The following is a 72,089-nucleotide window of genomic DNA, read 5'->3' on the forward strand; positions in this document are numbered from 1 at the left end:
AAAAGGGTCGACTCGATATGTTTAAAACTGAAATCAGGTCAAAAATATGATTTTTCGATCAATAATCGACTCAGAATAACTTGTAAAACAAACGACCTTTCGAAACAAAAAGGATTTGGGTCTCGAAAGTATTTTTAATGAAAGCGGAATATTTTTATGAGTCTGTACGCGTTCGTTTCGTATTAAACGGACGAACGGTTTATTTAATATGAATTTTTGAACATTTTTCGGAATTAAAACAAGTCTCCGAATCATTTATAACTAAATAATAGTGCTCGAACACTCGAAATAATTTTATAAGAATTATTGAGCCTGTAAAATAATTTAAAATAATATTTTCTTGGAAATTGGACAGCACCTCCTCTATTTCTCGGACTGCCAGTCGATATCATATCGACACAACCAACAACAATCAACACAATAATTTATATTTACGCGTATAAACACTCCAGAAATGAATAACACGGCCACCTGAACCAAAACTCGGACCAAAAGTGACTTCTCCAACAATTTCTAAAAATTATGAAATAAATATATAAACATTAACATGCTATAATATACACAAGTACGAAGGCGGAATTTCGGAATCGTTACCCAAAATAAATTCTGATCATCCCGAAGAGAAAATCTGATGTCCGGAAAATATCTCCAGAAAAATCCGAAATTAATAGCGATAGATATATACACGCTGAGATGCCATGTGGAGTAATCACCACCTCCAAACTCTTTTTCTACGCCCCGAAAATAAATTAAAACGGAAATATAACGGAAATATGCCCCGCAATTTTTCTTCTCAAAACCTTGCAATATATATACCTATGCGTAGGTATCGAAGCGCTGATCGTTTATATATATACCAATTGAAATTTGGATATACGGTTGAGAAGATATGAATTTTTGAAAATTAAAAATATATATACAGGGAGAGAGACAGAGAGACAGAAGGGAGGAGAAGCTGTTGTGGTAAAAAGGAAATTGGGGGGGTTGTTTTGTTCACGGGTGGCAGGTGGGGTGGTGGCCTCCTGCCACGTTTTCTCTTTTTTTTTTTTTTTGTTCTCAACAGATGACAGCAACATATCCTTATTTATATCTGAAAATTTTGTTTTGCCCCGCATTTCTTAACTTATGGAATAAACGCGCAGGTAAATAAAATCAGAAAATTACCAAACAAATTCTAAAATTCTCAGAATAATTAAAAACTAATAAAATAAAAATTTTATAATTTTTAAAGCATTTTTGACTTGCGCACTATACCCGCACTATACGATTTAACGAACCGAGCTGCACTTAAAACAAATCCAGAAAATCACGAAAATAGTCTTAAAATGTTACAAATATCCCGAAGTTTATAAAAACATAAATTTTGAAATTTTAAAATAATTTTTGAAACGCAATTTATACCCGCTTTTATCAATTAAACGATTCAACGCGCGGGTAAAATTAATCCTAAAAATTCTCAAAATAATTTTAAAATTCTCATAATATTCCAAACTTTAAATAAATTTGAGTTTCATAATTTTTGAAAAATTTTAGAATTAAATATGGATTTTACAAATAAATGAAATCAGAAAATCATACAGGGCTAAATAATTGATGAAATATTGATTTCTAAATTTTATAAAATCCCAAAAATAATTATTGTAATTATAAAGTCATAAAAATATTTTTGAAAGATAATTTAAATATTTATGAAATTAGATTTTCAATAAAATCACTTTTAAAGACAAAAACAAAACGATACGACTCAGTATTTAATAATACAAATAATCCTCAATCACAACTAAGTCACACACAATTAATATTACATACAACACATAGCAGACAGAATATCCATCCAATCCCTAATATTACTAAACGAACTCAATTTACCGATATCAATAAAATGATAAGTTTTCAAATAAACTTTTGAAAATAATACTTTTAAGAGAATATTTTTAGAAATTAACAAGGATCGATTTAACACTCAACAATTAGCACATTACCATTTAATAACACAAACTCGTCAAACAGGAATAAAATATCCACCATTTTATTCCTTCTAAATCAGAAAATCACATAAACATATTCAAATATTAATAATAATAATTCTGAAAATACGGGATATCACAGACAAGGTTCATCTACAGACTTGAGGAATTAATTCACTGGAAGAAGTTCAAGAAATTGATCATGCCTCAGTGATATAAGTCAAGATTGTGGATTTAATCAAGTGACAGAGATCTCGTCAGGGTATCAATAAATTACAAGGATTTAATCTGAAGAAAATCAAAGTGTCAAAGTCAAGACATGAAGAAACGTCACGGAAGTTAGTCACTCATGAACCAGACAGTACATCGAGTGTCAACGTTGAAGTGGTGGAATTGATTCATAATTTTTAGTGATTTTCAGAAGACTTGCAGAAGAATGGTTGCTGCTCAAGACTAGAATTAATTCTCTATTAATTAATTAAGTCATCTAATTTAATTAAGAAAATAAATTATATCTGCGAAGAATAATTTATTTATTAATTGAATTAATTGATTAATTAATTCTGAATTAATTCTAGGAATTTTAGGAATTTTCAGAAGTTTAATTGGATTAAATTCAAGCATTAAATCAGCAAGACAATTGAAAATGAACTAGCATGACAATCAGGATTGTCATACCGATTGTCATGCTAGGCCATTGTCAATTATCTCACCGAAAGTTACTCTAGGAGGATGATTGTCTTGCTAGTTCATTCTGATTGTCATGCTAGTTCATTCAGATTGTCTTGCTAGTTCAATCAATTGTCCTACCGAAAGTCTTGCCAGCTATAGGATTGTCATGCCAATTACATTCTATTCAGCTGATTGATTAAATAGAAGCAGAGAAGCAGCATATCATTAATCTCTAAATCAAGACAAGAACAAAAGAAAGCAGCCGCCTCTGAAAAATATCATCTTTTATCTGCAGAAATTCAAGATCAATTTCTAGTTTGTTAATGTTAAATCCAAACCACTAGAATTATTTATCTTGTTCTTGTGTAACAATCTAGCGGATCAAAATCCCTAGAACTTAATCTCAAATTGCGTTTAGCATTTGAATCTTTTTATTACAAAAATAGAAAAAGTTCATGTCGAATTTATTCTAGATTTGTGATAATTAATTTGAGATTAATTCCTTGTAATCGATACAGTTGTTGTAACACCTTTCAAGTTTAATAATATTTTTATTTAACTTGAATTTTGTTTCACATTTTTTATTCCGCATTTAATTCGATTATTCGGTACTGTTTGTATTCAACCCCCCCTTCTACAAACGCATTGGGACCTAACAAAGTGTCAAGCAGAAACTTGAAATTTGCAGCAAATGGTGGTTTAAGATTGCAGCATATACCTTTGCAAGCAGAGTGCGACTGAAAACTTTGATATCTACATAACGCGCATTGCACAACCAAATGGTTTGATTTTTTGCTAACGACCTTCCGGGCAAGCTGATTAAGTACAAGAAGTTCATTTTATTTGACAAAGCAGAAATAAGTATAACATCAAGCAGCTCATCTCAGCATCTATTATAAATTTTTAAAACTAAGTTATCTTTATATGCTTCCGAACCAAATTAATAGTCAAGAATCATAAAAATTTAATATAATTTGACAAATGTTTTCAACCAATTAAATGCTACAGATCACAGGTCAAATAATGCTCATAGTAGGAAAATTCTAGTCATAATTGATAAGCTCCTAAATTTCCTACATTTGCAAATAATAATCCATTAACTTTTAATAAAACTTCAAAAAAATCCATATTTTAAAATGAAATAAACCATCCATAATGACAAGATTTCACAGCCGAAACACAAACAATGAAAACAGAAGAAAAGAAGCTAATCAAGATCCTAGTTTTTAAGCACAATGAAAAAAACCTGTTTAGTTTTAATACTAAGCACTAAAAATAATCCAATAGCCAAAAAATAAAGCATGTGCAAGGACTTAACATCAAAAAGGGCTTAAATAGTCAATCAAATAACTCCATACTATAATTCAGACATGTACAATCAAGCTAATATTATAAAAATTTGATCTTTAGTACATTCATTGCAATCTATATATACACAGTGTACAAAAAAATTACATAAACTTGCAATACACACACGTGTGTGTGCTTGTTTTAAGAAAAGTGCTTACCCAACCATGAATTTTTTACTAATACAACTATTGTAAATGAAGACTTGCAATCTAAAAGAGTTGATCCATTTGTCTGCCAAAAAAAATTTAAAATATGATGTGTCCTAACAAAATTAATTAAAGAAGATACTAAAGAAGACATAAGGCATAAGAAAAATACTCGAATAATGAATTTGATTTTCAATTGTATACCGTCATCACAGGGACATAAATTATATAGCATAGCAACAACAGACATTCACATGTATATGTCTATTATTACTCCTCTCAGAACCGCCACTACTGTTGCTGGCGATGCCACCACAAACTGGACATTGTGGATCAGATGTCAACCGTGCCTCTTACAAATTTTAACAATCGGTAGAACATCTGTTGTGATGAAGGTCCTATGCAAATCTCATATAAATTAGTAGGTTGATGCCACTCATTAGAGGACTTCCGTTAAATAAAAAGATAAATGCATAACAATTCCTTGCACAGAAAAATAAATCTAACTACAAGTGTAGTAGGACAACTATAATTTAGGCTTGTTTGTAATGCAATCTATCTAAGTTTGAACTTGCTGGTATGCCTTAAATCAACACAAAATACACACATAATACATCATAATATATATTATGTATATATATGAAAGAGCTGGTTGAAGGGAGAGTTGAACAATTTTATGAATGCACTAATCCAAAATTTGAGGGACCAAGCTTCCTTTGTACTGGATTAATCCAGCAAAAGTGTAGGGACATATGTATTCAGTCAGCCATTTTATTGATGTCTGAAAGGAGATGACAATTGCATAATGTAATTGGTCAAAGCAATCTCATCTTTCACAATGGTCCGATTTCAAATTTTTTGGCAGGTACTGAGCAAGCTGGTGAACAAAGTATCGTTGGGGTGCCCTGTTGTATAACACCACTCATCATGTCGTGTTTCCTACACAAATATCAAATATGTAAAATTGTTGGTTTTAGTAACCAAATAAAGCGGCGTAAGTAATATGAATGTTAATTTGGGGACAAAGCATGTAGCTAGAAAAGTGCTAGTCAGTAAAAGATGTAGATTTGATTTTCTTCGTGGTGCCGTTATTTAGAAATATTATTACGGTGCCAGGAAAGAAAAGTGTAACGGTTTAAAATGGCTTACCTTCGTCGTGTGTGCGGTCCTGAATATTGTTGAAGACCTCTTTATAAACAATATTTTTATAGGAGTTTTGTCGTCTACCTCACTGTCAGCATTGACTATGACCAGCCCTTGTAATTCTATAACTCTTGACAGGGCCACATACACCTGCCCATGCGTAAAAACCTGGCAAGGAAGATACAAGCCAACACGTTTTAACGATTGTCCTTGGCTTTTATTGATCGTCATCGCGAAACACGGCGCCACTGGAAGTTGGCGCCTATTAAGTTTGAATGGCCATTTAGAATTTTTTGGTGACATAATGATACGCGGGATGGTAACATTTTGACCAATCCTTGTCCCAGAAATGATGTCTGCCCGAATTGACCATTTGCCTAAACGCGTGACTATTAACCGTGTGCCATTACAAAGCCCCCCTGACTGATTTAAATTTCTGAGCAACATGATGGGGGTTCCCTCTTTAAGTTGTATGTCATGATTAAGGACGCCACTGAACCTTAAGCTATTTAAAAATTATGTCGGGTACAACAAATCATCATTATCGGTGTTAATGCTCGCCTTGCACACACTATCAGAGCTTAGATATGTCCTTGCTTCTCCTGGTATCATGCTCATCAGAAAGTCATTCAATTCATGAACTGTTTTATTTTTTAGTGTAAGTATAGCACGCTCTTTTAGATTTGCAGGATCCCTGTAATTTTCTAACAACGAAGGGTAGACCTCATTAACAATGTCTTCCATTGGGTTCTCACCCGCTGGCATGTATAACTCTGGCGGAATCCTTATCATTTCTTGTCCTGGAATGTCATATATAGAACCATCTCCAATTTGTAACAGCCATTTATTAAATGATGCTATTTTTTCAGCGTGCACTTCATCAACCCCTTCCCTATGCAGCCTTATATTATGTGTCAACTCGTAGATTTCGAAGTGTTCCCAAAGGTATGATGAATTAAGTGAGGCATCAATAATATCTGTGATAAGTGGCATTTTATACCACTTAGAGCGTCTTATAATAGCTTAAATTGGTGTCTTGAAATCAAGTATTTTGTGTATTTGATGTGTTTTTCTAGTATTTGTACATTTCAGGGTATTAGTTGCATTGCGGGGGAGAATTCATCAATATTAAGCCTTGGAATGTGTTTAGCATTGTAAGTGGGAAGAAAGGAGCAGATTGCAGCGAAGAAACGGAGCAAAATAGATCAATTTTCTAGAAAGGGTCTGAGCACCCGCTCAGCTATGCTGAGCGGCCGCGCAGGAAGCTGAGCGCCCACTCAGCTATGTTGAGCGGCCGCGCAGGGTCGTAATTTCAGAATAATTATTTTAGACTCCTATTTCTGTTTGGCTTCCAACTTCTGGGTAATCTCAGTTTTATGGGACTCCTATATAAGTAGATTTCAGAGACGTTTCACGGAGGTTGGATCATTGTATTAATCGAAGAGCGAAGGAGATAAGGAAGAAGACCGTTTTAGCACACCGTAACGAAGAGGAAGCATATTTTCTTGTGATTCTTTATTTCGTTGTAACGTTGGATGCTAGTTTTCTTACTTTGAACCTATTTACTCTTGTGACGTACTCTGGTTTAATATAATTAGTTTAGTTATTATTCTCCTGTGTTTATTTATCATGTTTTCATATGAACCCATGATGACGATAAGTGCTATCATGGGCTAATCGTGATCATGGGGTCGTAACGAATTTACTATGGAATTTTTTAGTTAGTTGTTTAATACCTTAGTGTGTGATGATTGTATGATATCTAGTATTGGTTGTGCTTATTCGTCTTATGTGCGTCGTGAACATATAAGATAGGGTGTTAATATCTTGTGACGCGACGGTGGATCTTGAGATTTAGAACTTGCCATGCTAGCATATGTTCATGTATGATGTTGTATGATTAGTGGGTAACTCTAACCGTTTTATTCGCCCTGTGTAATCAAAAGGAATAACTTGTTCTTAAATCGTTATGTTGTCAATTTCTGTAGACATATAGGGACTCAACATAATTGATGCCTATTCAACTTCTATCTTAATTGTGGATATTTGGTAGAATGGTATTAGTATAATGAAAGTTGGTTTTTATCAGTTTCATGTTATTCGATTAATATCATCACTGTTGCATGCTAAGGGTAATAACAATGACTATTGAAGGAAGTAGTAATGAAGTTGTGATCTCAAGAGTGTTTTAATATTGTTAATTCTAAGTGTTAATTAAGTGCTCAATTGTAGTAGTTAATTGTAGTTAATAATTAGTTAATCAATTCTAAGTGTTATTGTCTTAATATTGAGAAGTAATCATACATTGGTGAGTGAGTTTAATTGAACAATAATTAGTCTGAGTCTCTGTGGGAATGAACTAGAAAGTATTCTATATTACTTGCGAACGCGTATACTTGCGTGTATTATTAGCGCGTGATTTCGCCCTAACAAGTTTTTGGCGCCGCTGCCGGGGACTCGGCGTATTTGTTTAGTTTATGTACTTACCATCATTGGTCATTAGGACTTAGTGATTAAGACGTGTTACTTATTGTTTCCGGTTGTGTTTCAGGTACTTTAGCGAGCGTTTATGCAAACTCGTTCTCGTACTCGCAAGAGGACTTTAGATACAGCTGAGGAGACAGACTAAGTCCTTGATATTCCGGAGAAGATAGATTTTGAAGATTCGGATTCAGGAAGTGAGCAGAAAGAGCCAGTAATCATGGGTGATCGTATTGTTTCAGGCTTCCAGCAGATCCAGCTCTTATGGGCTTTTCTCGGCCTAAAATTGATGACATTCAATCAAGCATTCTTCATCCGGCTATCCAAGCTAACACCTTTGAAATCAAGTCGGGCACTATTCAGATGGTGCATAATTCTGTTTCCTTTGGATGTGCTGCGACTGAAGACCCCAACATGCACATAAGGAATTTTGTCGAGATTTGCAGTACTTTCAAATACAATGGTGTGACTGATGAGGCTATCAAGATGAGGCTTTTCCCATTCTCTCTAAGGGATAAAGCTAAGGACTGGTCACATTCTGAACCAGCCGGGTCCATCACTACTTGGCAAGATCTTGTGCAAAAGTTTATGGTGAAGTTTTATTCAATGGCAAAGACTGCTGCTATGAGGAGTGCTATTACTCAGTTTGCGCAGCAACCTACAGAATCTATGTGCGAAGCTTGGGAGCGCTACAAGGAAATGTTGAGAAAGTGTCCACATCATGGAATGCCCGATTGGATGGTGATCACTGATTTCTATAATGGTTTAGGGGCCCAATCTCGGCCCATGCTCGATGCAGCAGCTGGAGGAGCCTTGTGGGCCAAAAGCTATACGGAGGCTTATAATCTTATTGAGACTATGGCTGCAAATGAGCATCAAAATCCAACTCAAAGGATGATACCTGGGAAGGTAGCAGGTATTCTGGAAGTTGATGCAGCTACAGCTATTGTAGCGCAGCTCCAAGCGCTGTCTATAAAGGTCGATTCTTAAGCTGTTGTGCAAGAGTCAGGCGGTGTCGATCAAGATCTTGGAAAATCAAATTGGTCAAATAGCTAATGTAGTGCTAAATCGTCAACCTGGCACACTTCCCAGTGACACTGAAGTGCCAGGAAGGAAGGAAGCTAAAGAGCAAGTCAAGGCTATTACCTTAAGGTCTGGAAAGGTTGATGATGCTGAAAAAGCAAAAGAAGGAGAAGCTGAAGTTGGAGATGAAGAAGCTAAGCAAAAGGAGAAAGCGGTGGAATCCAGGAAGACTACTGTTGAACACACTCTGCCTGAGGGTAATACAGGGGAGAAACAGCTCTATCCTCCACCACCTTTCCCTAAGAGATTGCAACAATAAAAGCTGGATAAGCAGTTCAGTAAGTTTCTGGAGGTGTTCAAGAAACTTCACATCTATATACATTTCGCTGAGGCTCTGGAGCAAATGCCCAGTTATGCGAGGTTTATGAAGAGTATTCTTTCAAGGAAGGTGAACCTGGATAACCTTGAGACCGTTGCTCTAACGGAAGAATGCAGTGCTGTGCTGCAATAAAAGTTACCTCCAAAGCTTAAAGATCCAGGTAGCTTCACCATTCCTTGCACCATTGGCAAGTTGTCTTTTGACAAGTGCCTTTGCGATTTGGGAGCAAGCATCAATCTGATGCCGTTGTCGATCTTTAAAAAGTTGGATTTGCCTGATCCAAAGCCCACCTACATGTCTCTAAAATTGGCTGATCATTCTATTACTTACCCAAGAGGCATAGTGGAGGATGTGCTAGTCAAGGTGGATAAGCTCTTCTTTCCTGCCGACTTTGTTATTCTGGATTTCTAGGAAGATAAGAAGATTCCCATAATCTTGGGAAGACCCTTCTTGGCTACCGGCCATATCTTGATAGATTTGCAGAAAGGTGAACTTACTATGCGGGTGCAGGATCAGGATGTGACATTCAATGTATTCAAAGTAATGAAATACCCTACAGAAGATGAAGAGTGCTTAAAAGTGGATGTGATTGATTCTGCGGTTACTTCAGAACTCGATCATATGCTAATGTCTAATGCATTAGAGAAGGCCTTAGTGGGGGATTTTGACAGTGATGATAAGGATGGCAATGAGCAATTACAATATCTTAATGCTTCTCCCTGGAAGCGAAAGCTAGACATGCCATTTGAATCTCTTGGTACTTCTGACCTCAAAAATGCTGAAGGAAAGCTCAAACCATCAATTCATGAAGCACCCACCTTGGAGCTTAAGCCATTTCCTGAACACTTGAGGTATGCTTTTTTAGGTGATACATCTACTTTACCTGTCATTATTGTATCTGACCTTTCAGGTAGTGAGGAGGACAAGCTCTTAAGGATCTTGAGAGAATTCAAATCGGCTATTGGATGGACCATATCAGACATCAAAGGGATCAGCCTTTCATATTGCATGCATAAGATTCTGCTAGAGGAGGGTAGTAAGCCGACTGTTGAGCAACAGCGCAGACTTAATCCTATCATGAAAGAGGTGGTGAAGAAAGAAATTCTGAAGTGGCTGGATGCATGAATCATTTATCCTATTTCTGACAGTTCTTGGGTGAGCCCCGTATAATGTGTACCTAAGAAAGGAGGTATCACTGTGGTAGCAAATGAGAAGAACGAGCTCATCCCCACTCGAACAGTCACAGGATGGAGAGTATGCATGGATTACAGAAAGTTGAATAAGGCCACGAGGAAGGATCACTTTCCTCTTCCGTTTATTGATCAGATGTTTGACAGGTTGGCTGGTCATGAGTATTATTGACTTCTGGATGGCTACTCAGGGTATAATCAGATTTGTATTGCACTAGAGGATCAAGAAAATACTACCTTCACTTGTCCATTTGGCACGTTTGCTTTTCGCAGAGTTTCGTTTGGGCTATGTGGCGCACCAGCCACTTTTCAGAGATGTATGATAGCTATATTCTCTGACATGATTGGAAATAATGTTGAGGTGTTCATGGACGACTTCTCCGTCTTTGGACACTCGTATGATGAATGTTTGAATAATCTTCGTGTAGTGCTAAAAAGGTGTGTGGAAACAAATTTGGTGCTCAATTGGGAAAAATGTCATTTTATGGTGCGTGAAGGCATTATTCTTGGGCATAAAGTCTCTAGCAAGGGTCTTGAGGTGGACAGAGCCAATGTGGGAGTCATTGAAAATCTTCCACCACCTATTTCTGTGAAAGGAATCCGTAGTTTTCTTGGTCATGCAGGTTTTTATCGGCGTTTCATCAAGGACTTTTAGAAGATATCTAAGCCGCTGTGCAACTTGCTTGAGAAGGATGTGCCTTTCAAATTTGATGATGAATGTTTGACGGCATTCGAGACTCTTAAGAAGAGTTTGATCACTGCACCAGTTATTACAGCTCATGATTGGACGGAGCCTTTTGAGATGATGTGCGATGCGAGTGATTATGTGGTGGGCGCAGTTCTTGGGCAGTGCAAGAATAATCTCTTTCATTTGGTCTACTATGCTAGCAAGACCTTAAATGGGGCCCAAATGAACTACACCACTACTGAGAAGGAGCTCTTGTCTATAATCTTCGGTTTTGAAAAATTTCGATCTTATCTGCTTGGGACAAAAGTGACAGTATTCACTGATCATGCGGCCATTTGCTATTTGGTTTCCAAGAAGGATTCGAAGCCGAGACTCATTCGTTGGGTGCTCTTGTTACAAGAATGTGAGTTAGAGATCAAGGATCGAAAAGGTACTGAGAATCAAGTAGCTGACCATCTATCTAGATTGGAGAATCCCGAGTCTACTTCAAATGATAAGACATTGATCAACGAATCTTTTCCGGATGAGCAGTTGTTCGCAGTTCAGGAGGAAGAGCCATGGTTCGCAGATATTGTGAATTATCTTATCAGCAATATAATGCCTCCTAATCTGACCACAGCTCAAAAGAAGAAGTTTATGTATGAGGTGAAGTGGTATATATGGGATGAACCGTATTTGTTTAGACAGGGAGCTGACCAGATCATCAGGAGATGTATCCCATTCTGTGAGACGGAGGGGATATTACGAGACTGCCACTCCACAGTTTATGGTGGACACTATGGTGGTGAAAAGACGGCAGCTCGTATTCTACAACCAGGTTTTTTCTGGCCTACTTTGTTTAAGGATGCTCATCAGTTTGTTTTAAGGTGTGATCGTTGCCAAAGAGTGGAAAATCTTACGAGAAAGGATGAGATGCCGTTAAATGTGATGCTTGAAGTCGAGGTCTTTGATGTATGGGGAATCGATTTCATGGGGCCTTTTGTTTCGTCCTGCAACAAACAGTACATCTTGCTGGCAGTCGATTATGTCTCAAAATGGGTAGAAGTCAAGGCTCTACCGATAAATGATGCAAAGGCAGTGTTGAATTTTCTTCATAAGCAGATTTTCACAAGGTTTGGAACGCCACGAGTAATCATAAGTGATGAAGGGTCACATTTCTGTAACCGTAAGTTCACTTCTATGATGCAGCGCTACAATGTGAATCATCGAGTTGCTACTGCCTATCATCCGCAAACAAATGTTCAAGCGGAAGTGTCTAACAGAGAGATCAAGCGTATTTTAGAGAAGGTTGTTTGTCCGTCAAGGAAGGATTGGTCTTTAAAGCTCGATGAAGCTGTTTGGGCTTACAGGACATCATACAAAACTCCACTTGGTATGTCCCCATTTTAACTGGTGTATGGTAAGGGATGTCATTTACCTGCGGAGCTTGAGCATAAGGCCTATTGGGCGTTGAAGAAGTTGAACCTGGATCTAGATGCAGCTGGAAAGAAGCGAATGCTTCGGCTTAATGAACTTGATGAATTTCGACTCCAAGCGTACGAGAACAACAAAATGTACAAGGAAAAAGTGAAAAGGTGGCACGATAGGAAGCTACATCCTAAGTTATTCATGTTGGGGCAACAAGTTTTCTTATTCAACTCTCGTCTCCGATTTTTTCCTGGGAAGTTGAAATCAAGGTGATCTGGACCTTTTATTATCAAAACTGTGTTTCCACATGGAGCGGTGGAGATTTTTGAGAATGATTCGGACCAAGCATTCAAGGTTAATGGTCAGCGTTTGAAGCACTACTATGGGGACACGGCAAACCGGGAAGTGGTTAGTGCCGTTTTATTGTCAACTTGAGGAAGGTACGCAACGTCAAGCTAATGAGGAAAAAGAAGCGCTTCGTGGGAGGCAACCCATAATTTGTTGTTACATGAACCCTTATTAATAACCTATCCAAAACCACAAAAAAATCAAAAAAATGGAGCATGGAAAAAAAATTCCAGAAGTCCCCTGAGCGCCCGCTCAGCAAGCTGAGCGCCCGCTCAGATCTGCTGAGCGACCGCTCAGGGGCCGACTGGGAGAATGTTTTTTATGTTCAATAAAAAACCAGAAAAAATCAGAAAAATAAAAACACAAAACACAACCCATAAACCCACGACCTATTTCCCCATTATTCCATGATTTTAACCCTTAACCCCACTCCTAATCAAATTCTACCTTAATCCATACCCTATATATATACACCTATCCCATATATCTCCCATACACTTTCAACACTTCAACTCTCTCCCAAACACAAAAACACAAATCTCAAGCACTTTTACTCAGTTTCGATGGCACCCAAGAGAGCAAGGACTATCGATAACAGCAGCATTGTCCCTACTGCTGATTCCTCGAGGGGTACTGCTGCGAGGCCTCATTTGAATGATAGGGATGCTGAGGAGGAGTACATTAGGCTTCTGGGGAAGTCAATTTTGAAGGAGAGGGGATTCTTACCTTCGGGGAGAGATGGTGAGTTGTTACCTATAATTGCTGAGAAGGGGTGGATAGCTTTTTGTGAGTCGCCTGAAGCAGTGCCGATGAGTATGGTTCGCGAGTTCTATGCGAACGCGAAGGCCGAGAAGAATGGGTATTCTGTGGTCCGGGGGATGACGGTGGATTATCACCCTGCGGCGATTCGCCGTGTGATTGGGCAGAGACAGAGGAAGCCCACGAAGGAGAACTGGAATGAGAAGACTGCTGAGAATTGACTTGGATTTGATTTGTGCTACTCTCTATAGGTCGGGCATAGTTTGGACCTTCAAGACTGGAACTAATGAGTATCGTCACTTTCCGGCGATAGCCATGAATAGGTATGCCCGTGCATGGAATGCTTTTATTTGTGCTAATATTTTGCCTACTTCGCATGTACATGAGGTCACAGTTGAGAGAGCACAGTTGTTGTGGGAAATTTTGAATGAGGAGTACTATGTGGACCTTGGTGAGTTCATCTACCAAGGAATTCTGAAGTTTTTGAGGGGAGCTTAGCACATGAACATCCCTTATGCATCTACGATTACCAAGCTTTGACGAGCGGTGGGAGTTCAGTGGTCGTCTCAAGAGAAGTTGCAGTTGTCGGCCGCTCTTATTGACTTCGAGACTCTGCATGCGATGCAGGAGTGGACCGGTGGTGAGCCCGACAAGCATGGGCTGGGTTATCATCTTCCAGGAGGGCGTCCAGCACGAGGTGCTACCATGGAGAGGCCAATGCGTGATGAGGCTGGTTCTTCTAGAGCTCAGGAGGGTGCTGGGATGGCTGATGTCCAGTATAGGAGGCTGTCATGGAGGATGGATGCTATGTACGAGACGCAGAGCAGGTTTGCTCAGGAGCTCACCCTTGCACTAGGGACTGCTTTTCGAGGCCTTGGAACTGACATCCAGTGGCCAATTTTTGGTGAGGACGTTGCATATCCACCTCCTGATACACCACCCTTTGAGGGTGATGATGATGATGATGATCTCTCCGAGTAGGTATACCCTGTGTTCCTTTCTACTACCTTCACTGGGGACAGTGAAGATTTTAAGTTTGGGGGTGGTAGTTAAGGAATATTTTGTGTGTGTGTCATATAGTTGCATATTCATGATAGTTTAGTTCATATAATTGCATATTTTTTGCCATATAGTTTTTTATATAGCTTTAATTGTTTATCATGTCATGTAGCTCATGCATTTGCCATGATCCCTTTTGCGCTGATTTACCAATTGATTTGTGATGTTGATGCGAGTGTAGTGATAGCGTTAAAGTAAGGTTGAGTCGTGTAGGTTGATATGCATGCTAGAACACTTGTATTTTCACTAAGTCTTAGAGAATGCTTAAGGACTAGATTGTTGTTATGGTTTGATGGTTTTCGAGGTTAATCTATTTATTATGCTTAGAATTTTATAATAGGTTCTTAGTGATAAAAGGCATGAAAAGAAATAAAATGGAGTAAAAAATGGAAATTATTGCTAATTGTGGCTAGGCGTCAAATGACTAGTAGCCGGCTCGTATGTTTATGCGAGTAGTCTAGGGTTGAGCAAGATGGAGCGAAACGCACTTGCTCAGAAATTTTGAAAAAAAAAAGAAAAGAAAAAAATAAAGAGTTAATGCATAATTGATCACGAGTGGGCTCTTTGGTATTCGAGTTATTAAGTTCTTAGGGGACTTTGTGCCTAGTGACCTAAGGCTTTTATAGTCTGGGATCCGCTAACCTAACGCTCGCTACATGGATGCCATTGTATAAGTCTTTTGTGGACCTCACTCATTGCACGGTCAAATAAGCATTTGTTTGTTATAAATAAAAAGCATGATTCCGTAATAAGCTCCAGGATTCTTGAGGTGTTATAAGTCACTGTGTGCCTAGAATTTTTATTCTTTGTATAATCATGTGATTGCCTTGATGATAGTTGAGTCATGATAATTGATCTAGTTCCGAAGCATATCTGTTAAGCATCTGCACACACCACGTTTCTGGCTGTATGTTAGTTTGTAGGATTTGATTGTTCTTTATTCGCCTAATTGCATTTGTTGAGATGTCGTAAGTTGGTTGGTTTGGTCGTAGTAAGGGGGATCGCTGTATTTCATGTAGATTGCATTCATGCATGTTTTTATTTTGTTTTTGAGTCTGTGACGCTTGAGGACAAGCATCGATTTAAGTTTGGGGGTGTGATAAGTGGCTTTTTATACCACTTAGAGCGTCTTATAATAGCTTAAATTGGTATCTTGAAATCAAGTATTTTGTGTATTTGATGTGTTTTCTAGTGTTTGTGCATTTCAGGGTATTAGTTGCATTGCGGGGGAGAATTCATCAATATTAAGCCTTGGCATGTGTTTAGCATTGTAAGTGGGAAGAGAGGAGCAGATTGCAGCGAAGAAACGGAGCAAAACAGATCAATTTTCCAGAAAGGGTCTGAGCGCCCGTTCAGCTATGCTGAGCGGCCGCGCAGGAAGCTGAGCGCCCGCTCAGCTATGCTGAGCGGCCGCGCAGGGTCGTAATTTCAAAATAATTATTTTAGACACCTATTTCTGTTTGGCTTCCAACTTCTGAGTAATCTGAGTTTTATGGGACTCCTATATAAGTAGATTTCAGAGACGTTTCACGGAGGTTGGATCGTTGTATTAATCGAAGAGCGAAGGAGATAAGGAAGAAGACCGTTTTAGCACACCGCAACGAAGAGGAAGCATATTTTCTTGTGATTCTTTATTTCGTTGTAACGTTGGATGCTAGTTTTCTTACTTTGAACCTATTTACTCTTGTGACATACTCTGGTTTAATATAATTAGTTTAGTTATTATTCTCATATGTTTATTTATCATGTTTTCATATGAATCCATGATGACGATAAGTGCTATCATGGGCTAATCGTGATCATGGGGTCGTAACGGATTTACTATGGAATTCTTTAGTTAGTTGTTTAATACCATAGTGTGTGATGATTGTATGATATCTAGTATTGGTTGTGCTTATTCGTCTTATGTGAGTCGCGAACATATAAGATATGGTGTTAAGCTCTTGTGAAGCGACAACGGATCTTGAGATTTAGAACTTGCCATGCTAGCATAGGTTCATGTATGATGTTGCATGATTAGTGGGTAACTCTAACCGTTTTATTCGCCCTTTGTAATAAAAAAGAATAACTTGTTCTTAAATCGTTATGTTGTCAATTTCTGTAGACATATAGGGACTCAACATAATTGATGCCTATTCAACTTCTATCTTAATTGTGGATGTTTGGTAGAATTGTATTAGTACAATGAAAGTTGGCTTTTATCAGTTTCGTGTTATTCGATTAATATCATCATTGTTGCATGCTAAGGGTAATAATAATGACTATTGAAGGAAGTAGTAATGAAGTTGTGATCTCATGAGTGTTTTAATATTGTTAATTCTAAGTGTTAATTAAGTGCTCAGTTGTAGTAGTTAATTGTAGTTAATAATTAGTTAATCAATTCTAAGTGTTATTGTCTTAACATTGAGAAGTAATCATACATTGGTGAGTTTAATTGAACAATAATTAGTCTGAGTCTTTGTGGGAATGAACTAGAAAGTATTCTATATTACTTGCGAATGCGTATACTTGCGTGTATTATTAGTGCATGATTTCGCCCTAACAATCTGCACCTTCACCTTGTGGGATAACAGGTAGTATATGGCGGAAGTCGCCACCGCATACTACTGTAAGCCCTCCAAAGGGCTTGGAACGACTATCCTCATATTGTGTACTTAGTATATCTCTCAAGGACTTGTCCAGAGCTTCAAAACAATATTTGTGTGTCATTGGGGCCTCATCCCAGATAATGAGAGAAGTTTTTTGGAGAAGTTCAGCTAATTGTGTACCATGTTTAATCTCACATGTAGATTCTGCGGTGACATCCAACGGGATACGAAATTGGGAGTGTGCTGTTTGACCATTGGGCAATAACAATGAGGCTATCCCCGAGGTTGCAACTGGCAGGACTATCATTGAATCTGATCTTAGTTTCGAAGCGATTGTATTCCATAAGAATGTTTTCCTGATACCACCATGACCACTAATGAAGAAAAGCTTGCCTTCATCACGTTGAATAGAACGCACAATTGCGTCATACACAATTTTTTAGAAATGATTTAAAGCATGCAGAGATTTTTCATGCAAGATCTTCTAAGCGGCTCGATCATAATTCATCTCCTCGTTCAATAATCTATTTCCTATATTTCGTGTTAGTGATCAATCAGGATGTGGCATTCCATCTATGTCTTTTAGGCTCTTGCCTAATTTTCGCATGAGGCTTTCAATTTCAATCAGCGCGTACACTTCAGTCTGTGCGGTTGTTAACTGGAGGGTAGGGAATTGGAACCTTTTTCATTGTATGTGAAGCATTTCTTCCGAGAGTATCTGAGGGTGAGTTTTCCAGAGTTCTGGTACATTGGAAACATGACAATAGATAAGGATTGTGACAAAGAGATTGCATAATTCGTTACCCGTTGCCCAAACTGCAGCCTTAGATAAACAATCAACCCATTCTCTATCATCATCCAATAATCCCAAAGCATAACATGCAGCTTTGAAGGTTGGATATGTTACTCCATTTACAGTTCTGATGCACTCAAATGAGATGCTCCATTTTACAAAATTAAGAAGCATACGCATATAGAAGCGCTCCCCACTTGATGGATGTGCAAAGTAGATTCTATCAACCTCCTTTCCTTTTTTTCGCCTGGTCCATAATTTACCCTTGGAATTCCAAACCCAGTGTTTGGGGAACTCAACATAAGTCAAAGTGCGTGCATCTTCATTTTGCTTGTTTGTCTCTAACCATTCTGTGAATTTGGTCTTTTCTATCCCGGGCATACTGAGCATGTTTTCAATGCATCAGTTTTCTTCAAATATTATTGTATGCTCGCCAGGCAGGTGGAAAGGTAGACGTTCAACTGATGGGTATCTGTAGTTGATGCTAAATTGAAAGATTCTCCAGCAAGCCTCACATGCTGATATATACCTTCAAGCAACATTTATGTTATTTTATTACTCTCATTATAGAAACATATTACACAAAAGTTATCAGGGAACCGTTAGGTTGTGTAAACTCAAACAAAAAGTGCATTTGCATGGTATTTTATAAATATTTTAAATAATGTTGCTCCATTTCCAAGAACCCAATGTCTGATTTGGTGGAGGCACAATAGATCATTATCATCTAAAAAAGACTTACGGACATTCTTTTCATGAGTTCACTGAACACCAGGGCATATTAATGTTTGGTAGCCTAAAAGTGATCATCTTCAGCTTTTGATATAAATTTAAAATTACAAACCAAACACTGCTTGGAAAATACAAGTAAGTTAAATGCTATATGTCTACAATTACTTGTACTAGAATGGTTCATATTTTGGCCTGACCACATGGCCTATGAAGCATAGATTTCTTCACCGTATTATAGGCATCGGGGTCGACATTGATGTCTGGTAACTCTGCGCTTATTATGCTATCAATATATTCCGGTGAAGGATTCTTCCTTGATGGGTGCAAAAAAAGGAGTATATGCGCATTGGGCAAACCTCTTTTCTAAAATTCTATGGTATATAAGTCTGCATCAAAATTGTAATACTATTAGAATGCTAGAGGCATGTTCCCAATTACAGGATTAAATAAAGCGAGCTCAATTGGTACCAAAATATAGGTTGTTAAAAATTGGAGGTAATGCATAGGCTCAATAATCTTACATGCCATTATCTCGCCAAATGGTTGTTCCTTTTTGATGTAGTGCATGAGTTGTTGTAACTTTATCTCAAATACCCGACACACAATATCAACTCTATTACGGTCATCTTTTTGCCCGATCAGTCCAAGCATGTCATTTATCTCTGGCCATTTGGGGTTACATGTGAATGTAATGAACAAATCTGGATATTCAACTGACCTACAAATAGCCATTGTGTCCTGGTACTTCTGAGCTTTGTAACTTGGACCTCCAGTATGCGATAATGGCAAGATAACTGATTTCCCCACTGTGGAGCTGTCAGAGTCCCCATGGTGCACCGCATCCATCAAGCCTGAGTATAATTCTATCCTGAGCTCATTTTGATGGGTTCGAACCCACCTAAACCTTTCTTGCTCAACAGCCATGTAAGCATCCACTATATACTGTTGCAAGAGCCGTCCCGCCAAAAGTAAGGTATGCCCCTCATTGGCTCTTTGTTGTAACCTGAAGCAATAATATTGGTACATCGTCAATGCATGTCTTTTTGAAGTTTGTGAGCCCCTGTCTGCTAAGGGTATACTGTTAGGAATATGTGTATTAGTTTGATGATAAGTTAAACAAAATACTTAAGTAGAAATCTAGTGTTTGTAGCCTCAACAAATAAGACCATTTTGGCTATCCGTTGAAGGAGTAGCTTTACTTAGAAATAAGTTTAGTATTGTAGCACATTTCATTCTCTATATTTAAGTTGTAATTCTTAGATGTTATGGGAAATTATCAGTCATGCTGACTACTAGTGGATATGCAAATAGGAGGGCTAATTGTAAATATTTCATGCCTTGTAATTTTGTATAAGTGAAGTAGTATCAACTCATATTAAAGGCCTTCAAAGGATGAGAAACAAAGCTTCAACGGATGTCTCTAAAGCTTCAACGGATAACATTCATCAACGGATGAGTGCTTCAACGGATAAAGCTTCAACTGTTAATGTATCAACGGATAAAGCTTCAACGGATAAAGCTTCAACGGATAAAGTCATCAACGGATGAAAGCTTCAATGGATGCTTAGTTCAAGAGCAGTTGATAGTGACAATTCATAAGCTGACAGAGGCACATGGGTTGACAGAGACAAACTGGAATGTGGCAGCCTCTAGGAGGAATCAAGAAAATGCAGCATTTCCATTCTGGTGCAAACAAGGAAGTATTCAAAGATTCACAGCTAAACCTAAATTGCATTGGATAGAGAAATGAAGAAGAAATATGTGAAGAATCTTTTAATTGTATTTTACAGTTTTGTCTTCACTTGTAAACTTGGTGATATATAAACCAAGTAGCAGCTAGTAATTAGGTGGTAAATTTTCCAGAGCTGTTTAGAAAAATCCAGAGAGAAAATCATCTAGTTTGTACTAGGACGCAGCTGTGATTTAATTCTTTGAATCACAGATTTTATGAAATAACACATCTCTGGTGGAACAACAAATCCACCAGAAAATTTTTTAAGTTCTTTATGTTCTTTACATTTGTGTTTGAATATATATCTGTCTGTATTAGCTTCAAGCAATTCACACACATTTGTTCATTTAAACACTTAGCCTTAGAAACTGCTCAAAACTTGAAAAAGTTTTGAGATTTACATTCAACCCCCCTTTTGTAAATCTCATTGTTAGTCCACTGGGAATAACATATACCCAGTCTATATCCATCTTCACCATAAGGGTGAATTAGTGGATATGCCGTGGACATATAACTTGGGTGCAACTCATCAATATGTGTAATTCCTTTAGTATGGTGGCGCACAATAACGTCACGCCCAAATTTTGTCTCAGTGAGCTCACCCACAATCAAGCCGCCCACTTCAGATTCTGTTGGGATATTGTATTGTCTACCATCTCTGGTCTGAGCCTCAGGCAGGCACAGGTGAAATGTGGTTTAGGCCTGTGCTTCGAACATGTCCCTCGCTTTTCTATAAGACCTCGCCAAATTGTTATTCTCGTCTAACATTTATGTTAAACCTTAGACTATATTCTCATCAATAGATGGAGTGTTTTCCGCATTTTTGAGTGTGTTAATTATGTTACTAATCTCATGATCAGTGTCATATATGTAAAGTTGTGCAAACAACGGCTTTTTACCCGTTGGCGGTAGCAAAGAGCTTGTGTTGTGGTAAATCTGTCCGCTAGCACGAAACACATAGGGTCCTCTTGACTTGTTAATTAATTTATAAACTTGGACCCCCAACGACGCAACAGCAAACATGGAGTTGTACGGTCGTATATTTCGTCTGAAATTGCTACCCTGCTGGCCAGAATCGGGGCCAGGAAGATGTTTGAGCAATGGGAGTGGATCTTTCATGAGAGGTAGTTTCACACGTCCTTCCATACAATAAAATGTAAATTATGGGTTGGAGGTGTGCCTGTTCCTTTTAATACGCTCTTCATACCATAGTGTGGCGCCACAGTGCACACAGTTGTGCGTGGGGGCCCCAAAAGATGATGGAAGTGCCCTTTCAGCTGTGATGGTACAAAAAGCAAAGAACATGTTAATAATAAGAACCTTAGTTATTATGATTCCAATACAGGGGTGAATAAGTGAGTGTGATGTAATTATCAAATTTAATTAATTTAGTACCTGCAATCCAACTTGTTGGGGTATTGCTTATTCCTGCATTAGTTGTTAATAGTTTGTCACTGAGGGCACACTTAGTAGTGTCTGTAGGACATGATACCTTTTCCTGTTTCATCCTTTGCCCTGGTAGTAAATATATTAGCAGGGGTATGAGGTATGGTGTTATCAATACCTCACAATTACAATAATACAAAAGCACACATATGTTTGCATAGGATACATGCTAAACATCTTGAAGGAGACCAGGCGTGCAACATATGTATTAAAATACCTGTTACAAGTACGGAATCCGTTGGCACTTGTCGTTTGGCCGGTGTGTGATACACTGGCAAAAAAGCATTATTCTGAGAATCTGAAAAAGGTTGAGCAGGGATGAATATGCATTTTATAAGCAAAAGAAGATGAATAAAATTTGATGATGGGGTTATTTGTTTTAACCTTTAAAACTTGTTTTTAGTTTATAATAATTTTCATAAGCATTATGATGCTCAATTTCATAGCAAGTTACAAAAATGGTATGTTATTAAGAACTTTAGTTACTATGATTCCAGTACACGGGTGAAGAAGTGAGTGTGATGTAATTATCAAATTTAATTAAATCAGTACATGCAGCCCAACTTGATGGGGCATTGCTTGTTCCTGCATTAGTTGTTAATAGTTTGTCAGTGAGTGCACACTTAGTAGTGTTTGCTGGACATGTTACCTTTGCCTATTTCATCATTTGCCCTGGTAGTGAATATATTAGCAGGGGTTTGAGGTATGGTGTTATCAATACCTCACAATCAAAATAATACAAAAGCACATATATATTTTCATAGGATACATGCCAAACATCTTGAAGGAGATCAGGGGTGCAACATATATATTAAAATACCTGCTGCAAGTACGGAATCCGTTGGAACTGGTCGTTTGGCCGGTGTGTGATACACTGGCAAAGAAGCATTATCCTAAGAATCTGAAAAAGGTTGAGCAGGGATAAATATGCATTTTATAAGCAAAAGAAGATGAAGAAAATTTGGTGATGGGGTTATCTGTTGTAATTTTTAAAATTTGTTGCTAGTTTATAAAAATTTTCATAAGCACTATGCTGCTCAATTCCATAGCAAGTTGCAAAACCGGTATGTCAAAAAACAATCAACCACTAAGATGCCAAGCAGTGTGATGTTGTGTAATTCTGGTGTTTATTTTTTCTATAATAGAATCTGTGATGTCTAGATTTTTTGCTGACAAATTTTTTTATGTATTTTATATGTAGCCATTGGCAATGCCTGGAACACAAAAGAAGACAAGTTAGCTTGACATTCACTGTGGTAAGAATATGTTGTGTAAGAGATGGGCGGGAATGTCATTAAGGTTAGTAATAAAGGATAAGCACATGACACAATGCAGCTAAGTTTGCTACATCAGTAGTGTGTCATTAGAAGTTAATATCTAAAATATAACTAAAAGGGTTTAAAAACCAAAAAATCACTTGAGTATATAGCAACAACCTATTCCAAAAATAACAATGCCTAGGACTTAAAATGGAAAAATACCATTCGATGTTGCAAGCCCAGGTTCAGGCCGGGGAAGTAGAGTTTGTAGTGGAACCAGTGAACAAGCGCGCATAATGTGTAGTGCTGAGAAGGGATTCAAGCCTTGACCAGTGGTAAGTTTTCTAGTTAGAATAACAACCCTTCTTCTCATTCTTGCCTGTTGGGCGATCTTTTTACTTAAGCAAATTAGTCTGAATACTATCACCGTGAGAGTGTGCTATCACTTGTCGCCTAAGCCTGATTTTGAGAGTCCTTTCATGCCTAGCCAGTGAGCACAATCAGCGCTGGAAAGATGTATTTTGTACCGAGACAACTCCCAAAGAGTTATAATCTTGGTTAGGTGGAACAAAATGCTCCATGCCTCCCTTATTTAACTTCAAATAGATAGATGCAGGAGCCTTAGGGAAATTTTTTTTGGTAAAACAAATGAAGTGCTGAAATCAAAGAGGGAGGTCAACAGGCTACAGTTACTTTTTAAAATTTGCCAAGAAAGGATCCTAAATACAGACTGTTGGCTTATTTGTAAATTAGATCCAATGAAATTACTCTTTTTCTTCAATATGTTGGTATAGGCTACTAATTTTTGCTCCAAACAATTAACTTGATCCCTCTTGGTTGAATTTTTTTACAGCTTTTTAATAACTATAAAATACTTTATAAGCTTAATTTTGTAGAATTAAGTTACCATATACTATTTTTTTTAAAAACACCAAATGTGATAATACTTTTATGATAAAATCTAAATAGATTATTTTTTGGAAGAATTAAAACCAAATTTTCAAATTTGAGTGAGGCCAAGTTGTCAAGAGCTATTTTTTTATTTTATATTTGGGTTAAAATGAAATCTCAAATTTAAAGTTATTCTAATCCATGAAATTATTGTAAGTAACTGGATATGTTTCATTTTTAACCCTTTAAATTAGCAGTGATGCACCCAAAAAAATGGTACATTTGAAAAAATTATTTCTTTATCTATTGCATTAATAATAACTAGTATAACTTAATTTTACAGAATTAATTCACCAAATACAACCTATTAAAATAATCACCAAATGCATAAATAAGTATACCTACGAAGATAAATAATATTTGATAGACTTAGGAATAATATATATTTTTTAAAATTATATGTTTATATAGGCTTTAATGTGAATAACAACAATATATTTTTTGGAAAAAGGGTAAATTTAATTTAAAATAAAATTAGCAAATCTATTCATTTTATGTGAGACCAAGTTGCCAAGGGTAATTTTTTTTATTCTATTTTCGGTTGACTAATATAAATTTTTAGAATTATATGTTTATATAGGCCTTAATGTGAAGAATAATAATATCTTTTGTGTATAATGGTAAATATAATGTAAGCAGATTTAATCATAAATATCTAGATTTTGAACCTCTTATATATTTATTTTTTAAATAATTGCTAATATTACTTAAAGAAAGTTTGATGATAAAAATAAAAAAGAAAATATTTTTTTTTGAAAAACTCATAATCAATTAATGTGTGTGAATAATAAAGCCACCATATACATGAAAGGGATTGATGAAAGGGATTGAGCTGATTATGTACAAAGAAGAAGTGCAAAGCAAAAGAAGCATGTTCAACCGTAAACCAACTTTGCAGTAAAAAAATTTTGACACCCTGATTTTTTAAAACCTTAAACTTTCATCTAAAACTTACAGACACAGTTGCAAGGAAACATTAGATTGTTAGTAAATAAAAAAAACAAGCTCAAATTAGTCCATTTTTGCAGGTATTAAAAGATTGAGTCTATTACATTGATAAAGTTTATTGCTAGGAATCTAAGACTTGATGATCCCGTCTGCATCAGCCTGTATAACAGGAGACAACTTCCTCTTCCACTGGTTGCTACTTTCAGGAACACTGCTAGATGAAGAAGTCATCATTCCGGGAGTAGCCTGACAGTAAAAAATATTGGGAGTCGACTTAATTGCTTAGTATAATGATTTTAGAAAGAAGGCAAGCACATGTTATTCCCAAGGAACTAACAATGAGATTTACAGAAGGGGGGTTGAATGTAAATCTCAAAACTTTTTCAAGTTTTGAGCAGTTTCAAAAGCTAAGTGTATGATGAACAAATGTGTGTGAATTGCTTTAAGCAAGTGCAGATAGATGTATATTCAAAACACAAATGTAAAGAACACAGAGGCTTTAAAAACTTTTCTGGTGGATTTGTTGTTCCACCAGAGATATGTATTTCAGAAAATCTGTGATACAAAGAATTATTCACAACTGTTTCCTTGTATAAACTAGATGATTTTCTCTCTGAATTTTTATAAACATCTCTTGAAAATTCACACATAATTACTAGCTGCAACTTGGTTTATATAACACCAAATTTTTCAAGTGAAGACAAAGATAAAATACAATTATAAAATAGTCCTTCACATGTTTCTTCTTCATTTCTCTATCCAATGCAATCTAAGATAATCTGTGAATCTTTGAATACTTCCTTGTTTGCACCAGAATGGAAATGCTGTTTTTTCTTGATTTCTCTAAGAGGCTACCACATTCCAATTGTCTCTGTCAACCCATGTGCCTCTGTCAGCTTATGAATTGTCACTATCAACTGCTATGGAACTGAGCATCCATTGAAGCTTTCATCCGTTGGAGGCTTTATCCGTTGATGCTCTTATCCGTTGAAGCTTTAGCAGTTGAAGCTTTATCCGTTGATGCACTCATCCGTTGATGGATGTTATCCGTTGAAGCTTTAGAGACATCCGTTGAGGCTTTGTTTCTCATCCGTTGAAGGTCTTTAATTTACCAGTTGATACTACTTCATTTATACAAAATTACAAGGCATGAAATATTTACAATTAGCCCTCCTATTTGCATATCCACTAGTAGTCAACATGACTCATAATTTCCTACAACTTCTAAGAATTATAACTCATTTACAAAGACTGAAATGTGCTACAATACTAAACTTATTTCTAAGTAAAGCTACTCCATCAACGGATAGCCAAAGTGATCTTATCCGTTGAGGCTACAAACACTAGATTTCTACTTAAGTGTTTTGTTTAACTTATCATCAAACTAATACACATATATTCCTAACAACACATATATCATAGAAATCACTTACTTGTTCTAGCATTTTATTTTCATAAGCAGGTCTTGCACATGGGTGAAAATAGATGATATCCCATCAACCAAATTGTACTTGTTCAACTTCAGTTTAAACATATATTCCCTACCCAAAAGTTCCCGCAGCTCTCGAGGCATAGTATTATCGCTTATGGTATTTTGTTAATAATTTTATTGGCTGAGGTGTCTAGCAAGCGCTCAGCAATAGAATTAAGTAAAACAATAGTTGTAGTTCCGGTGCCATCCTCAACCTGAACATTAATGCAAAACCTAGAAGGAAACAAAGATTTGTAATCACTAAAAGAACATACTAGATGCAGGCACAAGAGCGAGTAAAAGTACATATATTTTCTTACATTGCCAGCGGCTGGTCAACCGGCTTCCTGCAACTGTTTCAGATAAAAACCCCATCCTGAGGAGTGGCCTTCTTTACATATGCCTTGCACGACACATAATACCATTTCAAGCGATTGTTGATGGCAATCATTGTAGCCTTCAATGTAACAACATCAACCTGTCATAATGCCGGGTGAAAAAAGTTAAGAGGCGGATTATGGAGCAATGGTATGCGACCTAGATCTTTCAAGTACGTAGTTGGGAATAACATTTACCTTCAGCTCTCCGGCGCAGGTAGCCCTCACTAGGGTCTCCACGTTCATGCGGTTAACGAACATGGCTTCCTCGGGAGGCAGCCTGGCAGAAGTAGGGGCCTCAATAGCGACGACCTTTGGAGGCAAAGCAGAGAACCTCTCTCTTATTGAAGAGACATGATCAACATCAGGGTTTACATGAATCTTGGTAGCACTAGCGGAAGCAAAAGTTAGAGCACCTGCATAAAATTATTGGGTGTAGTGGTTAGCGGACAACCACACGAAATTTATTTTCTCCCACAACTAAACTATGCATTTTCACAAGTTAGGAACATATGACTAACGTTGATAAGTCTTCACCGTAACAGAGGACACAACAATAACATAGGGTGCATCATCTCCAATATATAGTGTGGGATCAAACATCTCTCCCAGCTTGCCCCAAAGTATGACGGTGCTAGTGACAGAGCTAACACAAAAGTAAGGAAGAAATATATGTCAGTATAAATAATTCCTAGATTGTTAAAATTTGGAACGTCAATCGCTACTTACTAATCAGTGAAAATTCTGATATCTTTTTTTTAAGCCAGCCCCGACAACCTCAACCTCTCCAAAACCACAAAAGCAACCCACTATGTCTGCAGATTTGTTGCACAGTTGGTAACATTTTAATCCGGTAAAAATGAACATGTTTTGAAGGAACATAAATGAGTTATTAAATTATTTAAGCATGTGTTAGGCTAACATATTTAAAATATATCTAAGCAAAAGGCTTGTAAACTGGGCTATTGTTTGAAACATAGTTTAGTAGAACATGACATTAAGATCACAGTAGTCTTACAGCTTAATTAAAATGATAATTTCAGAAAAAGAAAAGCAGAGATTTAGTGCTCGGGATTAGAGATTTAGTGTAGCTTCCTTGGAGAATTTAAAAGTCCAGCATAATTCACGTGTTTCCTTAATTTTGTCTTTGAACACAAGTACAAATAGCAGCTATAAAAATGACCAAAATACTAATACTCTACATTCAACAAAATTCTCATCATATCTCTGCTCATGCCTTCTTTTCCATTTCCATCAACCTATTTTTATATTGTGCATTCCTATGTTAACACTAAAATTGAAACAAAATGCACGAAGGAGTTATCAAGTAAAATATATCCCTATTATTTGTAGATATATAATATAACATAGTAATAAATTTTGTATTAGGATATACACTTAAAAATTAGAAAATTAACAATTTTCTCTTTCATAAATATCAGAAATATTTTAAAAACATTGTTGTTAAAATATTCCACCAAAAGGGTATAAATTATTTACAAGTCATTGTTGTCATTATGATGTAAACAGTGCACAAATACCTTGTTCTCAATCCTCAATATCATTTTATTTATATTGGCACATTGCATCTTGTTAGGAGTATGAAACACCTAGAAAAAGTACATCCTATTTTAGATGTCAAAATGAATACATTTGCATACATGATCAAAACCATAATAAGAATTAATATCCGGTGTCTAACATTACAACCAACCAATTTGAAAACTTGGCACTGCTAGAATTTCGCACATTTTAACTTCATAAATTCTAGAAAAACGGCAGTGATATTAGTGTTGCTTTCTCAGAGAATTTAAACGGGATTCGATCATAAAAGGCTAAATAATAAAAAAAAAAAATACAATACAAGATTACAAATATTCTATAACTAAATTACACAACAAAGTTAACACCACTACAAATTAATATTAAGAAAAATAAAAACAGTGATTTAGTGCCCGGGGATTAGAGATTCAGGCAGTGGTTTTAGTGTAGCTTTCCTGGAGAATTTAAACGGAGGTTGAGCATAAAAACTTAAACAACAAAAAAATGGATACAGTACAAGATAACAAACATTCTATAACTAAATTAGACAATAAAGTTAATATTAATCCAAATTAATATGTAAGATTAATATTGATTTTTATGAAGCTAGCACAACAACGAAGAGTTTAGCACGCAAATTATAAAGAAGCCTAATTTTAGACAGATACCCGAGAGAGTGTTCATGTTGTCAGCACGGCTTTCAAGCATGGGCAGATCCACAAACTGGAAGCCGTACTTAGGTATTTCCACATCATCCTCGTCCAGTTCAACAAACTTGGTCGTTGCCAAGAAAAGCAGCCTCTTATCGCTAGCAAGAGGCCTATATTGGTTGGTATTTGGCGAAACCTTAACATTCCTGAGGCTATAGACCAGCCCCTCTTTGAGAAGGTGTTTAAACTGAGGAACTAAATTCCTACGAATAGCAGCATGCATAAGATTTGCCTGAAATAAGACAAAATCACACATATTAAATAAAATAACAAAAGCAGGGGAGGTCATCATAGGCTAGGTTGCGGTGTTACCTTTTCATCAATCAATATCATATCCACGCTAATCAAGTTGTTATCCTTTGCATTGACGACATCCTAGATCCTAAAAACACGCACCCTAATCAACCAATCCTTCGCATCACCCTCAATGTCAGAAAGATAAGAGAACTCCATGCCTACACCAGTTTAGTGAAACAAAACTAATATTACTAACAGTATTCAACTAAATCTACAAAGGTACCAATTGCTAATCTACAAAAACCAACTCATAACTTAATTTACAAAGGCATTCATTGTCAAACTAATGGGCTCCAACAAATTGTACTACTGCAAGCTCAAAACTAATACACGTTATTAATCACGCCTTCAAGGTCCTAATCATAACATCGATGATAACTATAATACAAACAAATTAAACAATTATAAGCTCGGAATTAAATGAAAGCTACTAATCATACTTATAAGCTTGTTATAATGCCCAACACTTAAAAGTAAGAGCCAAAAATTTTAAAACTGAAAACAGAGCTATTAATCACGCCTTGAAGGCCAAGGCCGTAATCATATTTCGATCAACTTATGGCAAATCAAAGAGCATAAAAATGACAAATACATAGATACAACCCAAGATAAAAACAATCCAAAACCACATCAAACAATAAAATTATTGTGACCACCAATGAATTCAACGAATAGTAACTACTAATGAATACTTAGAGCCAATGTCGATCATGACTATAAAGCTAACACAATAACAAAAGTCTAATTCAAAAAAAATAATAACAACACGAGCCCATACAACTCACAACATCTGACAACAAAATTTACAAAACCGCCAAACCATGAATCACAGATACAAACAAATTAAACCGGTATAAACTCAGAATTAATGGAAGCTACTAATCATACTTATAAGCTCGCTATGGTGCCCAACAATTAAAAGTAAGAGTCTAAAATTTTAAAACTGAAAACAGAGCTATTAATCATGCTTTGAAGGCCAAGGTCGTAATCATATTTTGATCAACTTATGGCAAATCAAATAGCATAAAAATGACAAATAAATAGATACAACCCAAGATAAAAACAATCCAAAACCACATCAAACAATAAAATTACTGTGACCACCAATGAATTCAATGAATAGTAACTACTAATGAATACTCAGAGCCAATGTCGATCATGACTATAAAGCTAACACAATAACAAAAGTCTAATTCAAGAAAAATAATAACAACACGAGCCCATACAACTCACAACTAAATTTACTCAGAGCCAATGTCGATCATTACTATAAAGCTAACACAATAACAAATGTCTAATTTAAGAAAAATAATAACAACACGAGCCCATACAACTCACAACTAAATTTATACCTGACAACAAAATTTACAAAACCGCCAAACCATAAATCACAGATACAAACAAATTAAACCATTATAAACTCAGAATTAATGGAAGCTACTAATCATACTTATAAACTCGATATGGTGCCTAACAATTAAAAGCTAGAGTCTAAAATTTTAAAACTGAAAAAAGAAAAGAAAACATCTAAACAATCAATTGAGAAAAATGGTACCTTTTTATGAGCTTGATGAGCCGCAGAAGAATATTGTGAAATTCAACAACAGGAACAACATGCAAGATGCAAGTATTTATATGTTAATGGCCAAGCAATTGAGGGTTCAGTTACACGTAACCGGCGAAGGGCTTTCAATTCCGATGTTTAAGAAGGCTAAAAGGTGCAGTACATTAATTTGTGTATCTCTGTATCTATATATATAATAACACAGATTTAAATAATTAATTAGAATATAAATAATAAATATCAATCAAAAGATAATAAGCCAGATTAGCTAAGCCAGTGTATAAGCCAGTGTAGATAGGAAAAGGAGAAATAAGTATAAGGGCTTGTAAATTGTGCCACGTCAGACATCCATATAAGCACCTGTGATTTTCTTTTTTATATATATATATAGATTGTCACAATCATGTACGTGATTTTTATACTTGTCCTACTTCTAAACATAATTTTTTATATTAATGTTATTAGGTATGTTCATCTAAAGATTCCAATTTTATAAAAGCTAATTTTCAGTATACATTATTTGGTTATTGATAATGGTTTAGCCGGATTAACTTCTAAATCTAATTTCTATATTAATGTTGATAGACATGTTAATCTACATTATACATTGGTCATATTTGGGGTTTCTTAAATGATAAAACTTATAACTTAAAGTCGAAAAATGTCACATAAGTGATTTGAACATCTTAACTTATAAGTTATTTAGATGTTTGGTTAATTTTATGTATATATTACATAAATTATAACTTATAAGTTCTATTTTGTGTGAAACAAAATTAAAATGTAAATTACAAATTAAGTAAATTAATTATTTTAATACATGAATATAAAATAAAAAAATTAAGAACAAGGAAAATGACATCGGGGTAATACTACATAATATACACCATTTATCTCGACGGTAATAAAATATACTATTTATTCGGGCTAAAAAACTGAATATAATTAGATTGATTTAGTTTGGTTGTTAAATAGTCTCGGGCTAAAATAAAATTATACGATTCTTCAAATAATATACAAACATATTCTTGCAAAAAATTTAAAAAATCGTATTTAGAAAAAAAATTTGATCGGTTGATTTACTGATTTTACGATTCATCATGCGGTTTCTAAAAACTCGTATGATTTATCGGTGATTTACGAATCGGTCAAATATTTTTGACCTATCGACAATTTTTGAAAAATCGGCTGATTTGTAATAGAGGTTATATACCTTATTCATGTTTAATTTTTGTAATTAATCTAATTAAATATTTTATTAGATAAATATAGTTATATAGTCGGTCAACAATAAAGATTATCTAATACAATAAATATAATGATGTTAAAATAAATTGATTGAAAGAGCATGGTCATGATAAGCAAAATAAAACAGAGAAAGTACAGCTCCCCTAACTTTCTGTTTTTTTTACGTTTAAGTTGTTATTTCCTCGATTAAGCAAATTACCCAAAACACTGCATCAAAAACTGAACCTACGGTACAAGGCATAAAAGCGACTTAAATGAACGGCCAAACAGGCACATTATTTGTTCTTTGAGACTCTTGATTCAAGTGAAATCGATCTCGACTATTGTTAACTAGTTTAATATCCATTGAACAATTTATCTTTAAACCTGTCTGTTATGCTCAATGTTTCACTTGTAGAAGTAGTCTTAACAAAGCCAGCTCGATTATTCCACTTATCTATTTTCTTTGGTAACACTATATATACAATCCTACCAGTACTACTAAAGAAGTATCAAACCTCTTTAGTTTTAGTCTGAATAGGGATGCACACCACGAACATAATTGCATTTGTTGGTTTCTTCTTATTTTTAGCTTTCCTCCTAGAAACCACCTGTCAATATTTGTCATATTCCTTATCTTGAATCTTATATATTTCCAACCTCCCTTGTTCCCATAAGCGATTCAACATAAGATTGGGCCCCAAAATTATCATTTTATCGTTAATTTTCAGATTCTTCAGACTCTTAAAGTGGATTTAATTAGCGGTAGCAGTAATACCATCTTTATTACCTTGTAACACGATGACATGGGTCTTAGGATTTACCCCATCTTTATTGGTGATAGAGTATATATTTATATATATTTTAAAGGATTTTTTCTCATATTATTAATATTATGTCATTAATTGAATATTATTAATTAGATTTTAATGTTTTATGACAGGAAATAAAATTCCCAATTTTAGATTAAATTGGGCTTATTTGGATTTAAATCATAACGAAATTCAGATTTATTGGGCTTCACGCGCATATATCACTGTTTGACCCGTAACTTGAATTCTATACATCAGAATTGCGCGATCTTACAGCCCATGCGAAACTAACAGAATTATATACGGTTTAGAAGTGGTCCAACATCAAGAATACGACTGAAACAGCCCATAATCAGGCCTAGAAGATAGCGTACAAATTTTATATCAAGGTCCAATTTATTTTGGAAAAAGTATTAAAAACTCTTTAAGATATATTAGGTTTTAGACATATTGTAGGAAAAAAATCAAGAACGTCTTATAAAATTGTTAGAGAACCATACTTTTGAGAAAGAAGGAGAAGAAGTAATTTGAGAGCGAGGTTGGAAGAAAGAGCGAAGAGATTCATCTAGATTTCAAAGGAACTCTTTAAGTTGTATTTTCTGTATTCAAATTCTTAACTCGTGATTTGTGTTTTTAATATATATTTGCTTTCTTTATATATCATGAGTCGTTAATCCCTTTATCCAAAAGTTTGGTAGTATTATTTGGTTTGTTGTGTTTGTTTAGTTGTATTGTGATTTTCTTGTGATTGTTAATCTGTCATTGAGGGCTTAACACAATTAAGGAAGTCGCGAACCTTTGATTGTATCTATAGGAAAGATAACGAATCGAGAGAGAAATTATAATTCTAGTACATGATATGATAGACACAATTTAAGTATTAGACCGGGAGATTAATACGTGAATTATGAAATATGTAATCCTTATTTTTTAGTAGTCTATAATTGTACTGTGTAGGACCATGGGAGTGACTTTTAAGGAACAATCGTAGGCACTATAATCTACCTTGGGAGAGGATTCTATAAACATTCAAATGATTGTTTTTAACAAAACAAGAGACACAAACTAGACATTCATAATTGCCATTGAAGAACCCTTATTCTTAAATTATTTTCTCTCAAATATATTATATATTTTTTAATTTTTTATTAGTTTAATTAGTTGATAATCACACATCACAAATTCGTCTCCACACTTCTGAATAGTAAGAGATAAAAGACTTATAATTGACATTGATATCAGTTCTTCACTACGAACGATACTCTAAAAATACACATCAACTCTTGGACAATAAAAGATCATTGAAGAGCTCGTCTCCCTATTAACCTTCAACTGTTTATCTTCTTCTAAAAACTTAACTACTGGTCCTTCCCAACTACAAAGAAGTAAGGTGCGCAAAGTCTTTTTAATCGCTTTCGAGTTATCTTGAATGGCTTCAACTAAGATTGCTAGCTTAACACACAATTTGATTCTTCTGATTCTGTTAACAAGATATCTAATTATGTTCTTATTACTTTTTCCAAAAGCTATCATCGCATCTTTATCAATTAGAGCCTCTAGTTGTTTCGCCTCTTCAGCTATACTCTCGAGTCTTCCTTCCCCAATTAAGATAACCTATTCCCGTTCTTTTGATCTATTTCTCCCAATCTCTCGAACAAATTCCTTCTCCTCCATTGATGTTGCACTTGAATCTTCAGATCGTTAGCTCCCTTCTCTCTTAAAACTCTCTCTATTTTTTGACCGATGTCAATATTATATTACATTAATATGTAGACTTTTTAATATGTGACTATCACGATTTTATGATTGGAGAGTTATATTTTTTAATAATATACATATTATATTAACACGTAGTGATTACGGGGATTGGAGTGGAGATGCTCTTAGATCAAATTAATCAATCAATTATATCATGTTTCACTTTTTAATATATTGATTATCAATTTTGAAAATACTAAAAAATAATTAATGAAAGGAAGCCGCGTGCAAGCAAACCAAACGGAGCCTTGATTAGATTCTCCATACTGGATCTGCACTTCACTTTACACGAATTTGATAAAAATAAACTATAAATAGCTCATGGATGCGCCATGAGGACTCTCTGGAAGTTTCTCAAACATATATCCTCTCCTCCCAAACACGCCTTTACACGCATATATTTCCCTTAACGTGTCTTCATTTTCATCACCGCCTTTCTCTCTCTCTCTCTCTCCGTAATCTCTCTCCCTCCCGCTCTCTCTCTCTCGTATATTTTCCTTTGACGAAGAAGAAAATGTGGCCGCCGCCTCAGTACCGTAAAAATGACGTGGAATCAGGCAATAACCGCCAACTCTATCCCTCCATGCTGGAATCGCCGGAGCTCCGCTGGTCATTCATTCGTAAAGTCTATTCCATCGTCGCTATTCAGTTGCTTCTCACTATCGCCATCGGCGCCGTCGTCGTTTCCGTACATCAAATTTCACATTTCATGGTTTCTACTCGAGGCGGTCTTGCTGTTTACATCGTTCTTATCATCACTCCTTTTATTTGTACGTTTTTCACATATTTTTTTTACGTAAATATAAACAATTACTTATGAACAACACATGAACACGTGAGAACAATTGTATTTTGCACTTTAATTACGGAATTTAAGTTTGTTTTCGGTGCACAACATATAAACACGAGAAAACACGAGAACAGGGGGGACAATTGTTTTGCACTTTAATTACTAATTTAAGTTTGTTCTCAATTGAACGATAACCTATTTATACATGTGTTTGTAAATATGTGGTTGAATTGAGATAACTAATGGTGTGTTTCTATGATTTGTTAATTGTGTAGTTCTGTGTCCGTTGTACTATTATCAGCAGAGGCATCCACTGAATCTTATACTACTCGGATTGTTTACGATATCGCTTGCGTTTGTGATTGGTTTATCTTGTGCTTTTTCCAACGGTATGTTTAATATTTCAAGAAGGATTGCGGATTGTGCTTCAAATTATATGTGTTAAAACTGAGTTTGATTGAGTACTGCTTTAGTTCATTACTCGATTTTATTTATTTAGTTTTATAATGAATTTATTGTCAAGATTTTATGATGAAACTTTACCAAATTTCCACTTATGAAAGTGTGTGTTAAGTTTATTGTTGTTTTGTTTTCTGATATATAATTTTCCATTCACGGTGATCATATTTTGGTAAAGAAAGTAGTGGAAACAAAGTCTTGTAACTTGCAAGTGAGGGAAGTTGTTATAAGTTTTTATACGTTAAGCATATATGTCGAAAACTGTAGTAGAAGATGGAGAAGATTAAATTCCCTCAACTTCCTTCATCAGCTTCTCATAGTTCAGAAGTTTTTGGGTTTTCACACTCTCTTAAACATGTTGTAAGTTTTTGGGTTTTCACCTTGCAAAAAGATTATATTCTACAGATACTAGCTTTTTTCGTTCAGCATATTTCAACAAATTTTTTGGCTGAGTTTGTTTTCATATGAGTAGTGAATGAATACGACTGAGGTTTAAATTTTAGTTTGCGGCATTAATATTTCATGTGTTACACAGAGGGAGTATAGTAAAATTATTGCTCACTGATATCAGATGAGTTAGATTATGTGAATTTATGGTAGCAATATTTCATGCTAATTTCTGAACTCACGTGATGAAAGGATTACCTGGTTCTATAATCGATAGAGCACAGTTTTCCACGTCTCTTGCACAAACAAAATTCTAAATATACATGTACAGTTGTGGCTACTTTGAGACCACACTTCTGATTGCCAACAGTGAGGATGCTTAAATTAAGGATTGAGTAGCGTCTTCCTTTATCTTACAATTTTGATAATTAAATGGGGCTTTGGTGAAGTACATATTCCTGATATGCATTGCTTGTATATTTCTTTATAGGGAAGGTTGTTTTGGAAGCTGTTATTTTAACGGCGGTGGTTGTTGTGAGTCTCACTCTGTATACATTCTTGGCGGCAAAAAGAGGCTATGATTTCAATTTCTTAGGACCCTTCTTGTTTGGTGCACTTCTTGTGCTTTTGGTGTTTGCTTTGATTCAGGTTTGTAAATTTCCACATTTACTATTTCTATCTAGTTGATCTGTTGGTTTAACTCCTAACTCTCTTCTGTATATCAGATATTGTTTCCCTTGGGCAGAGTATCACACATGATATATGGTTGTCTTGCAGCTATTATCTTTTGTGGGTACATCGTGTACGATACCGATAATCTGATCAAGAGGTACACATATGATGATTACATCTGGGCTGCTGTTTCTCTTTATCTAGATATCATCAATCTCTTCCTTGCCTTGCTTACTGTTTTTCGAGCTGCTGATGCATAGAGAACCATTGTTAACTTTTCTCGATAACCTTGCCTTGATGATAGCCCTAACTACTGTTTGTTCCTGTATGTAAGTGTTTAGATGTCTTTATATTGTGAGTACGTTTATTGGGATGGGGACAAGCCAAAGTGTCCATGTCAATGTTTTTGTCGAAGTTATTTGTAAAGTGTACACGTTTTAATATTTTTCTAGAATGTAAGCGTATCTACTGATTTTTCTTGAAATATCCAATGAGTCTAGTCACTCGAACAAAGACGTTATTGAGAGTTGAGACCTTTACCATGGAATATATAGTTGTGTGGATATATCCAGGAGCTACTTTAGCCAGTTACACAATAATAGCACAGTGAAGAACTCAATTACAATGTACAAGTTATTAGTTCCTCTTATTGTTGGCAAAATACCGGTCTTCAACTTTTAAGCTCTCTATATTCTCTTTAAATTTCCAAATGATTCTTGGTTTTTTTGTAACAAGTGGATAGACATAATGATGTTGCAATTAGCAAAAAAAAATGATGGTGTGCATTCCCCTCTGGTTTCAAAATAGCTCTGTTTGTGCATTCATCTAGATATTTGAATCTTTATGTTGTATATGTCATCAGCCTGATTAATTTTTTTTGCACTTAGCATTGGGCTTGTCAAAATGTGTAGTACTAATTTAGTATTGTTTGAGTCTAAAGCATGTAAGTTTATGACTTACTTATAATGTATTTGTACTTCATAGTGCCTTATATCATTATTTTAACACTTATACTCAGCCTGAGGGCCGAGTGGTAGGGTCTTTCTTTATTATATGAAGGAGAAACCATATGGACATTACTGTGCTTGCTAATTTCACAATTTTTGTCTATGGTTTTTGTAAGGAGTGGAAAGTTGACTGGTGTATGTCAGCACCAATATCTATATTCAGATTGCTCGCATAATTGTATGATCTTCTTAGATAGTGTGAACTTAAGAGGGGCCTGCTGGTGCGTGGCTAGCTTTGTGTGGTAGGGATCTATGTAGTGTTACTCTTTGTGCAAGTGTAAGAGAAATATTTGTCCCCTCCTATATTATCTACTATTTGCATGCTTGACTATCTTTTAGTTTCCCATGTAATTAATTACTGTTCTATACCAGCTCACCATATTGGTAATTAGGATCAAATGGACTATTATTAGGATACTGTGTGCACACGGCACTATGCGAAGCCAGAGGTGAGTAAAGGGTTGACCCATGACTGGTTAACGTTAAGAGTAGTGCTACGGACATAGAAACGGAACCGGGGTTGTGTAGGGTTTAGGGAGTCCTGACATGGCTCTGCCACTCTGTGAGGGGTAGGTGACTTCTGCCAAGTCAGTTATCACTTGCATGCTCTGCCATATGCAATCAAAGACATTATCTGGTAATTTGTTGATTTCAACTCAGGTTAGAGGACACATAATTAGTACATCTCGTTTTTCTTGTCCCTACGAGTATTATTGGAACTGTCATTGAATCAAAGAGATTTCAAAAGTCGTTAGTGTACCTTGATTAATTTAACCTGCTTGAAGGGTGTCTTTCTATTTTCTAATATGGCATAGCTAATAATTTTATAAACTATGCCCTATGTTATGCTTTTCTCGCCGGTTTAATCTCTTTTGTGTCCTCCATCTTTTCCGGTCCACTCAGTTTTCGTTTCTATTCTATTCAGGCATATATTTAAGGATAGGTATGTTATATCAATTTAAAGATTAATTCTTGTTCTTACTACGTATTCATTTTCTTCAAAAATATTATCTTTTCTTTAAGTTTTAGTTGCTTTTTTCATCATACATATCTTCTTAAATCTTCAAATTTGTTCATAATATTTCATTTTTTATGTTCTAGTTACTCCAACCAACAGGGCCTGCCATTTATCCCATTGTCCAGGGTAGCTAATAGGAGCCTGTTCTTGGGCAAACTAATCCGGGTATCCTTATTAGCTGATTTTGTGTTTCGGATCTTCTGGTTAATTTCTAAACTCAGCATGAGAAAGCGTACTGTGATTAAAGTTAGTATACATTAGGACTAGTATGTTTTGTTAAGTGTTGTTTAGTAAACAGGTCACGGCTGATTTCAAAGCGGTTGAGAGAACACATGGAAATGGGTTTAAAAATGGGCAGTTAAGCACATCTTTCAAGCTCTCTCATTTCTTATTTAGTTTACGTTTAAGAATTTAACCATGCCACAAATCACAGCCATATTTTAGCAAAAAAAGATAACACAGCCATAGTTCCAATAGTTTCTTACACACATCGTAAAATTACGCTGCTTTGTCAGACTGTTTAATATGACACTTGTATTATTGTCCAAAATACCTATACAAATAGAAACCCAGTCAATGTCTGGATTACCTTAAGAATTAGTTTTTCTTGAAATTATTTCAATTTTTTAACTGTATAAAATGTTAACCGAACTCCAACTATTAGGATAGAATTCTGGCAGCCCAAAGAATTTTATTACTACTTGGCTCTATAGTTGTGTTTCATATACCTACCTTTAGTTGTTGCCAGCAAGTAGCAAGCTTATATAATGAATTAATGATCATGTCAGGACCTGTTATTTTGTTAATTGATTATGACATGCATTAGCTGATTAGCATATGCTAGCCAGAAACTATATGCTCTTGCTTACTAGAAGTTACTAGTAGTTGTGGACTCTTCCCTTCCATTACTCTTCACTGTCAGAGTGGCTGTGCCTGTGGCAGCTGCCGCAGTACTATATATAGTATAATGTATCGAACAGTATGATTCTTCACCCAAGAAGAGGGAATCACGACTAGCAGGGTGTTACAGATAGTGCTGGCAAAACTGAATGCAGTTTTCTTCCAGTTGATTTCTTGAAATTTCAAATAGGTTGTTTTTTATAATTTATTTAGATGCCTAAAATTATTTTGCACATTTCAGGTATATTATGTATGTCCGAAGCATGTATTCTCGTCTATGTCAAAATCGAGCATTATAATTGTTAGAAATTTAGGTTTTTTTTTCACTTTCTAACTGAAATCATGACATAAAATATATTCAAGATTTATGTATCATGGTTCCTGAAAAAGTAAGGAGGTAAATAAATCAAGTGTGAACTGTGAATCATGATGTTTCCTAAATGAAGAAGAAAAGTACAGACATGATCCATCTGAAAAATCCCATGTGGTTGGGGCTTACAAAAGTTAGGAAAAGTAAATTAGAACTCACAATAATTTGTAGAGACAGGAAAAGACACCCTACCATGTCAAAGATTGTGCTGGGATATGCTTAGCTAATCTTGTAAGCTGATGTTACATAATTATAATCACATTTTAATTTCTTAGTTTCTCTTTTCGACCTTGGGTCAAATTACACAGGACTCTTCTCCTGGATGTTCATTTGGTTGGTACACAAACTTGTTAACTAATCTTATCAAGATCAAATCTTATAACTAATTGTTGATCAAATTATAAACGATAGAAATAGGTAGGATAAACAGTTTAGGATGGTGCTCATTAGGACTTGGGAGTGTGCATGGTGATGAAGAGATTCAGGATGTTGCGATGCAACGTGCATCCCAGAACAAAAGTGACTTCCTTGCTTCCTTGCAATTCCTCAGCACCATAATCTCTTTCTGCTCGTATTCCTTTGGCTTAAGGACCGTGATCATGCCATTGGTAGTATTGTTTCTGTAGGGAGAACAATGGCGAGTTAGTTGATTCTTTAGGTTTGTTGTGGCAGGTCGAGTAAGTTGTTTTGTTAGGATTGTTGTCACGGGCTGAGGGAGTTCCTTGTTTAGGCTTCTTGTCGCTGGATTGCCTCTCCAAAAGTATTCGTAACAATTGTACGAAGCAGCCGTGGCAGTGGCTGCCTGTGTGCCAGGCATGAGCCTTGTTGCTCTTGGTAGCGGCGGAAGTGATTGAGGAAAGAGAGATGTCTCTTTGGTCATGGCATCCTCTACTTCTTTGGCCGGCGTTTTGTAGTTGAAGTTGTCAGACCATCTAGAATTCTGGTTTTCGATTGCCAATGGTTTTTTCATCATCAAAGCTGATCTGTGCACATTTATGGTACCACTTTTCATCTTTGGCACTTGTAGTTTCATCACACTTTCCTCCTCAACTTGTCCACCCATTTCCTCCTGTTCACGATCATCTGTTTGTACATTATTCCCATTCTCTTCTTTAAAGATTCCAAACATTTCCTCGAGATCTTTCTCCACTTGTTTGTCGTCTTCCTTTTGATCTACTACCGCAACTGGATGCTCTTCATCCTCTTTTTCTTCCGGAGTTGTGGTTAAGAGTGTAAGGCGAAGACGTCCGTCTTCACGCTGAGCTTGGAAGTTTTTAGTAGATGGAACAGCCACCGCTTGCAGGACTAGTCTTCCATTAACACGCTGAGAATGCATGTGAAGGCACGGTCCTTCGTTGCTGCTCCGTGTGAGTGAAGAAAGTGGAGGAGGGAAGGACCGATGCTTTTGCATCATTTTCTTATCAGCAGCCGCTGAGTAATTATACTTTGCAACTACCGGCAACTCCTCTCCCAAGTAATTCTTGACATCTTCTTGTCGAGATTCTTCTTCTTTGTCGAAGTCACTCGCCTCCGAGTTAACCTCAGAAGACAAATAAGAAAACCCATCAGAGCCCGTCTCAGATCCTAGGTTCTCAGTACATATCTCAAGACTTTTCTCGCTCAAAGCGCTGTTACTTTTCTTCAAAAGAGGATGAACATAAGGAGGTGGAAGTTCAACCTCATCGCTCTTTTTCTGCGATATAATCATGCCCCAAACATCATCTTGCTTCTTGTTGTTCTCAGCTCGAAGGACCGACATGATTGCAAGTTGGTCCGAGGAAGCAATTTTCTTCATGGCTGGATGTTTGAAGCCATTTTGTGCTAACCATGTTTTTGAAGACATGTCAGCTGAAAGTGTTCTTCGAAAGGAGGTTGCTTCAGCTGGCTTGGAGCCTCGAGAATCATCGGATCCAAGAATGGAAAATATCCCTGGCCTCTCCATCATATTTGGTGACACCTCTTCAACAGGTGAAGAAGACAAGAGAGAGCAGTTCTTGCTGTTTGGGGATGTGCTAGACTTCTTCAGATACATCTCTTCCATTTGGTGATTAGGAAAATAGCTTCGCACTGCAAAGCAAACTGTGTGATTAAGTACAGTAAACCAAGAACATTGAAAAATTAAGTGAAGATTAAAGCTAGAGATCATTAGATCATCAAGGTAGCTGCTAGCTTTTGTGCATGCAAGTATAGTGAAGTATAAACATTATAAAAATCAAAGACAAATCACTATTTAGTATTTAGTAACACAAAGCAAAATATATTACAGAGTATAAATGAAATGTATAAGTTTACCTTTAGAAGCAAGAGATCTAGTGAGAAGAGTGATTATAAGAATTAAGCTGATCCTTGGGGGTCTTGGAGAAGCCAAGGGAGGTGAGAATGGATGTGGCTATGAATGCAATTTACAATGGGTTGGAAGCGTTTAGTATTTGTAGGCGCCCAAATTTGTCTCGGGAATCGTGTCCCTGGGACCCACCTGCATTGCCCATTTCATCTGTTCCTCCTTCTATACGAGTCTGATTTTTCTTGATCTAAGAACCATATTTGTGAACCAGCTCACTCTGTGATTTATCCGTAACAACATTCGTAAGCATTCAAATTCAAACCCAAAATTTTGAAAGTTTGGGTTCAATTATGTGATGTGTGTCGTGGAAAGAGGAGGATACTGACATATATTTTTATTCATATGAAATTATTATGAGAATTAGTTTAAGTCAATAACGCTCAACTCGAAACACTTAGCAGAAACAATAGAGTGCTTGACTGTATCACAGTACAAGACTAAGAGCATCTCCTGTGATCTTTGCTAAATAATTAAAATTGTTAAATTTTATGTTCTCTTTCACATTATTTTTAATATTTCCCTTTTTAAAAACACTCTAATAGCTACATCTCAAGATGTAAAGTATAGTAATTTAACAAAAAAAGATACATTATATAAATATATTAGAAAAATAATATTTTATACAAACAATGACCATAAAAAAAGCTTTTATCATTTCAATTCATTTGACATTTCAATATCATCTTAACAAGCATAAATACTATGTAACATGAGACCGATTCTGTATTGGAAACTTCAGGTATGAATCGTATTAGCCAATTTTTGACACCCTTTTCAAATAGAATAGAAAAAATGGGATAGGTCTTGCTAAAGACATGCACCCTTATATTTAATTTTGATTAATATTTATATAAATATATTGATATTTTTGAGTGCTAAATATTGAAATAAATTTTTATAAGAAATGTGCTAAAACTAATAGTGAAAAAAGAAGATAATTTATTAAACATTTTTTATGATTGTCCGTATTAACACTCTTGGTTGGCACCAGGAGATGATCTTAGATCATCTACAAAAAATTATTATAATTTATATTATCTATTTTTTCATATCATTTCAGCACTTTTTTACAAAAAAAATTACTTTAATGATTGGCACCATGAGATTTCTAACTTTACAAATTTAATAAAAAATTATATACTAGATATATATTAAAAAAATAATATTTTATGAATTATTGAGAGTCCAAATGAAATTGACTCATATATCAACTTTTGATACATCACAGCTCATTCCAACTCATAACAAGGATGTTAATTCATGACGCACGTTGACACTAATGAGTTGTCTTAAAACCTTACTTCTGAGTTTTAAAAAAATAAATAAATAATTGATGAAAAGATAAATTATTTCATTCCAATATTGTAACGAGAATATTGTAGTGAAAATATCTCATCTTTGCATTCATAATCACTTATTTTCGTTTTTTTGAAATATTTGCGAACATTACTAGTAAAAATGAATTTTTTTTACTAACCCTTCACATATTGTTTTCGTTTATAAAAATCGGAAATAAGTGCCAGAGCAAATGTGCGAGAACCATTAATAATTTTTGTTGGTGTTGAACTTAATGTCGAAGATATGATTGAAATTTGTTGTTCAAAATCTAATATAAAACAACGACTAACCTCCGTCTGAATTCAAATTCATTTTTGACTAAAATCAAAAGTTTAAAATACTCGTTCGATTGTCGTACGTGACGTTAAAAATGTGAAGATTGAATTACAATTTGATCCAAAATAAAATTTTAAAATATTGCATAAATTACAATAAATTTGAAGCAGAAAAAGACCCTTCATGTAAGTTGAACGTTCAAAAATTGCCGGGGAAAGCAGAAGCTAAATAGATAGGAGAGGGACGATGATTGGACGAAAATGGGTGAAGGAGGAATCCACTTTGGCAAAGAGATGCATGATTGGGGAAGCCTCAATTGTCCATCAATCATTTTAATATAAAGAATCATTTCATTCTGCAATTATAATATTATAATTTATACGTACTGCATGCAACTGTACTGCATATATAAATAATTTCATACAGATATTATATATTTGTGTCCATATTTTAGTCACGTCTACAGAATTATGCATGGGGCCTCTTTTATCTTTCTTCACTAACTTATGACAGCAAAGGTTCCTCATCCAAGATGCCAACACTGTTTCTACGTAGGTGATGTAGTATGTATTTAGTGAAGGTGAGAATGGCATACACTTCAATGTTCAATCCATTCGTACCAAAAGTTTGTGACTTTGATCTCTTCGAAGCACGCACACTGACAATATATATATATATATATATAAATGTATGCATGCAGAGGTGACCCTCTAGACGCTAAGATTTTTGTCCAAGATCCATCGTACAACACGCATAACCGAGATTTAATTCTATTAATATAGAAATTCTATTAATATAGAGTATATAAATAATAAGAAAAATTCACTTCTCAACTTATATTTTACTTTTTATTATTAATCAAATAATTATCAATAATATATCAATACACAACACTTCAATAATGTCCCAAACCAGATACTTGAGTCGATCAATGCTCAAATCAATACTCAAGTATCTCTCAAACGATACCTAGAACGACTACATCTCTTAAGTATACCTATCAAATATAATATGACTATGTATATATAACCATCCAAAATTTAGCTAACAAAACATATCTAATCCGATTATAATAGTAATTGTCAACCCATAATTATTATCAAATCCGATTATGACAATTGTTATCTACCCATATAATTATTATCCATTCTCATTATCATCATAATTGTCTATCACCAAGCCCATATTACCTATTGGGTTTAAATCCAACAATTCTCCCCTTCAACCCAATAAAATTTCACAACCGAATTAACGGTCACCTTCTAGCCATCGACGCTCGTTCGCCAATGCCTCCCCTCGAACAATTTTTTTTAATCTCGTTCTTCCAACTTTTGAGAATTACTAAAACTCGTATAATGAAATCCAAATTATCATTATTCATCATAACGACATATCCATCCACAAAATCACGCGCATCAACCACAAGTGTCTCATTTCACCATTGAGTCACCTGATCATTATTTTCACAATTTTTCGGCCTCTTTTGAAGAATATCACGGGCATCATCCAAATTTTTCACCTGGTTGATCAACCATCAAACCATTGAAACCATTGCAATAATCATTTTCGTCTTTTATCTCGAGCCCGAATGAATTGATCTATGGTGCAAGTCAATCGCCATACCGTACATAACTTTGCTTTTTCCCACGTTAACATGCTTGTTGTCATCAAACCATCATCGCACTCCACCATTCCAATTGAATCTCGAATGTTCCTCCAACTCAATTCACCACGAACCCGAACCTTAACTCTTGATACCACTTGTTATGAGTAAACACACACACACACACATATTCGAGATTTAATTCTACCAATACAGAGTACATACAACAATATATTGACAGAGAAAACCCACGTCCTAACTTGTATTATTAATCAATTATCAATAATACATCAATGCACAACACCTCGATGATGTTCCAAACCCGATACTTGAGCCAACTAATACTCAAGTATCTCCCAAATGATACCTAAGATGACTAAATCTTTTAAGCAAACCTATCAAACATAATATGACTATGTATATATAGCCATCCAAAACTTAACCAATAAGACATACATAATTTGATTACAATAATAATTGTCAACTAATATAATTATTTAACAATCCGATTATGATAACTATTGTCTACCCATATAATTATTATTCATTCCTATTATGATGATAGTTGCCTATTCACCAACCCCATATTACCAATTGGGTTTAAATCGAACATTAATGATCTTAAAATTTCAGTTATATTAGGTAAATGAATTGAGATTTTTGTGTATATAATTGGTGCACATGCAGTTATTTCTTAGGGTCAAATAAAGGTCAACTTTTTATAATTCGGGAGTAAACGGGCTAAGCCAGAGTCTTCCTAGCTAGCGGTTCTAACCGTACTTATATGTTGATTGGGTACGGTTTTTGCCATACGATTCTAATCGTACTTATATGTTCTAACCGTACAAAGTTTGAGGTTCGCAGCCGGAAATAAGATATGTGAAGGTGGTTATTCGTAGGAAAACGTGAACAATGTTTGGTGATTATGATTGTTGGTGGCTAAGATTGCTTAGGGTTAGTGGTGGCTCATTTGCTCTCTCGCTTCTGATGCCTTGCAATTTGCCTATGTATCCCTTCTAATAGAGAATCAATCCAACGTAGTTCTTAGGGAACACAAAACCTAATGGGCTTAGATCTCTTGTTTGAGGCCCAGTAAGAAACCTACTGGAAAGCGTCTTCTACTAGTTTCAGGAATGCCCGCCGATGAGGCCCAACTACAAAGGCTCAAGTATCGTCCACGGCTTCAAGACTTCGCAGATAAAGCATTCCCTGGCCAAGGATGACCCTCCGCTACCAGCTGTTTTTCTAATCCATGGACGCAGGTATAGCCGTGGTTTTCACCCCAAATGTTAGACGCATCCTTGTCCCCCGGATAAGGAGCCCCTACCAGATTACAGGACAAGTGACCCAAGTTTTTGGGTGTAAGGTGCAGGATACTCCAAAATCTCCCAACAAGGACACCCGTTGACTGCATAGACAGAGCTCCCAAAGCACACACCAAAATTTACCCCACATCCCAAATGAGGACACCCATTGACTATAGGATGAGGCTTTTCGTCCAGGCATACCCCTAGAGGTATCTGACCACAGATACCGTCTTCCTGTGGTTGCAATACAGGAAGGAGTTTTTCAATAGAGTACTTGCAGAAAATATGTTAGTAATAATAATCTTCTTCTTCCTTGAATCATCCAAAGAACCTGTCCAAACAACTAGGTTAGAGTCCCATTCTGACAATCTTTTTTTCATAGGGCGCGCCCTTACCTTTATAGGTCATGGCCAGCCCCAGGAATCATCCAAGATTCCTTCTTCAAATAACACTAGTACGCGCCTTCCGTATTCATGAGGGCGCGCCTTCAACATCTATATGATGTTTTAACTGCCAATTCTTTATACACATAAGGCGCGCCTTCCTTTACTCAAAGGACGCGCCTATTACCTTTGGAGTAAGGAACTTTGCCTTATCTTCTTCTTAATTTTAGGCATAAATATCTCAACCTTGACCAATTAATCTGGTTTTGACCCGAACAAGGTTCATACCAAATTTTGGGCATAACAGCTTATAGGAATTAAATCGTAACATTTATCAAACCGTTTCTTTGATTCAGCTCAGTTACAGATTTTTTGGCTTTTTTTTCAATATGGAGTTTTCGGCTTTTGTTTCTTATTGCTGCCCCTTGCTTAATGTTTATTGATTCCATGCCCAAGTCACATATATGGATGGCAACTGGTCGGGTCCGGATCAAATATTATAAAATTCAAATCTAAATTCAAATATTTTCGGATTATCCAAATCTAAATCGGTCGGATTTCAGATCGGATCAGCTATTTTTCAGATATTCAAAGTTACGAATAATGTAGTCAAATTTAATATTATTTATACATACAAATACTATTAATTACATTTATATGTAGCTAAAATTAAAATATATTAACTAATAAGTAGTTAAACACATATATTGCACGTGTTGACATGGTGAGTTATATCTAAGATATGTTTATAACATAAGTAATATTTAGTATTTCATCAATTTTTTTATAAATATATACAAAGTACATCTTACATAATAAAAGCTGATTTTGAAATAAAAAGTTTTAATTCACTAAATAAGTGTTGATAATCTAGTAATAATATACTATTACTCAAATAATACAATAATAATATGTAAATTGTATGTATTGCATCTAAGTATTAGATATAATATTATACGTCGGGTTTTATTCGGGTTTCGGGTTTGGAATGGATATCGAATTTTGGATCGGGTATAATTGAAATCTATATCCAAATCCAAATTTAAAGCTTTAAATTTGATAGATCCAAAATTTCAGATTTCGGATCGGATAATCGTCAGAGTTAATTCGCACTCACACATTTGTGTGGTTCGAGCTCACCCTAGTATTTGTCAGTATAATTTGGAAGACATATAAATTTTAGTTATGGAATAAAATAATGTTCTTCATATTTTTATTTGAGAGTTTGTATAAAGGTTCTTTTGAAGATGTTTAAGGGGCAAACTTAAGGCCTAACTTCAAATTTAGTAATGTTTTTAAACTTCTGTTTTTAAGATAAAAAATGTAGGAAAAAGAATTAACCCTCAATATGGATGAGAATTATTTTTCCCATTATTTTTTAATTGTCATATTTGCATAAAAAAGTGTCCCTTCAAATTTCAAAAAATATAAAAAATATATTCTCAAAATTTGGTCATATTCCCTAAACTAAATTTTCTCTATCAATCCCTGCAGAGAGTATTATATAAAAAAACATTAAAAGAAATAAATGTTGAGCGGCAAAGTGAAGTCCACCTCTTTTACTATTACTTTGGCACACATAGTTGGACAGTGGAAGGAAAATAAAAACATGGATGCCTCTTGTCTGCCTAGAAAGCTAGATACCCCATATATTAAACTTCCGACACTTCCCTACGCTCCTAATCTATTTTGTTCTTTGTTAAAAAGTTGTTTATCCCTGATTATTACTATTTTGAATTTTGTTTCTCATTGACAATGTTTAAAGTTTCTAACCACTACAAAGTTTCTAACCACTTACAAAGTAAAGCTGCTGCCCATTGTTTCCGAGGCATATCCGACGGTGATTCAATTATCTAAATTTACGGTAGATTATCTTAAATTCTCTTTTAATAATGATCCAAATAATGATCCAAGTTTAGATTAGTAAATAATAATGATCCAAATTTAGTTTAATATAAAATAATTACTTTTTTATTAATATATTTTAGTTTATTAGATTTAAAATTAATTTGTAATTAATTAATAAATGTTAATGATGTTTTATATCTTAACTAATAAAATGAATGTGTTTTTCGTTAATTAAACATATAAATTTTTAATTATTTTTAAGCATATTAAAATTTTGTCTTTGATTTAAATAATTTATCAATTATAATATATATAGTTGATAATGGTTAAAAATTAAATTTAAAAATGAAGAGTTTAATATAATATTTGTGTATTATAATATGAAAAATATAATTTGAATCAAAATTTGGATTACGCTGTTAGAGTTCGTCAGAAATTTGAATCACACTTTGAATTAATTAGTGATCCAAATTTGGATATTTGGATCAAAATTATTGGAGATGATATGAGATGTCAAATTGTGTCCGAAAACTTCTCTGCATAAATTACTCATTGTCTCAAATTAATTGTCATGATAAAAATTTGACCTAATTTTAATTAAAATTAAAATTTATTCTTTCAAAATTTCAAAAATCTGAATTGCACTAATTTCTACCATCTTTTAATCTTATATTTCTTATTATTTTCTTAATTATATGATATATAAAATCTTGGATCAAAATTTGGTGTAAATGTTTTTTTCCTAATCTCGTTACCCATTGCACTAATTCATTACCACGAATTTCCTATTTCATTATCATGAATTAGGAGCGTATAGATTAACCGCTCAATTATATTATCTGCTTGTATCGCTCGCAATCAAATCGTATTTTCGTATAATCATGAAACACATATCGGTTGCGGATGAAAATTTTAATAATCATTTATTTGAGAATTAGATGCGGTTTAAAATTTTTAATAATCACAAAATCGCAACTCGCAACTGTAAAACATAAAATATATTTATATAAAATAAATTTTATAGTATATAAACTAATTAGTTATAATATTTATTTTATTAAAATTATTATTAATAAATAATATAAAATTTATAGTTTAACAATACTTTTGTTATGAATTCAAACCTGATCTAATACTTCACCTTCAAGTTCATTTAGTCAATTACCGGCGCTCATTATCCATTAAGCTTCAAGTTCACTTAGTCAACTATCTGCCCCGCTCATTACCAATTCACTTTATTAGCTGTATATTTGCTTTTGAAGTCTTAGGAAGATATTGTCGAGACTCTCAATGTGTTCCACTATTTTATACCATATTTTATTTTTCAATGTTAATTTATCAAATAACTCGAATCAAAATTTATTAAGGTTCTGAATTTTTTATTCTTAATATTTTATGTTTAGTAATTGAACCGAAAATCAAACCGCGATAATTGTAAATTTATAATCGCAAATGATGCGATTAACCACAACAAACGCGTTTGCTGATGATAAAATTTTCTAGAATCGCTATTCGTGATTTGATTCTACTTTAACTTCAAAAACAATCTGATCCAAATCGCGTATATCCTAGCATATATATTCTCAAGACCCATCTTACACAAGATACTTAAACAGTAAGCCTGCATACGGCTATGGATATATTTTTTCTAAAATCTCTTTTCATGATTTGGTTTAAATTTTATCCTAATACTAATTCAATAGTGTAAAATTCGTAATTTTATTTTTTAGAAATTAGATATTAATTTGTCTAGATAAATATTTTAAAATTAGAATATTCTGAAAACATTTTGTGCAAGGTAGTTGATTTGTGAAAAGATTTGTTATTTGTGGAAATAAGTGTAAGAATAATTTAGAAAATCGAAATTTTTTTAGTTTAGGTAATTGTGTGTATCAAATATTTTATTTATGGAATTTACTTGGAGAGGTTGTAAATCTTTAGGAGGAAATATTATTATTTCCTAGTTGAGATATAGGGTTTTGTATCGTTATAAATACACCATATTCGTATTCCTTGTTTTTATCATTAAAATTCGTAGGACTTTCTCAGCAAAAATCAGCTGTCTTGTAAAATTCGTAGAAAATTCATCGTAAGTCAGAATTCAGTGATTCTGGACTTTTCAGAAAGGTCTTTTCGTTATCTTCAGCTTTCGTGTTTCGTGTTTTTCAAGAAAATATCGTTTAGAGGGTCAAAAAGAGTAAATTCAGATCTGGTCAGGCTTTGAGGTAAGTACTTTTGACTTACTTTTAATTTTCGAAAAAGATATTTCAGTTCTGTTTTTAATTTCGTATAAGATATAAGAATTTTGATTTTGAAATTATAAGATATAAGTATTTGTGAATTTTAGAACCCAGTCTCTACGTTTTCGAACCCGTTCGTAATTTACGCTATAGTTCCGGAACTAGCCTTAGATACCCTTAGTAGGCGCACAAGTGTGCAACTTTAGATACCTATTAAGGGCGCGTAATTATTGAACTTTAGATGCCGACCACTGGCAAAGTGTGGTATAAAGAATAAGAATAAGAATTAGATGCCGGCTACTGGCAAAGTGTGGCCGTAGATCAAGACTGTGGTATTTATTAGAATTATCGTTTTGTTCTATTTTATTTTGTTCTGATCTGTTATAAAATCTGCCCTGTTCTGTTTTAAATTCTGAATTTTAAAATATAAAACTTGGGTTGGATCTACTTAACAAATTGTTTTACAAAATTATTATTGTTTGAGAAAAATCATTTTATTAAAACACCCATTGTTTTTCTGTTTAAGAGATAGTCAATTTGTACTTGCTGAGCTGTGTAGCTCACCCCTTTTAACATTTCAGGTTCGGAATTTGGAGCATATTAAAATTAAGGAATGAGAACTATGAGGAGATCTGTGCTGCTTCGTTTTGTGCTATTTGAATTAGAATAAAGATTTTGTTTTTAGAGAATAAATTTAATTATCTGTTAGACAATTATTATCGGATTTGTGGAGCTGCGTCTCTATTTTTATGATTTTGATTATTGAGTTGACCGCTGCTTTGAATTTCGTGATCTATTAGAATTATCGAGTAATAATATATTTTATTTTTAGTTTTCGATTTAGAACTAATAGTCCGGAAGTGCGGGCTGTAACAGTTGGTATCAAGAGCAGGCTGTCCTTCGGAGTGTATTAGGTATGGGACTAGTACATTCCCTAGGATGCGATCCTTTAGACTATCGTATAGGTCTTAGAAAATTATTTTGGATTTAGGGCATTTATTTGTGTGATTATTTGATATGTTTGACTTTTGTGACTATAAGTTTAGAATTTGTTTTGTGTGTTCTAGTAAAGATGGATGGAGAAAATCAGAACAACAATGAAAATCAGGGCAATAATGATGAAGGAGGAAACGTCTTTGACCAGCTGGCTGAAACTCTAGCTGTACTTGTGAATCAGCAACCGAAGCCCAACATCGTCTCTCAATTCAAGCGTTTGAACCCGCCAACTTTTGATGGAGCTACAGACCCGGCTATCGTTGAGATGTGGATCCAAGAGATGGAGAAAGCTTTCGGACTTCTGGGGAGCAATGAGGAACAGAAGGTAACCTTAGCTGTGTACCAATTGCAAGGAAGCGCTTACGACTGGTGGCTTATGGAAAAGAGGAAGAATGAGACGACAAATCTTGAAGAAAATCATGAACCGTACACTTGGGCAAAGTTCAAGAAGGCTTTAGAGGACAAGTACTTTCCGAGAACAGTTCGTCTGCAGAAAGAGAGGGACTTCATTCGACTTCAACAAGGTGGAAGAACCGTCATTGAATACGAAGCAGAATTTGCAAAGCTTGCGAAGTACGCGTCGACCCTAGTAGCAGATGAGAGCAGTCGAGCACGAAGATTAGAGGAGGGACTTCGAAGTGACATCAGGAATTCAGTGGCGTCGTTTGAACTTCAGACGTACGAGGCTGTCCTCAACAAGGCGTTAGTGATCGAAAGGGGCTTGGCAGAATCTGAAAAGGCGTCTGGCAGTTGGAATAAGAGGCGGTTCACTCAAACTAGTGGGCAATCTTTTCAAGGGGGACCACTCAAGAAGCCACACGTGTACGATAACATCGGGGGTCAAGGTGATCGAGAGACGTGTACCAGGTGCGGCAAGAATCATCCGGACAAAGTCTGTCGTTGGAATACAGGTGCTTGTTTTCATTGCGGAGAAGTAGGACATAAGATTTCGAATTGTCCGCACAATCCGCCACCGCCACCAAGGAAGGAAGCAGATAACAAGATGGGCAAAGGACGTGTGTTTCAGCTGACAGGAAATGACAACTATCGCAATTAAGGTATGATTTCTTTTCTTTAGTGACTTATTTAATTTATTTATGTTATGTGAATTTGGGGACCAAATTCTTTTAAGGAGGGAAGAATGTAAAATTCGTAATTTTATTTTTTAGAAATTAGATATTAATTTGTCTAGATAAATATTTTAAAATTAGAATATTCTGAAAACATTTTGTGCAAGGTAGTTGATTTGTGAAAAGATTTGTTATTTGTGGAAATAAGTGTAAGAATAATTTAGAAAATCGAAATTTTTTTAGTTTAGGTAATTGTGTGTATCAAATATTTTATTTATGGAATTTACTTGGAGAGGTTGTAAATCTTTAGGAGGAAATATTATTATTTCCTAGTTGAGATATAGGGTTTTGTATCGTTATAAATACACCATATTCGTATTCCTTGTTTTTATCATTAAAATTCGTAGGACTTTCTCAGCAAAAATCAGCTGTCTTGTAAAATTCGTAGAAAATTCATCGTAAGTCAGAATTCAGTGATTCTGGACTTTTCAGAAAGGTCTTTTCGTTATCTTCAGCTTTCGTGTTTCGTGTTTTTCAAGAAAATATCGTTTAGAGGGTCAAAAAGAGTAAATTCAGATCTGGTCAGGCTTTGAGGTAAGTACTTTTGACTTACTTTTAATTTTCGAAAAAGATATTTCAGTTCTGTTTTTAATTTCGTATAAGATATAAGAATTTTGATTTTGAAATTATAAGATATAAGTATTTGTGAATTTTAGAACCCAGTCTCTACGTTTTCGAACCCGTTCGTAATTTACGCTATAGTTCCGGAACTAGCCTTAGATACCCTTAGTAGGCGCACAAGTGTGCAACTTTAGATACCTATTAAGGGCGCGTAATTATTGAACTTTAGATGCCGACCACTGGCAAAGTGTGGTATAAAGAATAAGAATAAGAATTAGATGCCGGCTACTGGCAAAGTGTGGCCGTAGATCAAGACTGTGGTATTTATTAGAATTATCGTTTTGTTCTATTTTATTTTGTTCTGATCTGTTATAAAATCTGCCCTGTTCTGTTTTAAATTCTGAATTTTAAAATATAAAACTTGGGTTGGATCTACTTAACAAATTGTTTTACAAAATTATTATTGTTTGAGAAAAATCATTTTATTAAAACACCCATTGTTTTTCTGTTTAAGAGATAGTCAATTTGTACTTGCTGAGCTGTGTAGCTCACCCCTTTTAACATTTCAGGTTCGGAATTTGGAGCATATTAAAATTAAGGAATGAGAACTATGAGGAGATCTGTGCTGCTTCGTTTTGTGCTATTTGAATTAGAATAAAGATTTTGTTTTTAGAGAATAAATTTAATTATCTGTTAGACAATTATTATCGGATTTGTGGAGCTGCGTCTCTATTTTTATGATTTTGATTATTGAGTTGACCGCTGCTTTGAATTTCGTGATCTATTAGAATTATCGAGTAATAATATATTTTATTTTTAGTTTTCGATTTAGAACTAATAGTCCGGAAGTGCGGGCTGTTACAAATAGCGTATACCTCTACTATAAGTGCTGCTCAAAGTCCCTCTCACACAAGGTACTGCACAGTAAGATGTATGTGCATCGTTTTCAAGCGATGGATCACCCCTCGGTCTAAACTAAAAGTTACGATTTCTTAGTTGGCCAGGAAAGGGAACAGCCTAGCTAAACTCCATCTCAGGTTCCACCAATTTTGTCTCTGCTTAATTCACTCCATTCTCATCCGTTTGTCATACTCACATTATTGTTAAAAAATTCTCACACGTAATTCTGTCCACAATCAATATTAAACAATCTAACGATTAAGATGCATAAACCAAATAACCAATAGCATCAATTTTGACTTGCGCCCCTAGACTTGTAGCTAATAATGTCATATCACTTGTTTTTGTTAAATATGGGCGTCCAAATTTTGATAGGATTGAAATTATTCGTGTTCTAGCTATGCCTATAAGCATTAAGTTCATTTTAAAATTTGGAAGATGGAGAGCTAGCTAGGTCTAATAAACCCCGCACTACAAAATTAATAGGAAAAATGCTTAGAGGTCAACTGTTTCTTTCATTGGATGGCATGGAATACTAATTTAAAGTATGTTCTGGTCATGAGAGAAAATACACTAATTATCTTGATAATTTGGTGTAAAGGTGCTAAACTATTCTTAGTTGACTTGTGTGATAAATAAACTCCTATGTAAGAATTTAAAGAATCGATTAAACTTAATTAATTGGGCGAGCCTGTGTAAACTAATCTACTCATCTATTATATAAACCATCCAATTTAGGTGTGTTTTTGGATAAAAATACACATACTAAAAGTGATTAGTAAATAAATTATATTCTGTTTCACATCTAATAATTATATTAAATTAATTAATAAAGTTGATTTTTTATGTATAAATTCGAAACATTGGCTTCTCAAAAAATCTTTGAAAAATTGTTCCTAGATAAAGTTATGACAATTACTTTGGGAGGATTTATATAGAAAAAAAATAAAAAAAATAGAGCCAGTACTAAATTGTCACTTATCACTATGCAAAGCTTAAGTATTTTATCATATTATATATTTATTTAGTTTCTAATATTGAATTATTTTTATGTACGATATTAATATTTTTTATATTTGAAATATTACTTTTATATTATATATTTTATATATTTTTAAATATTAGGTTAACTAAATAGTAAAAATAAACTTTAGGTTGAAAACTTATATCATTTTTTTATATATAGTTTTTTAATTATTGTTCTATTTGTAGTTCTAATAAAATTTAATCTAAATAAATAAACCTCATGCTAGTTTATAGTATTGATAAAATTTAAGGAGAGTGATGAGTTAATTCAAATATATAAGCAGTTTAAACTTAGGACTATATTAATTTTAGTTACTATATGATGTCAAATGAGAGTATCTGATATCAAATGAGAGGGGCTAGTTAAATTGAGATATATAAGTATTTTACCCTTTATATGATTATATTATTTATAATAACTATACGATACTTCAAATTGTAATTAGGATTGATACATGCAAGGAGTTTTCAAGTGGACCGGATTCATCCTGAAATAATATAAATATCTAAGAGTAATGGAGCTTATATGTGAAGGATGAGACGCAGGAAATAGGTGGAGGAAAGTGAGAACAGCAAGAGCCAGACAGCCCACAGAGTCACAGACCATGGATTTTGCAATCGAATAGTATACGTAAATTTAAAAGAGCTAAAAAAAGTAAAACTAGAAGCATTACAGAAAATAGCGCATATGGTTCTGCCTCCTCACATCTCTAACATGCAACTTTTATCACAATTTTCCGACTCTCCACTCTCTGTTTGTAAATTGTATATATTCCAAATGGCACTGTATAGTGTTAATACTCATTTATCATATTTTCCGTTAACGAGCATATTTATGCACTTATTTTCTTACTGTAATTTCGTTTACGTTTTGTAATTTGTCTTTCAAATAACTAAATAGGGCTACCTCCAACAAAAATGCCATTGTTACACTTTAGAAGTAGAAGGCGAGTTCTCTTTAGAAAATGACTTTACCAACTTTGGTCGATAAAGGACATGCAAATAGTGCATGGTTAAAAAAATGGGTCTAATGAACGGGAAGGTATTCAAGAACACCGTTCTTGCTGTACATCCACCAAATGAAAGATAAAAGAGTGGGCATGCATGCCCTCTGATAACACCGATTTACGATCTGGTCCTTTCGACATTGTGTTTGAATCTTTTTCATAATTTAGCTATTGTTGAGTGTATGCAAAATAACAAAAAAGGGAGTTTATATCCACGACGTCTCCAACATAAAAGTAAGAATTCACTTTTAAATGATGAAACTAGAAATGTAAAGAGGTTGTGAATGTATGTACATGAGTGTTAAAAATAGTGTGTAACCCCTAAATTTTTTTTCGTTGGGATATTTGTAACCCAAGAGTAAGGTTTAGGAGATGATAGCATTCAATCAGGGTCGCTCAGCCCTAAGGCGGAGGGCACATGTGATATGTAGATACTTTACACATGTCCATGTCAGAATAATACATGAGCGTGCTGATCCTTATCCATCTACAACTATCATTATCACCTGAGATTCTCAGTGATGGCTTGTGCTTCACGCATTATACCCTATTTAGGCCTTCTGGAATATGGGCCGCGAGTTGCTTTGGTCTTGGGCCATGCCGGATGGGTGGGGCCGGACCTGGACTAGATGACCTAGGACCGGGTCCGAGAAAGATTGTAACACCCCCCAAATTCAAGGTCGGGAATTTGGTTTGTTACGATCACTTAATCTTGTCTAATAAATAATTATTCCTCTTTTCACATCATTACTCGACCTTTTAACCAAACTCACACACACACATGTTATATGCTCAGAAACATTACTAAATTAACGTTAAAGTATTTAAGTTATTACAGACCAAAGGAAATTATCTCAAAAGGGTGAACGCCGAGAACAGCTCTACATGAGACTGGCTCGGGTCACAAATAGTCTTGATTCAAGTACTCAAAAGGAAACTATCTCTACTCGTCTACCTGAGGTGGCTAGCGGACGAACAGTCTACGGTACTCACGTGCGTCCCCTACCCGCTTGCGGGCAGTCGTCTTGGTTCGGGCCATGCTGGTAATCTGTTGTGATATGATATTTATAAAAGCAAGAGTGAGCACTAACGCTCAGCAAGATATAGATATCCATTATTTAAATATGATCATTTAGGGAAAAACAACCATTAAGCATTGTATATCCAAGGTTTCTAAAAGTTTATATGCTTGTCAATTTTATGGTAAACTCAACTTTAAATGTATCAGTTTAATCAGTTTATACTCGTACTCATTACTTCTCAAAATCTCAATATGATGCTTGAACCAAGATTCTCAAATGGATGTGATATATATATATATATATATATATATATATATATATATATATATCAACATCCTTATTTAAAACTCAGCCTTATCGGCCTTCTGTTATAGGTTTCACAACAATTTATCCAAAGTGGAGGAAAGGGACTATACTGGAATAAACCACGTACCGGTGATCAGCCGAATACGAAATTTTCTCTACTAGTAGAAGGAATACAAACCTAGCCGCCTTTGGGCTTATCAAGACATTACACGATGCTTGTCCATTTCCGTGCAAGTCCGAAAGTCAATGGTAACAGAGACCATATAACTATATATTGCACCACTCCGCGCTTGGTCACTACCCGATACCTCTCCGTACCGGGCATGCCACATTCCAGTCCTAAAACAATTATATCATTTACATAAAATCCTTTATCGAAGGAATAGATCGTTCTGAGTTGACCTTTAAATAAGATGATTTATTCATCACTTTTAATTCAATTGATCCTTGGGAGTTGTCGGAGTTTTGAATTTAAAATCATTTTCAAACCCTTAACTGTAGTAGAATTTTACATATATTGTTCACTTGTTTTTCGCTGAGCGAGGAAGCAAAACCCTTATGCCTCTAGACTAAGTTCCCTAAGGTTTTGATAGGTTTCAGATGATTGATCTCTTCCGAGAATTTTGAATAATTTAGAAAGTATCCTTGGGAACTATGTCTATTTTAAAATGATTTTTAGAAGTATGAAATATTAAATATTTACGTTCTTATAATATTTTTAAGAAGGGTTCAATGAATTGATAAACATCTTAATTAAATACTTAAGACATGATTTGACATCTTATAATTATCCTTCGAATGGTTACATACGTTTTAGATAGAGTGAATTGATTTAAAAACTTTTCAATATCTCTTTAAGTATTTCCCGGATATTTTAGTAACTCTTTAGGTATTACTTATAAATAAATAAACAATAGGATATCCCTTGAGTGAATATTCGATTGTCTCTTATAGTTATAAATCAAATCTCAATCGTTCACTTAATATGTATGTTACGCGAAAGTACTTGTTTATTGAAATAGAAATCTTCCGCGTCCGGCTCGTTCCGGAATTAAATCGATTTAAAATATCTCCGACTCCCACTATATTGTATTATATTGAAATTACGTTTCAATTTCTCATACTCGTATAATACAAAGTTTGTTTTCGTGAACAATCGTATAATTTGAATGTGTTGATATCACAAACAAGCATATATTTTTAAACTGTAAATCATGGCATCAATATCATAACAGTATATATAGCATGGATAATTCGTGATAGGGTTTCGTAAACTTGCATCGAGTGCTAGGAGTGGTCTGTTCTCGGGGCTTTTGTTGGCGATCTAAAATCAATAACCAACGATCTTAGTTAGTACGCGATTATCGATTCGCTTCACTAAAACATTTTTATAAAATCGAAAAATTAATATTTTCTTAAAATTCTTTTTGTAAAGTCTTCCTTGCTGCATTATTTAATTATCATGATTTTTCCAAGATTCCGAAATCATTTTTAGCCTTTCAAAATCATTATGTAAGTGGCCTTATGTGCAGTTGGCTTTTCGTATGAACGCTCTACACTAAAACGGTCATAAATCCTAAACCGTAAATCCCCTCGCAACGATCTACACATGTACAGAAACTACAAATTAATATCTACCCAGTCATGGCCAGTGACTCACAAGTTTCAAATATTTACATGGCCGAATACACTGCAGAATGCAGACCAAGTGCAATATGCTCCACATTCCATTTCTACTACTTGTTCTTGACACAATCACTACTTATGACCAACACAACACTTTTTACTTCTCAAGATTCACTCATCTACTCATTCTCTACATCATCTAGTGTAACATCCAAGACCCACATCTCATAATCTTTAAAACTTAACAAGATTTAGACACATAAACCTCAAGCACTCACAATCTTTTAAATCTTGAAACTATATAACATAAATCCTTAAAATTCAACCATAAAATCTTTAAGGGTGAAGAGTTATACCTTTCTTTGATCCTTAGAACACCTAGGAAGACTGTATTAACCTTGGAGAAGCTTGATCTATCCTTAACAAGCCTTAAACTAACAAGAAAACATCAAGAACATAACTTAGTTTCTAACCAACAAAAACATGCCCAACTTTTGACCACGATTTACTTATGAAATCCATAATGAATGGCCATAAAAATTTGCACGTACCTTTTATATTTAATGAGGAAGCTATGGTCCAAATTTCATGATTTATGAAGCTCTAAAACTCAAGTTATAAATTTTTCTTTCCCCCTTGGTCTGAAAATCCGAACTGCTGGTAATGAGGAGTGTGGGAGCTTTTCTTGACTTGGGTACTTGAGTGGCGTGGTGTAAAATAGAAATATGGATTGATATATAATTATTTAGATAAAAGAAAAGTGGAGGTTTGGCTTGATTATTTGTGTGGTGGAGTAGAAAAGTAGAAGCATGGTGCATGATACTTATTGTCTCCCCTACGCTATTCATGCTACTATTCTAGTTTGATTTACTAACTACTAGCTACACTTCTAACTACTAGTTGGGTGTAGGATCTTGCATGACCACCTTGCATGACTTCCATTCACTTCTTATGTAATTTACACTCATGCACTTGTCGTTTTATTCTGATAGTTTTCCCGTAGAATATTTCATTTCGTAAGGATTTCTTTTATCATTTATAATCCTTTAATTAATTTCATTCCTTTATCTTGATCTTAATAATACCTTAATATAATGTTTATTCCACGTAGTATTCCCGGTTCTACGCCATTCCTTACGGATACGAAAACACGTAGTATAATCGTGAATCTTCGAATTCCGACGGCTTTTACATTCACTTATTTTCCTCGATAAACAAGAATATGATCTCGGATTTCCAAAATTCCACTATTCATATTTGTGATGAACTCCATACGTATTACATAATTAGTTCCAGTTACTATTCACTAAAGTTTTAAAATATTACAAAAATCAGGGTTCTTACAGTCCCCCCTTAAAAGTATTCCGTCCCGGAATCAATCCACAAATAGATGGGGGTACTTTTCCTGCATGTGACTCTCTAATTCCCAAGTCGACTCCTCGATGTTGTGATGCCTCCATAAGACTCTGACTAGATTGACACTCTTGTTCCCGAGTACTTGCTCTTTTCGGTCAATAATTTCGACTGGCTGCTCAACATAAGACAAATCTGGTTGAAGGTCTACTTGCTCATGCTCCACTATATGTTTGGCATCCGCATTATACTTCCTCAACATTGATACATGAAAAACATTATGAACCTGTTGAAGATTTGGAGGTAAAGCTAACTCGTATGCCACGGGTCTTATCCGTCTTAGAATCTTGAAAGGTCCAATATAACGGGGGCTCAGCTTCCCCTTCTTCCCAAATCTCATCAATCCTTTCCATGGTGACACTTTCAGAAATACCTGGTCACCCACTTCATACTCTCTATCCTTCCGTGCCAGATCGACGTATTTACGCTGTCGGTCTTGGGCTGCTGCTAGGCGTCCTCCGACTAATTGAACTATGTCCCTTGTCCTTTGCACCAATTCGGGACCTAGTAACTTTCTCTCACCAACTTCATCCCAATACAAGGGCGAACGACACCTTCGGCCATACAATGCCTCGTATGGGTGCATTTCGATACTCGCATGATAACTATTGTTGCAGGCAAACTCTATCAATGACATGTGTTCATCCCAAGAACCCTTAAAATCAACTACACACATTCTCAGCATGTCCTCCAATGTCTGAATGGTTCACTCACTTTGTCCATCTGTTTGCGGATGGTATGCAGTGTTCATGTTTAGTTTGGTTCCTAGGCATTCCTGAAACCTCCTCCAAAATCTGGAATTGAATCGGGGATCTCGGTCAGATACGATAGCTACTGGCACTCCATGTCTTACCACAATTTCCTTAATGTATAGCTCCGCTAATCTATCCACTGTGTAGGTTTCCTTTATTGGAAGAAAGTGCGCTGACTTGGTTAGTCGGTCTACAATTACCCATATTGCATCACGGTTAGTCTTAGTTCGGGGTAATCCTACCATAAAATCCATAGTTATCTGCTCCCATTTCCACATCGGAATTTCTAAGGTCGCAAGAGTCTGCTTGGTCGCTGGTGTTCTGCCTTCACTCTCTGACAGGTCATACACTTACTGACCCACTCCGCTACATCCTTCTTCATGTTAGGTCACCAGTAGTACTCCTTCAAATCTTGGTACATTTTGGTGCTCCCTGGGTGGACCGTATATCTAGAGCTGTGTCCTTCACGTAAAATTTCATCCTTTAATTCTTAGATGTTAGGGACCCATATCATGTAGGCATGCCTCCTAATTCCCTTCTCGTCTGGTTCACACTTGGCCTCCTCCGCTTACCAGTTCCTTGTTCTCCCTCAACACTATTTCTTGGCATCGCCTAATCTTTTCCAGTAGCTCCGGTTGCATAACCATCTCATATAAGCCTTCGGTCCCTGGCTCAGCGACCTTGACCTCAATCTCTAACTTTTCAAATTCTCTGATCAAATCCTCTGACGTGGTGATCCTTTTCAACCTTTCCTTACGACTAAGGGCATCAGCCACCACATTGGCCTTCCCCGGGTCATAAAGAATTTCGCAGTCGTAGTCCTTAATCAATTCTAACCACCTTCTCTGCCTCATGTTTAGCTCCTTCTGGGTGAAGATATATTTAAGACTCTTGTGGTCAGTATAAATCTCACACTTTTCTCCGTATAGGTAATGTCTCCACATCTTAAGGGCAAACACTATGGTGGCTAATTCTAAGTCATGGGCGGGGTACCTCACTTCATATTCCTTTAATTGCCTGGATGCATAGGCAATCACCTTACCGTGCTGGATCAGCACACATCCCAAACCCTTATGGGACGCATCACTATAAATCACAAAGTTCCCTTTATCATCTTGTAGGGCCAGCACTGGGGCCGATACCAACCTTTTCTTCAATTCTTGGAAACTCTCCTCACATTTCTCTGTCTAAACAAACTTTTCTGTTTTCCGAGTAAGTCTAGTCAACGGGCCTGCTATCTTGGCGAAATCATTTACAAACCTTCGATAATACCCGGCCAGTCCAATAAAGCTTCTTACCTCGGTGGGCGTGGTTGGTTGTTCCCAATTAGCGACAGCTTCTATCTTTGTAGGGTCTACGAGAATTCCTTCCTTACTAATCACATGACCCAAAAACTGAACTTCTTTCAACCAAAATTCACACTTTGAGAATTTGGCATACAATTTTTCTTTCCGTAAGATTTCCAATACTATCCTGAGGTGTTCTGCATGTTCCTCCTCTGATCTAGAGTAAATTAGAATATCATCGATGAAGACTATCACGCATTCGTCCAGATACTTCTTAAAGACTCTTTTCATCAGATCCATGAAAGCCGCGGGCGCGTTAGTCAAACCAAATGACATAACTAGGAACTCATAATGTCCGTACCTAGTGCGAAATGCAGTCTTAGGTATATCTTCCGGTTTGATCTTAAGTTGGTGATAACCTGTCCTAAGGTCAATCTTGGAAAAACATGTTGCATCCTTTAGTTGGTCAAAGAGGTCATCTATTCTTGGCAATGGGTGCTTGTTTTTAATGGTCAGCTTGTTCAGCTCTCGATAATCGATGCACTGTCTCATGTTGCCGTCCTTCTTCTTCACAAATAATACGGGTGCACCCCACGAGGACACGCTCGGTTTAATCATTCCTTTATCCAATAGATCTTGTAGTTGATCAACCAACTCTTTCATTTCGACGGGGGCCAAACGATACGGGGCCTTTGATACTGGTTCCGTGCCGGGAGCTAAATTAATGGAAAATTCTATCTCCCGATTCAGGGGTAGTCCGGGAAGATCCTTGGGAAATACATCCTCAAACTCAGTAACTACAGGTATGGTGTGGATCTCAGGGGTTTCTCGTTTGGTATCCACCACATGAGCCAAGTAGGCCTCACATCCTTGCCTTAAAAGTCTCTTGGTCTGCACCATAGTTAGAAATTTCTTGGTTTTCCGTTGCCCCTTAATTATTATACTCTTACCACTAGGTGTTTTCAATTTTACTTTCTTCCCCTCGCAATCAATCTGGGCATGGATAGCTAATCCATTCCTAATATCACATCAAACTCCCCTAATCGAAAGGGAATTAAATCTACTGGGTATCTCGCTCCACCTAATTCTAGGTTACAGTTAGCATAAACTTGATTTACAGGGATAATCTCTTGATTAACTATTTCCACTTGCAAAGATTCTTTCAAAGGTTCCACTTTTAAGTCCAATTTTTCAGCAAATTCTTTAGATACGAAAGACTTAGTAGCTCCAGAATCAAATAGCACATTGGCGGGATTGGAGTTTAGGAGGAGCGTACCTGCTATAACATTGGTGTTCCTTACGGCATCTTTCACAGTCATATTAAAGGTCCTGGCAGTCGGCACTCTGTTAGATGCAGCTACACTACCCCTCGAGCTAGCTGGGGCTGTCGCAGGGTAGTCCTTCTTCATGTGTCCTATCTTTTCGCACTGAAAACACTTAGCCGCATCCTGGTTACAATCTGTGGCATAGTGCCCTACCTTACCACATTTAAAGCATGTCACCGGTTTCTGCATATATTGCCCAGAATGCTTCTTACCATAGCTCTTACATTCCGGCAGAGGAGATCATGGTTGGCTATGATAAGACATTCCCGTTTGGTTCCCGCTTCGGGCCACACTCACGCTCCCTAATCCCCCGAATCCTGTACTGCGGTTGGGTTGGGAGGCCGTCCCCCTAACAAACTTACTAGGGAAGCTCTCCCCTCCCACACTCCTGCTTCGACCATCAAACTTTTGTTTCTTAGTTTGCTTCATTTTCTGGCTCATTTCACTCCCTATTTCAGCTATTATGGCCTTCTGCACTAGGGTGGCATATTCAGTTATCTCCAGAATTGCCAGCTTATTCTGAATCAAATGCTTCAATCCCTGTTGAAATCTCTCAGCCTTTTGCTCTTCGGTGCCCACCAGCTGTGGCACAAACCTCGACAATTTTGTGAACTTAGCTTCATATTCCGCTACGCTCATATTCTCTTGTTTCAGCTCTAGGAACTTTCGCTGCATCTGAATCTCCATAAACTTCGGGACATACTTCTTTGAAAACAACTCAGTAAATCTTTCCCAAGTAACAATCCCTTGGGGCTCCATATTTTTCTTGGCTTCCCACCAATAGTTAGCCTCACCCTTTAAGAGATAAGTGGCAAAATTAGTCTTGTGGGCTTTCTCAGTGCCAATTCGCTCAAAGGTCTTTTCTACCTCTTTCAGCCAAGCCCTGGCCTGAACTGGGTCAGCAACACCATGAAACTCTGGGGGCTTGACCGACTTGAAAGATTTAAACGCATTAGCCATGGCCTGCTGGGGTTGCTGGGGTGGTCGTTGCTGTTGCAGGTTTTGCCTCAGGAATTCTACAAACTGCTCCATAGGGTTCACTGGCACTTCCATCCCCTGAGTATCTTCAGCATCTGACTCTTCATAGTCCTCATCATCATACTCATTTCATTCTTCGTTAATTCTTAATGGTGGGGTCTGTGCTCGATGCCCTTGTTCATTATTACTGCCCTGGCCGCTAGATGCAGCCCGGTGAGTTCTTGTTACTATTTTCCTTGGCGGCATTTTCCTGTTTTATAAACTTATTTAGGTTGTTTTCATTTGCCAATCCTCATGCTTCCTGATTTGTTATGACAATATATAATTATGCAGGTATGAAAGAAGATTAAACCACAATCTAGAAATCGCAACTAATCAACACGATAATTATACATAATTTGGCCATATGCCAGGTCTGGGTACAACATACTGAATAATAAAAGTACAATCTGCCTTAATACAATAATCCTTAGCTGGTGGCACTATCAAAGATAACAACCAAAACAACTATCACAAAACAACTAAGTACCACAGCTGAGGAACAACAACCAACTCACTAGCCACGAGCAACATCACGAATCCGCCTCATAGCATGGACCACAACCCTGATAACCTCGCGCTTACTCACCAAGTCACGCTGTGGGGATAAGCGGTGAATCCTACCGATGGTCCTCTGCTCTATGCAGCGAATGGTCCTGCGCACGCGTCGGGCGCTGGGGTTTCCTCGCCTGCCTCGAGCCTCTATCCTCATGTGCCGTTCGATGGAAAGCTGGTCCCTCAGCTCGGAAATACGGGCCTCGTCCGCTGTCAGATCAGTAGCATAGCGACCTACCACCCAGTCGTGATCTGCTAGGGATATGACTGGTATGGGTGGTGGAAGTGGGGAATCTGCAGGAGTCGCTGCCACACCATCAATAATAGGATCCATGCCGTCGTCGGTCTCAGTCCGTGCAGGGCTAACTGGTATAGGGGCGGGGTGGGTGTCATCACTGGGGTGGCTACCCCTAACTCCGCCTCTAACTCCTCATTCAGTGCAGTGACTCTGGCCTGCAGAGCTATCATCCTATCCATCAAATCTGCTACTCCCATCTCGTTCTCGAGCTCAGCGACTCGAGCCTGGGCTGCTGAGAGCCGATCTAACAAACGCTCTATCGACCTCTGATGCACATCCACCCTCATCATCTCTGGAGATGGAACCTCCGTGCTGCCGTATGGAATATCCTCAGGAGGGGCTATCTCAGTGTCTGGCTCAGTGGGGTCCTCCTCTGGGTCCTCCTCAGGGTCAGTCTCCGGATACTCGAATACCTCTAAGCCCATAGTGAGGGCAGTGTCAGCTACCTCGGTCTCAGCTAAAAGGGCCTTATCATGCTCTCTCTTGTACGCCTCTACAGCCTCAGGGTCTAACACATCGGGTACCTACAAGTCATTTAACACACGCATTACTATCCTTGGATACTTAAATCACCTCTAAGGGTTCTTAATGTCAGTGCCACCCTCGTAGCCCGACTACGAACTCTATGTGAGTTCTAGTTCATTGATTCAGTTCATTCACCTAACGTTTCTGAGACTTATAACCTAGGGCTCTGATACCATTTCTGTAATACCCCCCAAATTCAAGGTCGGGAATTTAGGTTGTTACGATCACTTAATCTTGTCTAATAAATAATTAATCCTTTTTTCACATCATTACTCGACCTTTTAACCAAACTCACACACACACAGGTTATATGCTCAGAAACATTACTAAATTAACGTTAAAGTATTTAAGTTATTACAGACCAAAGGAAATTATCTCAAAAGGGTGAACGCCGAGAACAGCTCTACATGAGACTGGCTCGGGTTACAAGTAGTCTTGGTTCAAGTACTCAAAAAGAAACTATCTCTACTCGTCTACCTGAGGTGGCTAGCGGATGAACAGTCAACGGTACTCACGTGCGTCCCCTACCCGCTTGCTGGCAGTCGTCCTGGTTCGGGCCATGCTGGTAATCTGTTGTGATATGATATTTATAAAAGCAAGAGTGAGCACTAACGCTCAGCAAGATATATATATATATCCATTATTTAAATATGATCATTTAGGGAAAAATAACCATTAAGCATTGTATATACATGGTTTCTAAAAGTTTATATGCTTGTCAATTTTATGGTAAACTTAACTTTAAATGTATCAGTTTAATCAGTTTATACTCGTATTCATTACTTCTCAAAATCTCAATATGATGCTTGAACCAAGATTCTCAAATGGATGTGATATATATACATCAACATCCTTATTTAAAACTCAGCCTTATCGGCCTTCTGTTGTAGGTTTCACAACAATTTATCCAAAGTGGAGGAAAGGGACTATACTGGAATAAACCACGTACCGGTGATCATCCGAATACGAAATTTTCTCTACTAGTAGAAGGAATACAAACCTAGTCACCTTTGGGCTTATCAAGACATTACACGATGGTTGCCCATTTCTGTGCAAGTCCGAAAGTCAATGGTCACAGAGACCATATAACTGTATACTGCGCCACTCCGCGCTTGGTCACTACCCGATACCTCTCCGTGCCGGGCATGCCACATTCCAGTCCCAAAGCAATTATATCATTTACATAAAATCCTTTATCGAAGGAATAGATCGTTCTGAGTTGACCTTTAAATAAGATGATTTATTCATCACTTTTAATTCAATTGATCCTTGGGAGTTGTCGGAGTTTTGAATTTAAAATCATTTTCAAACCCTTAACTGTAGTAGAGTTTTACATATATTGTTCACTTGTTTTTCGTTGAGCGAGGAAGCAAAACCCTTATGCCTCTAGACTAAGTTCCCTAAGGTTTTGATATGTTTCAGATGATTGATCTCTTCCGAGAATTTTGAATAATTTAGAAAGTATCCTTGGGAACTATATCTATTTTTAAATGATTTTTAGAAGTACGGAATATTAAATATTTACGTTCTTATAATATTTTTAAGAAGGGTTCAATGAATTGATAAACATATTAATTAAATACTTAAGACAGGATTTGACATCTTATAATTATCCTTCGAATGGTTACATACGTTTTAGATAGAGTGAATTGATTTAAAAACTTTTCAATATCTCTTTAAGTATTTCCCGGATATTTTAGTAACTCTTTAGGTATTACTTATAAATAAATAAACAATAGGATATCCCTTGAGTGAATATTCGATTGTCTCTTATAGTTATAAATCAAATCTCAATCGTTCGCTTAATATGTATGTTACGCGAAAGTACTTGTTTATTGAAATAGAAATCTTCCGCGTCCGGCTCGTTCTGGAATTAAATCGATTTAAAATATCTCCGACTCCCACTATCTTGTATTATATTGAAATTACGTTTCAATTTCTCATACTCGTATAAAATGAAGTTTGTTTTCGTGAATAATCGCATAATTTGAATGTATTGATATCACAGACAAGCATATATTTTTAAACTGTAAATCATGGCATCAATATCACAACAGTATATATATCATGGATAATTCGTGATAGGGTTTCGTAAACTTGCCTCGAGTGCTAGGAGTGGTATGGTCTTGGGGCTTTTGTTGGCGATGTAAAATCAATAACCAACGATCTTAGTTAGTACGCGATTATCGATTCGCTTCACTAAAACATTTTTATAAAATCGAAAAATTAATATTTTCTTAAAATTCTTTTTGGACAGTCTTAATTTCTGCATTATTTAATTATCATGATTTTTCCAAGATTCTGAAATCATTTTTAGCCTTTCAAAATCATCATGCAAGTGGCCTTATGTGCAGTTGGCTTTTCGTATGAACGCTCTACACTAAAACGGTCATAACTCCTAAACCGTAAATCCCCTTGCGACAATCCACACATGTACATAAACTAAAAATTAATATGTACCCAGTCATGGCTGGTGACTCACAAGTTTCAAACATTTACATGGCCGAATACACTGCAGAAGGCAGACCAAGTGCAATAGGCTCCACATTCCATTTCTACTACTTGTTCTTGACACAATCACTACTTATGACCGACACAACACTTTTTACTTCTCAAAATTCACTCATCTACTCATTCTCTACATCATCTAGTGTAACATCCAAGACCCATATCTCATAATCTTTAAAACTTAACAAGATTTAGACACATAAATCTCAAGCACTCACAATCTTTTGAATCTTGAAACTATATAACATAAATCCTTAAAATTCAACCATAAAATCTTTAAGGGTGAAGAATTATACCTTTCTTTGATCCTTAGAACACCTAGGAAGAGTGTATTAACCTTGGAGAAGCTTGATCTATCCTTAACAAGCCTTAAACTAACAAGAAAACATCAAGAACATAACTTAGTTTCTAACCAACAAAAACATGCCCAACTTTGGACCATGATTTACCTATGAAATCCTTAATTAATAGCCATAAAATTTGCACGTACCTTTTATATGTAATGAGGAAGCTATGGTCCAAATTTCATAATTTATGAAGCTCTAAAACTCAAGTTATAAATTTTTCTTTCCCCTTTGGTCTGAAAATCCGAACTACTGGTAATGAGGAGTGTGGGAGCTTTTCTTGACTTGGGTACTTGAGTGGTGTGGTGTAAAATAGAAGTATGGGTTGATATGTAATTATTTGGACAAAATAAAAGTGGAGGTTTGGCTTGATTATTTGTGTGGTGGAGTAGAAAAGTAGAAGCATGGTGCATGGTACTTCTTGTCTCCCCTACACTATTCATGCTACTATTCTAGTTTGATTTACTAACTACTAGCTACACTTCTAACTACTAATTGGGTGTAGGATCTTGCATGGCCACCTTGCATGGCTTCCATTCACTTCTTATTTAATTTACACTCATGCACTTGTCGTTTTATTCTGATAGTTTTCCCGTAGAATGTTTCATTTCGTAAGGATTTCTTTTATCATTTATAATCCTTTAATTACTTTCATTCCTTTATCTTGATCTTAATAATACCTTAATATAATGTTTATTCCACGTAGTATTCCCGGTTCTACGCCATTCCTTACGGATACGAAAACACGTAGTATATTCGTGAATCTTCGAATTCCGATGACTTTTACATTCACTTATTTTCCTCGATAAACAAGAATATGATCTCGGATTTCCAAAATTCCACTATTCATATTTGTGATGAACTCCATACGTATTACATAATTAGTTCCGGTTACTATTCACTGAAGTTTTAAAATATTACAAAAATCAGGGTTCTTACAAGGATTTTATACCCTATCTCCCTTGATGAGGAATTAGTTGATATTGTTGAAATATTAATATAAAATTCTGAAAAAAATCTTTTTTTTAATACTTTGAGGTGTTAGAGCAACCATTTTTTAATATATTATCAGAGCTCGGGATAGCAGGAATACTCAGGTTTAACTCTATGTCGCCCCCAAACATAGGCACTCGTGAGTTTTCGATACATAAATGGGTTTTCAAGTGAATGATCAACTCTTCAATCTATAAATGGGTTTTCCAGTAAAGGGAGAGAAACCGGTTCCTTAACATGATATCAGAGTGTTTAGCGTGCATTTTATCTTAATATTGTCCCTATATTATGGTTATTTTATTGGGGCTACTAAGTAGGTCTAACTCCATATTAGTATGATATTGTCCTCTTTGGGTCGAGGTTGCATATATTTATTTTTGGGTAACTCACAAAAGGCCTCATAGTAATGGACTTATCTGACTGCTTATATTCTAGCAATCTTCCCCTCCCACAAACGATGTGAGACAACTCCTAACAATCTCCTTTCTTCACACATCGGGCTCGACACCTGCCGGATCTGCATCTTGATTGTGTAATCTGGCTCCCCCTTGACCCATACTGGAAATCCATCTGGTAATCTGCCTCCCCTTAGGACCATACTAAAGGTCCACCTTCCTTTTCCTTGAGCCCATACTAGGTTAGTCCATCTTCATTCTCCTAGGTCCATTATGGGAGCTCTTCTGAGATTGTTATGGACTGTCATAGCCTGAAGCTCTGATACCATTTGTTGGGCATGCT

At 35.7% G+C, this 72,089-nt stretch overlaps 5 protein-coding genes, 1 long non-coding RNA gene and 1 other non-coding gene across 8 annotated transcripts; 2 read left to right on the forward strand and 5 right to left on the reverse strand.

Moving 5' to 3' along the window:
* Window positions 1-8,380: 8,380 nt before the first annotated feature.
* LOC141688642 (small nucleolar RNA R71) lies at window positions 8,381-8,487 on the reverse strand. Its single transcript, XR_012562075.1, has one exon. It is a non-coding gene; the product is annotated as a small nucleolar RNA R71 (small nucleolar RNA).
* Window positions 8,488-17,150: 8,663 nt separating this feature from the next.
* LOC141686186 (uncharacterized) lies at window positions 17,151-18,383 on the reverse strand. Its single transcript, XM_074491236.1, has 2 exons — window positions 18,005-18,383; window positions 17,151-17,593 (listed from the first exon to the last, which is right to left on the reverse strand). The coding sequence occupies exons 1-2, from the start codon at window positions 18,381-18,383 to the stop codon at window positions 17,151-17,153; spliced, it is 822 nt and encodes a 273-aa protein (XP_074347337.1).
* Window positions 18,384-26,393: 8,010 nt separating this feature from the next.
* On the reverse strand, window positions 26,394-27,709 carry LOC141683252 (uncharacterized). The gene is made up of 4 exons (XM_074487945.1): window positions 27,431-27,709; window positions 27,108-27,325; window positions 26,853-27,010; window positions 26,394-26,766 (listed from the first exon to the last, which is right to left on the reverse strand). Exons 1-3 carry the CDS (start codon window positions 27,510-27,512, stop codon window positions 26,891-26,893), a joined length of 420 nt encoding a protein of 139 aa, XP_074344046.1. The 5' UTR covers window positions 27,513-27,709; the 3' UTR covers window positions 26,394-26,766; window positions 26,853-26,890.
* A 1,416-nt stretch (window positions 27,710-29,125) lies between these two features.
* On the reverse strand, window positions 29,126-31,217 carry LOC141683299 (uncharacterized). Its single transcript, XR_012560221.1, has 3 exons — window positions 31,014-31,217; window positions 29,474-29,616; window positions 29,126-29,393 (listed from the first exon to the last, which is right to left on the reverse strand). It is a non-coding gene; the product is annotated as an uncharacterized LOC141683299 (long non-coding RNA).
* A 3,976-nt stretch (window positions 31,218-35,193) lies between these two features.
* On the forward strand, window positions 35,194-37,814 carry LOC141686984 (protein LIFEGUARD 4). 2 transcript variants are annotated; one of them, XM_074492105.1, is made up of 4 exons: window positions 35,194-35,589; window positions 35,885-35,998; window positions 36,946-37,103; window positions 37,233-37,814. In XM_074492105.1, the coding sequence occupies exons 1-4, from the start codon at window positions 35,334-35,336 to the stop codon at window positions 37,275-37,277; spliced, it is 573 nt and encodes a 190-aa protein (XP_074348206.1). In that variant the 5' UTR covers window positions 35,194-35,333; the 3' UTR covers window positions 37,278-37,814. The 2 variants fall into 2 exon arrangements, with proteins under 2 accessions (XP_074348206.1, XP_074348205.1); XM_074492104.1 differs by having other exon boundaries at window positions 35,199-35,589; window positions 37,181-37,814.
* Window positions 37,815-40,465: 2,651 nt separating this feature from the next.
* LOC141683549 (protein FAF-like, chloroplastic) lies at window positions 40,466-42,871 on the reverse strand. Its single transcript, XM_074488289.1, has 2 exons — window positions 42,715-42,871; window positions 40,466-42,489 (listed from the first exon to the last, which is right to left on the reverse strand). The coding sequence occupies exon 2, from the start codon at window positions 42,461-42,463 to the stop codon at window positions 40,904-40,906; it is 1,560 nt and encodes a 519-aa protein (XP_074344390.1). The 5' UTR covers window positions 42,464-42,489; window positions 42,715-42,871; the 3' UTR covers window positions 40,466-40,903.
* Window positions 42,872-52,833: 9,962 nt separating this feature from the next.
* LOC141686187 (uncharacterized) lies at window positions 52,834-53,814 on the forward strand. The gene has a single exon (XM_074491237.1). The coding sequence runs from the start codon at window positions 52,834-52,836 to the stop codon at window positions 53,812-53,814; it is 981 nt and encodes a 326-aa protein (XP_074347338.1).
* Window positions 53,815-72,089: the final 18,275 nt, after the last annotated feature.

Source organism: Apium graveolens, chromosome 9 (assembly GCF_009905375.1).
Source record: "Apium graveolens cultivar Ventura chromosome 9, ASM990537v1, whole genome shotgun sequence".
NCBI classification, from domain to species: Eukaryota; Viridiplantae; Streptophyta; class Magnoliopsida; order Apiales; family Apiaceae; genus Apium; species Apium graveolens.

Coding starts and splice junctions, on each gene's coding strand:
- LOC141686186 (XM_074491236.1), bottom strand. CDS start 18,383: ATGCTCAGTATGCCCGGGATAGAAAAGACCAAATTCACAGAATGGTTA. Junction 17,594..18,004: donor GGCTGCAGTTTGGGCAACGG/GTAACGAATTAT, acceptor AACGTGATGAAG/GCAAGCTTTTCTTCATTAGT.
- LOC141686187 (XM_074491237.1), top strand. CDS start 52,834: ATGGATGGAGAAAATCAGAACAACAATGAAAATCAGGGCAATAATGAT.
- LOC141686984 (XM_074492104.1), top strand. CDS start 35,334: ATGTGGCCGCCGCCTCAGTACCGTAAAAATGACGTGGAATCAGGCAAT. Junction 35,590..35,884: donor TATCATCACTCCTTTTATTT/GTACGTTTTTCA, acceptor TTAATTGTGTAG/TTCTGTGTCCGTTGTACTAT. Junction 37,104..37,180: donor TGGTGTTTGCTTTGATTCAG/GTTTGTAAATTT, acceptor TCTGTATATCAG/ATATTGTTTCCCTTGGGCAG.
- LOC141683549 (XM_074488289.1), bottom strand. CDS start 42,463: ATGGAAGAGATGTATCTGAAGAAGTCTAGCACATCCCCAAACAGCAAG.
- LOC141683252 (XM_074487945.1), bottom strand. CDS start 27,512: ATGTTTGATCCCACACTATATATTGGAGATGATGCACCCTATGTTATT. Junction 27,326..27,430: donor TACGGTGAAGACTTATCAAC/GTTAGTCATATG, acceptor AATTTTATGCAG/GTGCTCTAACTTTTGCTTCC. Junction 27,011..27,107: donor CCTGCGCCGGAGAGCTGAAG/GTAAATGTTATT, acceptor GCATTATGACAG/GTTGATGTTGTTACATTGAA.